The sequence below is a fragment of the Pseudophryne corroboree genome, chromosome 2, assembly GCF_028390025.1.
Source record: "Pseudophryne corroboree isolate aPseCor3 chromosome 2, aPseCor3.hap2, whole genome shotgun sequence".
NCBI classification, from domain to species: Eukaryota; Metazoa; Chordata; class Amphibia; order Anura; family Myobatrachidae; genus Pseudophryne; species Pseudophryne corroboree.
The window spans coordinates 555,387,751-555,459,839 of record NC_086445.1 but is presented as its reverse complement, the minus strand read 5'-3'; positions in this window follow the sequence as shown (position 1 = coordinate 555,459,839).

Genomic DNA, 72,089 nt, shown 5'->3' with positions numbered 1-72,089 from the left:
TTATGCAATAAAAAAGAGCATCTCTTTTTTACTTTTTTTGAAAATGACAACTCACATCGGCAAATCACAGTGCTTATATTTATTATGTCAGTAAAGGTGCAGTGGCGTACAGTGCACACAGCTTGTATAAAAAAGAACAATTTCTTTTAAACTTTATTTGAAAATTATAACAGTGGCGAATCACACTGCTTATATTTTTTATGTCAATAAAGGTGCAGTGGCATACAGCACACACAGGTTGTATATAAAAAAGACCAGTTATTATTAACTTTTTTTGAAAATGACAACTCACAGCAGCAAATCACACCACTTATATTTATTATGTTAATAAAGGCTTAGTGGTATACAGTAGTGATGTGCACCGGAAATTTTTCGGGTTTTGTGTTTTGGTTTTGGATTCGGTTCCGTGGCCGTGTTTTGGATTCGGACGCATTTTGGCAAAACCTACCTTAAAAATTTCGGGATTCGGGTGTGTTTTGGATTTGGGTGTTTTTTTTCAAAAACCCCTCTAAAAACACCTTAAATCATAGAATTTGGGGGTAATTTAGATCCCATAGTATTATTAACCTCAATAACCATAATTTCCACTCATTTCCAGTCTATTCTGAACACCTAACAATTCACAATAATATTTTTAGTCCTAAAATTTGATCTGAGGTCGCTGGATGACTAAGCTAAGCGACCCAAGTGGCCGGCACAAACACCTGGCCTATCTAGGAGTGGCACTGCAGTGTCAGACAGGATGGCACTTAAAATAATTGGCCCCAAACATCACATGATGCAAAGATAAATAATAAAAAAGAGGTGCAAGATGGAATTGTCCTTGGGCCCTCCCACCCACCCTTATGTTGTATAAACAGGACATGCACACTTTAACAAACCCATCATTTCATCGACAGGGTCTGCCACACGACTGTGGCTGAAATGACTGGTTGGTTTGGGCCCCCACCAAAAAAGAAGCAATCAATCTCTCCTTGCAAAAAAGAAGCAATCAATCTCTCCTTGCACAAACTGGTTCTACAGAGGCAAGATGTCGACCTCATCATCATCCTCCGATTTCTCACCCCTTTCACTGTGTACATCCCTCTCCTCACAGAGTATTAATTCGTCCCCACTGGAATCCACCATCACAGGTCCCTGTTTACTTTTTGGAGGCAATTGCTGGTGAATGTCTCCACGGAGGAATTGATTATAATACATTTTGATGAACATCATCTTCTCCACATTTTGTGGAAGTAACCATGTACGCCGATCGCTGACAAGGTGACCGGCTGCACTAAACACTCTTTCGGAGTACACGCTGGAGGCGGGGCCAACTTAGGTAAAATAAAGCCAGTTTGTGCAAGGGCCTCCAAATTGCCTCTTTACCCTGCCAGTATACGTACGGACTGTCTGACGTGCCTACTTGGATGCTATCACTCATATAATCAATCCTCCACCATTCTTTCAATGGTGACAGAATCATATGCAGTGACAGTAGACGACATGTCAGTAATCGTTGGCAGGTCCTTCAGTCCGAACCAGATGTCAGTTTTCGCTCCTGACTGCCCTGCATCACCGCCAGCGGGTGGTTTTAGAAATTTGATCCATTTCCTGGCAGCTCCAGTGGCGGCAGAAAATGAAGGAGGAGCTGTTGGCGGGTCATGTTCCACTTGACTTGATAATTGTCTCACCAGCAGGTCTTTGAACATCTGCAGACTTGTGTCTGCAGGAAAGAGAGATACAACGTAGGCTTTAAACCTAGGATTGAGCACGGTGGCCAAAATGTAGTGCTCTGATTTCAACAGATTGACCACCCGTGAATCCTGGTTAAGCGAATGAAGGGCTCCATCCACAAGTCCCACATGCCTAGCGGAATTGCTCAGTTTTAGCTCCTCCTTCAATCTCTCCAGCTGCATCTGCAAAAGCCTGATCAGGGGAATGACCTGACTCAGGAAGGCAGTGTTTGAACTGACTTCACGTGTGGCAAGTTCAAAGGGTTGCAGAACCTTGCACAATGTTGAAATCATTCTCCACTACGCTTGAGTCAGGTACATTCCCCCTCATTTGGCTATATCGTAGCCAGATGTATAGGCTTGAATGGCCTTTTGCTGCTCCTCCATCCTCTGAAGCATATAGAGGGTTGAATTCCACCTCGTTACCACTTCTTGCTTCAGCTGATGGCGGGGAATGTTCAGGAGTGTTTGCTGGTGCTCCAGTCTTCGGCACACGGTGGCTGAATGCCGAAAGTGGCCCGCAATTCTTCGGGCCACCGACAGCATCTCTTGCACGCTCCTGTCGTTTTTAAAAAAATTCTGCACCACCAAATTAATTGTATGTGCAAAACATGGGACGTGCTGGAATTTGCCCAGATGTAATGCACGCACAATAGTTGGGTACTACTGCATTTTTTAGGACACTGGTGACTCTTTTTCTGACGTCTGTGTACATTCTCGGTATCGCCTGCCTAGAGAAGTAGAACCTAGATGGTATTTGGTACCGGGGACACACTACCTCAAGAAATTTTCCAAGGTCTGTTAACTAACGCCGGATACCGGACGCACGTCTAACACCAACACAGCTGCCAAGGCCTGAGTTATCCGCTTTGCAACAGGATGACTGCTGTGATATTTCATCTTCCACTCAAAGGACTGTTGGACAGTCAATTGCTTACTGGAAGTAGTACAAGTGGTCTTCCGACTTCCCCTCTGGGATGATGATCGACTCCCAGCAGCAACAACAGCAGTGCCAGCAGCAGTAGGCGTTACACTCAAGGATCCATCGGAGGAATCCCAGTCAGGAGAGGACTCGTCAGACTTGCCAGTGACATGGCCTGCAGGACTATTGGCGTTCCTGTCTAAGGAGGAAATTGACACTGAGGGTGGTGTGGTTTGCAGGAGCTTGGGTACAAGAGGAAGAAGGGATTTAGTTGTCAGTGGACTGCTTCCGCTGTCACCCAAAGTTTTTGAAGTTGTCAATGACTTCTGATTAATGCGCTCAAGGTGACGTATAAGGGAGGATGTTCTTAGGCGGTTAACGTCCTTACCCCTACTTATTACAGCTTGACAAAGGCAACACATGGCTTGACACCAGTTGTCCGCATTTCTGTTGAAATAATGCCACACCGAAGAGGTGATTTTATTTGAGTATTTTGACCAGGCATGTCAATGGCCTTATTCATCCCACGGACAACAGGTGTCTCCCCGGGTGCCTGACTTAAACAAACCACCTCTCCATCAGAATCCTCCTGGTCAATTTCCCCCTCAGCGCCAGCAACACCCATATCCTCATCCTGGTGTACTTCAACACTGACATCTTCAATTTGAGTATCAGGAACTGTACTGTGGGGTGCTCCTTCCAGCAATTGCAGGGGGCGTGCAAATGGTGGAAGGAGGCACCTCTTCCCGTCCAGTGTTGGGAAGGTCAGGCATTGTAACCGACACAATTGGACTCTCCTTGGGGATTTGTGATTTAGAAGAACGCACAGTTCTTTGCTGTGCTTTTGCCAGCTTAACTCTTTTCATTTTTCTAGCGGGAGGATGAGTGCTTCCATCCTCATGTGAAGCTGATCTACTAGTCATGAGGAACATAGGAGAGGGCCTTAGCCATTCCTTGCCACTCCATGTCGTAAATGGCATATTGGCAAATTTATGCTTCTCCTCAGACGCTTTTAATTTAGATTTTTGGGTCATTTTACTGAACTTTTGTTTTTTTTATTTTACAATCTCTCTACTATGACATTGGGCATCGGCCTTGGCAGACGACGTTGATGGCATTTCATCGTCTCTGCCATGACTAGTGGCAGCAGCTTCAGCACTATGTGTAAGTGGACCTTGATCTTTCCCTATTTTACCCTCCACATTTTTGTTCTCCATTTTTTAATGTGTGGAATTATATGCCAGCTTCCAAATACAGCAATGGACTACTGTACTGTACTATTATATACTGGTGGTCACCACAGTGCAGCACTGTACTACTATATACTGGTCACAACATTGCAGCAGATATTGAGCACTGATCAGGATACTAGAACTGAGTCTTACACGGAACTGCAAGATACAGCAATTGCCTACTGTACTGTACTACTATATACTGGTAGTCACCACAATGCAGCACTGTACTACTATAAACTGGTCCCCACAATGCAGCACAGATATTGAGCACTGATATGGAGAATAGAACTGAGTCTGACACAGAGCTACAAGATACAGCAATGGACAACTGTACTGTACTACTATATACTGGTGGTCACCACAATGCAGCACTGTACTACTATATACTGGTCACAACAATGCAGCAGATATTGAACACTGATCAGGATACTAGAATTGAGTCTGACATGGAGCTGCAAGATACAGCAATGGCCTACTGTACTGTACTACTATACACAGGTGGTCACCACAATGCAGCATTGTACTACTATATACTGGTCCCCACAATGCAGCACAGATATTGAGCACTGATCCGGAGAATAGAACTGAGTCTGACACGGAGCTGCAAGATACAGCAATGGCCTACTGTACTGTACTACTACATGCTGGTGGTCACCACAATGCAGCACTGTACTACTATATACTGGTCACCACAATGCAGCACAGATATTGAGTACTGATCCGGAGAATAGAACTGAGTCTGACATGGAGCTGCAAGATACAGCAATGGACTACTGTACTGTACTACTATATACTGGTGGTCACCACAATGCAGCACTGTACTACTATATACTGGTCCCCACAATGCAGCACAGATATTGAGCACTGATCCGGAGAATAGAACTGAGTCTGACACAGAGCTGCAAGATACAGCAATGGACATCTGTACTGTACTACTATATACTGGTGGTCACCACAATGCAGCACTGTACTACTATATACTGGTCCCTACAATGCAGCAAAGATATTGAGCACTGATCCGGAGAATAGAACTGAGTCTGACACGGAGCTGCAAGATACAGCAATGGCCTACTGTACTGTACTACTATATCCTGGTGGTCACCACAATGCAGCACTGTACTACTATAAACTGGTCCCCACAATGCAGCACAGATATTGAGCACTGATCCGGAGAATAGAACTGAGTATGACACGGAGCTGCAAGATACAGCAATGGACAACTGTACTGTAATACTATATACTGGTGGTCACCACAATGCAGCACTGTACTACTATATAATGGTCCCCACAATTCAGCACACTGAGCACAGATATTGAGCTTTTCAGGCAGAGAACGTAGCCACATCCTCTCCGCTCAATCGACAATGCACAAGTGAAAATGGCGGCGACACGCTGCTCTTTATATGGAATCCGAATCTCGCGAGAATCCGACAGCGGGATGATGACATTTTCCCCCGTTCGGGTTTTGCGTGTTAGGCGGGAAGAACTGAGGCTGCCTCGGACCCGTGTAAACCACGTGAAGTTCGGGGGGGTTCGGATCTCGACGAACCGAACCCGCTCATCTCTAGTATACAGTGCACACAGCTTGTATTAAAAAAGAGCAATTATATATTTTTTTTTTTAAATTACAACACACAGCAACAAGTCATACTGCTTTTATTTATTATTATGTCAATAAAGGCGCTTTGGGGTACAGCCTCCACAGTCTCAGTACAGCACCAGTTGGACACACTTAGACAACAGATGAAACTAAATTCCTGCACTATAAAAAAAATAAACAATGACCTTGCTAACTGCCTATACTGTAATCTAGCTCAGCCAATATTAACATTAAGCAGCACTGAGTATATGTATACAGTGGACGCAGATAGGTCAGGTCAGCTCAGCCACTGGACTGAATGGACACAGTGTTGAGTGGACACAGATAGGTCAGGTCAGCCACTGGATTGAATAGACACAGTGAGCACAGATAGCTCAGCCACTGGAGTGAATGCACACAGTGGACACAGATAGGTCAGCTCAGATACTGGCGTGGATGCACACAATGGAAACACAGATACAGTAGGTCAGCTCAGAAGAATGGAGTAAGCACAGATCGTCAGACAACATAGCTCTCTCCATGGTCTGCTGTGAAATGGCATTAAATCATCACCACAGGCACTTATATAGAATCTAAAACCCACGAGAATCAAGGCAAGGTGGAAAAACCTGATTCACTTGGATCCCTGAAGTTCGGGCGGAAAACCGAGCCCGCTCATCTCTACAATTAACTAATGCTGAGCATACTATACACATGCAGATAAAATACCTGTCAGACCGACAGGCAATTATCTGACACTGCAGATGTCACAGGCATACACTGTTCGATTTCTCACAGTGTATTGGCCATGATATCGGCCCTCCGCCCTCAGGGAGGAGACATTTGCCTGTTCCTTCCCATGTGAAGGAACAAGGGAAATGTCCAGTGGTCGTCTGCAGCAGGGTATACACTGCCCGATGCGGTTGACATGACACTTTCAAAATATTCAATCAGGGGGACATGCTGGACGATGTCTGCATGTCTGATTGATTAATATTACTGGATCAGTCGCCCGCATACAAGCTGCATTTATCTGGCTGATCAGCCAATATCAGGAGGATAAGATAGAAAATTGTAGCATGTATGCCCAACATTAGTTGGCCTGTGAGGGGGGGAGGGGGGGTAGGTTTAGGATGGGGGGAGGGTTAATGTTAGGATGCGGGGAGGGGGTTTAGTGTTAGGCTGTGGGGAGGGGGGAAGGTTTAGGCTACAGGGAGGGGGGGTAGGTTTGGCACCCCCCCAGGGACGATTAGGATTAGACTTGGGGGAAGGATTAGGTTTAGACTGTGGGAGGGGGGATTAGGTTTAGGCACCACCGGGGAGGGGTCAGGCTGCAGTGGGGGTTAGCGGAGCATTGGGGAAAGTATACTTAGCTTGCCCCTGTTGCGATTCTCACCATCGGGATGCCGCGGTCGGTATTCTGAAAGCCGGCATCCCGACCGCTGGCATATCAGACCCAACCCTTTCATGATTAATTGGAGCCACGCTCATGAAGCGTGGCTACATCGCAGGCAGGTACGCCGGAGAGTGCACAGAGACGCACCCATACACTTTGAATGGGGAGCTTGCGTGTCTGCGTCGCACGCACATCCCATTCGTGCCCGGCGGTCCGCCTCGCCAGGCACACTCAGTCGCAGATGGAGCCGCGATTGGCGTGGCTCCATCTGTAGTTCAAAACTAAGTAGAGAGTGAATAACTATATATATATATATATATATATATGTATTTTTTATATATATATATATATATATATTCAATTTAATATCAAGAAGGCACTCACCAGACTTGTAATAAATATGCAAAAAATTTGTTTATCAAATCTCACATCAGCAGCTAAATCATGGTTGGTCGACGTTTCGGTCCCAAACCGGACCTTTTTCCAGACCAGTGTGTACAATCGTCAGAATCACACTGGTCAGGAAAAAGGTCCGGTTTGGGACTGAAACGTCGACCAACCATGATTTAGCTGCTGATGTGAGATTTGATAAACAAATTTTTTGCATATTCATTACAAGTCTGGTGAGTGCCTTCTTGATATTAAATTGAATATATAACGGGACCTTGTGGATGCAAGCTTTCTCCCTGGAATTTTGGCACCCCAGCAGATGATATTGGATATACAGTGAGTGCCACTTCATTTGTTCCGATATATATATATATATATATATATATATATATATATATATATATAAAATAAAGATACAAACACTGGATTTAACAGAATATAATAAATACACTTTAAAATCCTTGTTTTTTTTGTTTTTTTTAACTTTATTAAACTCTCCGATTATAATGGAATCTTCATCATCAGAATCGTCCAAATGGAAATTAAATAAAAACTTACAGAGTGGCAATGCTAAATGAAAGTGAGCTCTTAAATTACTGTGGGCCTGATTTTGAGTCACATGTAATCCACACAATACTCATATTCATATTCAGTAGTTGACCGGTTATTTACAACTGCTGATACGTTAAAAGATCTGTGCAAGCATTACAGAGTGTACCCACAAAAAAAGTGCTGTTGCGATTGATTCAGACAGTATCAAAAAGGTTGCAGAAAAAGTTATGGGCGTTCCTGTGCGGTGACTGGGAGATGGCTAGTGGTGAAAAAATGGTCCGTTCAGTGGACTTATTGTGTGGGTGTCAAGGGCGTGTCCCAGACTCATAGCTGCAAGCACAGGAGGCTGTGGTCAGACTGAGAAACTGTACCTTTGGGCTTAAGTAAATTTCTATGGCATGAACACATGGTGTTATATACTGTAAGGATGCACCAATCTGTATTGTAGCTGCACACGCGCTAAAAGTGGGCATCTCAGTCCTTGCACATTCCCTCTGCATGGATTTTCATAAGGTAAAGAGTTTGTATTCCATTCTTCTATAACCTTGTAGATGGGCAACCTGCAAAACACACAGCTGTGTTCACTTTTGTGTGCGACTCACAATCAGCCTCTGTACGTGTTACATAAAATACACACGTAAAAATTTACATATCCACATACAATCTTCTCAGTTGTTAAATTTCCCTGTTTTTGTATGGTTTATTACATTTCTCAATTAAATTATTATTTTTTACTTACCACTATTAATGGGATCCGTTCAATTTGCCGTCTGTCGGGATCCCAGTGGTCAGGATTCAGACGCGGGAGTCCCGACAGCTGACAATGCCGCTAGCCAGAAACCTGAAAAAACAGGACTATTCCCACAACACCCATAGAGTGGAAATAGATCCTGCGGTGAACGCAGCGAGCCACAGAGCCAGCAAGGGGAAACTTTGCCCTCGCCTTGCTGCTGGCATTCTGGTGTGCAGGATGCCGCTGTCGGATTATGGACAGCCGGAATCCTACCCATCGGTAAATCATACTGATTCCCTATTAATAGCACACTTCTACTCTTTATTGTTATTTTAGTTACCAGTATCAATACCACTCTACAGTAAATAAGTATTTGGTATCATTGAAATAGACACAATAATGGAAATAAATGATAAAGATCATGAACATCATATGCAAAATCATGTTTTCATGTGGTTCATCTTTTACACAGCTATGCTTTTTTGGGTGCTGAATGGGTCTGATTCTGCCACAAAGAGGCTGCAAAGGTGGGTGGCCACGGCAGCCGGAATGACTTCCTTGCTCTAATATTTTTTTTCATCCGCAACTGCAACTGCCATCATTAGCACTGGTAGTTACCACTACCCCATGCCGGAAGCTGCCCAGTTGTAGCCTGGAAAGGCACATTTCATGAATGGAGAGAACCAGCCAAGGATGAAGCGTACTGGACGCTCTTTTATCCCCCGTCAAGGTGATTATGTATAGTGTGCTCATGTGCTGTCTGCAATAGCTTTTTTTGCAGTCGGAGCTGTAACTTATGCATTTATTTGATTCTACATAGATGTGCACAAAACATCCCTAAAGAATGCATCGCTCCATTTAAAAACAAATAAAAAGGAGCAGTACATCTTTACAGATCTAACGTTAGCCTTCTGTAATATTTTCAACCTGTTATTCTGCATTAGAAAAAATTGTGCTGTGAGGTTACTCAAAAAGAAAACAATAAAAAAGAAAAGCTTTTATATATTATCAAGAAGGAGGTAACCGCAGGGAGTAGAGATAAGACATTTCTTGACATGGATAGAAATAGCTTACTACCTACAGCCTTAATTCTCAGTGCTGAGTGCTATGGCAACTCTCTTTGCATTGTTATACAATTATATGCTTTCACATATTACACAAAAAAGACAAACACAGAACCTGCTTTTGAAACCTAAACAGCTAAAAAGGTTTACAAATCAAAAGTTCTAATTATGTACCACATGCCAGAATGATAATGCAATAAGGCACTCTATTATGGAACGCCATCTGATGCTAACAGCCAAAGGCAGCAATTAGCTAATCCTTTGAGTCGTTTGCTATGCAAATTAAATTATTGTAATTGTGCAAAGTTTTCCATTTATTACATTAGCATCAGGTTTTATCAGTCCATCTGTACTGTGAGTTTGTTTGGGGCCCTTTCATATAACTGGTACAGGTTTGGTATGGCAATTACATGAATTGAATTAGTCCAAAAGATAAATAATCCTGCAAAAGGCATCTTATGAAAATGATTTAAATATGTCTTAAAGGTACAGTTTTTCATTTTGTTTGCACATAACAAGCTTCAAGCCATAGATTTGTTTTAAAGTATTGCAGCAATTAAGCTTGCTTAGATTTGAGAATTAAATATTAATATCTCATACTTTTTACTCGTGCACTTTTCTGGCATCTTTTCCTATGAGTTATGCCCACTAGTGGTCAAACACAGTTTAGCTGGCACTGTAGATACGTTTTGGTTCATGGAATGCTATAAAGAAAGCTCTAATAGGAAGTTGTACTGTAAGTGAAAAATTCAAGGCGGATATGGTGAACGGGTTATCGTTAACAACAAAATATCTTTTTTTTTTTTAATGCCAAACTGCTAGCCTGGCACTAGGAAAGATGTCATTTCACTGTAAAGCACTGAGGAATATGTGTGCGCTGTATCAATAACTGGTAATAAACAATAATAAATACGTTTCAGCAATAAACTCTTTTTTAATGGTCAAAACATTTTGGGGTTTATGTTGCTCAGATACATTTGCTCTCCTGCTGTAAAAAAAAATACACATGCACATAAAAAATACAAATGTGCCCATAAGCTTAAAATGTGTCCAGATTTATATGGCAGTATTCAAATGATATATCACACCCAATCTCCTTTCTAAAGTGAACCTCGCTATCGAGCATATTGCACCATAGTAATCAGTTTTGGCTGCGTAAAGGGTTAGGGCGCCTCGCTACCTCGGGGGTAGCAAGCTAAAATGATGATACCACACCCGTCAGCAGAAACAGAACGTGTGTGGAAGGGAGCGGAAAGAATTGAATACCACCCATAACATTAGCGGGTCTGGGACTCAGGGTCGACAACAAAAAGGTCGACACACTTTAGGTCGATGCCAATTTGTCGACACACCTTAGGTCGACATGGACAAAGGGTCGACATGGACAAAAGGTCGACAGGAACAAGTTCGACATGGAAAAAGGTCGACATGAGTTTTTTATGTTTTTTTTTGTGTTGTTTTCTTCGTAGAGTGACCGGGAACCCCAATTAGTGCACCGCGTGCCCTCGCATGGCTCGCTTCGCTCGCCATGCTTCGGGCATGGTGCCTTCGCTCCGCTCCGCTTCACTCGGCACAGATTACCGTTCCAATCGTAGTCCACGTGGATCGTTAAGTATGAAAAGGTTCGAAAAAAGAAAAAAAACATAAAAAACTCATGTCGACCTTTTTCCATGTCGACCTTGTTCCTGTCGACCTTTTGTCCATGTCGACCTTTTGTCCATGTCGACCTAAGGTGTGTCGACCAATTGGCGTCGACCTAAGGTGTGTCGACCTTTTTGTTGTCGACCTGGAGTCCGGATACCAACATTAGCATATCTGCCAATTTCATTCAGAGAAATGATGGATGGATGGTGGAGATTCTGGAACTCCCAGCTGAAGCAGCTCACACTGCTGACCACAATTCAGTTTATTCAGCTGCATTGAAATTTAACAACATGTAAGGGATCTTTAAACTATTTAACACATTTATTACTCTAAAATATATGTTAATGGTAACCTAATAATTCTTTAAGTTAATAACAATGCAGGTTTGTCAAGAACACACTTGTTTTCCTACAAACATGTACAATAACATTTACAAGCAAGTTTTGTTTTTGTTTGGTTAATGGATTTTTGTTTAAAAGCTGAGGTTTTTTATGATTTAAAGCAACAAGCAATTATTATCTTCAAAAATCATACCCACATACATGTGTAAGGTTTTTTTTTCCCTCCTCTTGACAAAGAAACATATGTTCAATAACATCACCACAATAATTGTGATTTTGTGGACATTTTAATTAAGCACCACTTTTTTAATTTTTTTATTTTCACATTAAACAATAACATAAGGAATGTTAATAATAACAAATAAACATTAATATGTCATGTATGTAAACTTTCAACATAAAAAAAACAACTATTTTTTTTCCTTTTTCCGCCTGCGTTTGTGGATTCACCAGCGGAAGTACTGTAGCTTGTCTTGTTATTCGACGCATCCTGTCAGTAGGCATGGTTGGCTCAATGTTATGTGTGGATGATGTTAAATTGTGACATCAGAAACCTTTACGCAAAAAATGCGACTAAGTGTAAGTTTTTTCACAAAAAATGCATTTTTTTTAATATAATCGCAAAATTTGCAAATTTGACAAGTCCACCTTATTTTTGTAACATTGAATTAGTGTTGCAGATTTTCCGTTTGGGCATGCTTTCGCAATTTTGCGATTGGTCGCAGTTTTTGCTAATTTTTACTTTTTACGATCCTTACTGAATTAGCCCCTATAAGTGTACATTTTAAAAGTTTTAGTACATTGGTACTTCTGCACATAAAATTGTGTTTTACTGTCCTGAGTAAAGCTCATATAAACGTACAGTATGTGTGTATTTCCATGTGCAAATAGATCCAGTGAAAGTAATAGTGATACTGACCCATAGGGTATTTGCCTACTGATTGCTACTAAACTTGCCTTTACAGTTACACCATAACTTTCACCTTCACAATATGAATATGGCTTTTATATCACTAGTTTGTAGAAATTGCATTGAATTATATCTATGCCATAGACTGACCTTCAGCATCCTCTGTTAATGATATGCTGGCCCTGTATTTTGTATGTATTTTGAGACTTGCTTGAAATACTGGGTTGGTGGGATTGTCCTTCTAAACGATGTGCGACTGCCACTATATTAGGGACATCCTAAAGTAAACTGACTTGGGTTAAAATATTATAATGCTGCCCCATTACTCCAGAATAAAAGACCTACCTTGTCACTAAAGATGTGCGCGGACCCCCGTATTTTGGTTTTGATTCTAATTCATAATCTTGTTTTGGTTTTGGCAAAACCACCCTCAAACGTTTTGATTTGGATTTAGTTTTTCGGTTCAGTTCTGGATTTCTTTAAAATCGATAATAATAGATAAACATTGATAAAACATTGATAAAAACAGCTAAAATCATGAAATTTGTAACTATTTACATGCAATCCAAAACTTGACTTCAATTTTTATATGCAGGTTCAGAGCTGACAATAGGCCCGAGCTGGGACTCGTAACCCCAAGGTGATTCTGAACTCATAAGTTTGTGTGTGTTCGTATATCAGAAAACTGAACTGCATATCTTTCTTACAGTATTTTCACATATGCTGAGTAGACTGCTTCTTGAGTAGATTATCTAGGTTTTATAGTTTTTAAATCATATGATTAAACAGCTCTAAAGCTACGTCTGATTTTCTTCATTTAAGAAGGAGGTCCCAAGCAGAGAACATATTTAATGAATGCTGGGTACTCTGAATACTGAATTCATTACATGCTGCCACTGCTTCTAATCCAGGTCCCAATTATTTTGCTATTTAAGATTAGTGCAAAAATAGTGGGAGAAGAAAAAGACACTTCTTAGCATAGTTGGTAGATTTGTGCAATCATATATCGGAAGGGTTTTTCACAAGGAAAATGGATTCAAATGGGAATGACCCTCTACAAAGTGAACGAATGGAAGATTATTGAAGATGATTGAATTGATAGATTATTGGCAAGTGGAAGATCTAAAAGAGTCACAACCGCCCCAAGTTCATAGCTAGCTGAGTCTAAGCACATTGTCAGGTGCCCAGTCTTTTTGACATAAGAGTCACACAGGAAAGTCTGGGTTGTAGTTTAACCATTTAACTGACGAATATATTTTTTTCTAAAAATATCCATGATTATTACTAATTAATATTTATTATTATTATTATTATTATTATTATTATTATTCAATAGCACTTGTGTTTATAAGTCCTATTGGTATAGAACCTAAGTTTTACAATAGGCACAAGCATAATGTGAAACATAGTTTAGTCCTACAATGATTTTTATCCAGACTTGTAGTATAGGGAACATACGGCGGTGGTGATATAAGTGATATAGAAACATAGAATATGATGGCAGAAAATAACCACTTTGCCTATCTAATCTGTTCCTCTTTTACCCTTTAGGTAGAGTCAACCCTATTTGGTTTTGCCTTGTAAATGTTTGCTGCTTTAAAAAAAGTATGAGTTTGGCCAGAACCTCGGAGCTCCGGTCGTCTCGGACTCCATTACATCCAACCCAGGGTCTCCAGAACTGGGCATAGTATTCTAGATGAGGCCGTAACAATGACCTCTACAGTGGCATTATTGCTTTTTTTTTTCCTGCTACTGATTCCTCTCCCTATACAACACACAAACACACGCATAGATTATTTTTGTGTAAACCAGTTCTATCTAGACTTGCTGCATGAGGTATCAATTGGCCAGATTACGGTATCAGATCATGCCCCAGTTACTCTAACCTTACGCTCTCATGCTCCTAAACCTCGACAATGGCATTGGAGTAACTAAATAAGCAATTGCTTATAGATTTTCACTGCAAGACCATGCTTCTTGGGTTTTTAGATCACTATATTGCTTCAAATGTGACTGCTGACATTTTCCCAGTCTCGATTTGGGAAGCCCACAAATGTGTTATTAGGGGGCGCTGTATTCAGCTAGGATCTTTTCTCAAAAATGAAATGCAGAGAGGCTCTCTTATACAAAATAAAAAATTTGAATTAGCACCCAAGGACATTAGGGACTCGGACACTTATGTGCAACTTCAAGCTGCTAGAGCTTCCTTAAATTCTCTACTTAATGATAATGTTAAAAGGGCCTTTAGTCATTGTCGGCATTCCTATTACCGATGGAGTAATAAGCCAGGTAACATTTTTGCAAAGGCCTCCGGGCATAAAGGTCTCTAACATACATACAAAAAATTAAAAATGCCTCTGGACTCGTATATTCTACCGATGAGGCTATTGCCAATATTTTTCATGAGTATTTTACAGGATTATATAATATTACCTAATCCCATATGGAATCTGAAAGGTCGGCACATAAATTGGCAATACAGAAATTTTTGGATGATATTGATTTCCCATCCCTCCCTGAGACAATATCACAGACTGTAGATTCCCCATTTACGCAGGTCGAATTGAAAGATGCTATAAAAATTTCCCCAAATGGGAAGAGTCCGGGGCCCGATGGTTTCCAGATAGTTTATACAGTTTTCCAAGATCACTCGTTCCCTATGCTTTCACAGTCATGCAATGCCATCTCATCTTGGGCACAGTTTTCGGAATCCCTTGCTGCTCACATTACCTTAATCCCCAAAGAGGGGAAGGTTCTTTTTTTACCGGCTAGCTACAGACCCATCTATTTACTTAACGTGGACGTTAAGTTATATGCTTAACTTGTGGTTAACAGTGTTAAACCACTACTCCCGGACCTCATTCATTCGGACCAGGTGGACTTCATACCGGGACGGGAAGCCAGGGATAATACGATAATGGTTATAGTCTTGATCTCCCACGCGATCTCCACTAATATCTCCATGGTCTTCCTATCAACCAACGCAGAAAAAGCATTTGCTACAGTAGCATTGACTGTGACTTTAAAGACGGGATATTGCGCAAATTGGGTATGGGTGACGCTTTTCTTCACAAAATACTTGCTCTATATTGATCCATAAAGCACAGGTGAGGGTTAATAGGAGTCTTTCTAAAATGATCCATATTCGTAACAGAACACGGCAGGGAAGCCTTCTCTCGCTGTTGATTTTTGTGCTTTGCATGGAAGCTAGGTGAAAGCAGTTAGTGAAAATCCGGATGTCTTGGGAGTGAGTGTTGGACCACAGGAATATAAGTTAGCTCTTTTCGCAGACGACCTGTTAGCCACCATTACAAACTCAATGGTTTCCCTACTGAGTCTTATGCGAGAATTCCACCACTTTCATATCCTTTCTAATTATCTCGATTATTTAGTTTATTTCAAATGATCCCCACAAACCTTCCCTCACATTTCCTCTCTGCGTTACATAATGTCTTACATGATTTTGTGTGGGAAGAGAGGAAGCCTAGATTTAAACACTTAGTACTTTCTAAACAAATGTCTCCTGGCGGTAGACAACTGCCTTTGATTTTAGTATACCATCAAGCAGCTTTGCTTAGCAGAATTTTGGAGTGGTCGAGAGACTCAGTGGGCAAGCAATGGGTGCAAATAAAAAAAATTCTCTTCCAGATTTTCCCTTACTTATATCCCCTGGTTGTCAGATGTGGGTAGTACAGCTCATCAGGCAGTGGGCCCAACTTTATCTATGTGCAAGAAGTTTATGGATACACTTGGGCTTGACCACAGTGATATCCCCACTGACCCCAATCATTCATAACCCCCGATTTCTACCAGGTATTTCAGGTGGAGCAGCTGCTTCTTGGAAGGCGATGGTTATCACCAGATTATGCCATTTGTTTTCAGATGGTTCACAAAAATACTTTGAGAGGCTGACAGAGGAATTGGGATTAAATAAGGTAGACTATTGGTTTTACTTACAGCTATGCCATTTTGTTTAATCTTTGGGAGGGCCTGCTGCATGGGAATGGGATCTCAGTATGTTTTAAAAACTGTGCACCCAATCACAAGCTCCCACTCATATACCAGACATACCAAATAACTAGTGCCTGCTCAAACAGTATGGAGGTAGTAGAGACCCAATTTAAGCTATTATCTAGATGGTATTGCTGCCCGACTATTATACACAAATTCTGTCCAGGCATGTCTCCTCTCTGCTGGAGGTGTGGTAGGGAACAGGGATCGCTAATGCATATTTGGTGCGATTGCCCGTTGAACCCTCAATAGTGGGATCTTATTAGAAAGCTGATTGTGCAGATACCTGGTTCCCCTGTCCATATGGGTCCTGATTTTTGGTTATTATTCAACTCAAATATACCTATATCTAAATATAAAAAGTCCCTACTCAGGCACATGAATAATGCTGCCAGAGCAGTACTTCCATTTCACTGGCGATCAAACTCTCCACTTAATATATGGGATTAGTGCCAATGTATGGACTTTTATTTGACTATAAATGAAATCTATTATTCCACTCCTGAACGGCATGGCTCATATCAAGCCATATGGTTTGGATGGCTAGAGTTCAAAATGTCACCTTCCTATTAGGCTTTGATACCTATAGATCTGGTTTGACATGGGTACAGAATTTATTGTTTGCAACAATTTCATCTTGACCCTCTCTTTAATTCAGTTTGTCATTTTGATGGATTTACATAAATGCACTTGAAGCTCCCTGCCTAGTGGCTCTTTATTATTTCCTTTTTTTAAATCTCTTTGCTCCTTTTTTCTTTCTCTTCCTTAAGACTAAGCGCTTTTGCTCATTTCTATTTGGTTTCTAATGTTGTTTCTTGTTATAGTGCTTCTGAGAATTTTTTTCTGGTTATTTCAATTAGCTCTGAATACTGAATAAGTACTATATCAATATTGTTTTTTTAAGTATTGTACACCATTGTTTCCAAAGTACTATATATCTTATGTAATTTTTTGAACATTAGAAAATAATTTATTATAAAAAGAAATTAGCACTGGTCCAAGTACAGATCCCTGGTGAGCTCCACTGATAACAATTCCCTCCTTAGAATGCACTCCATTTACTATAACTGTCTCTTTCCTATACTGCAACCAGGGTCTTATCCATTCCACTGTTTTATAATCCAGTCCCACCATTTTCAGTTTATTTAGCACCTGAAATGTGGGACCGTGTCAAGTGACTTACTAAAGTCCAGATATGCTACATCTTTTGCCCCCCCCCCCCCCCCCCCGATCTATTATTTTAGTCAAAAAAGTAGAGATGAGCGGGTTCGGTTCCACGGAATCCGAACCCGCCCGAACTTCATGTTTTTTTTCACGGGTCCGAGCGACTCGGATCTTCCCGCCTTGCTCGGTTAACCCGAGCGCGCCCGAACGTCATCATGACGCTGTCGGATTCTCGCGAGACTCGGATTCTATATAAGGAGCCGCGCGTCGCCGCCATTTTCACACGTGCATTGAGATTGATAGGGAGAGGACGTGGCTGGCGTCCTCTCCATTTAGATTAGAAGAGAGAGAGTGAGATTGATTTGAGACAGAGACACTTGATTTACTGGAGCTTAGGAGTACTGTAGAGAGTGCAGAGTTTAGTAGTGACTGACCACAGTGACCACCAGACAGTGCAGTTTTATTTAATATAATCCGTTCTCTGCCTGAAAAAAACGATACACAGTGACTCAGTCACATACCATATCTGTGTGCACTGCTCAGCCCAGTGTGCTGCATCATCTATGTATATATCTGACTGTGCTCACACAGCTTATAATTGTGGGGGAGACTGGGGAGCAGTGCCAGTTATAGGTTATAGCAGGAGCCAGGAGTACATATTATTAAAATTAAACAGTGCACACTTTTGCTGCAGGAGTGCCACTGCCAGTGTGACTGACCAGTGACCTGACCACACTGACCACCAGTATAGTTAGTAGTATACTATATTGTGATTGCCTGAAAAAGTTAAACACTCGTCGTGTGACTTGTGTGGTGTGTTTTTTTTTATTCTATAAAAAACTCATTCTGCTGACAGACAGTGTCCAGCAGGTCCGTCATTATATAATATATACCTGTCCGGCTGCAGTAGTGATATATATATTTTTTTTATATCATTATTTATCATCCAGTCGCAGCAGACACAGTACGGTAGTTCACGGCTGTAGCTACCTCTGTGTCGGCACTCGGCAGTCCATCCATAATTGTATACCACCTACCCGTGGTTTTTTTTTCTTTCTTCTTTATACATACATACTACATCTCTTTATCAACCAGTCTATATTAGCAGCAGACACAGTACAGTAGTCCACGGCTGTAGCTACCTCTGTGTCGGCACTCGGCAGTCCATCCATAATTGTATACCACCTACCCGTGGTTTTTTTTTCTTTCTTCTTTATACATACATACTACATCTCTTTATCAACCAGTCTATATTAGCAGCAGACACAGTACAGTACGGTAGTCCACGGCTGTAGCTACCTCTGTGTCGGCACTCGGCAGTCCGTCCATAATTGTATACCACCTACCCGTGGTTTTTTTTCTTTCTTCTTTATACATACATACTACATCTCTTTATCAACCAGTCTATATTAGCAGCAGACACAGTACAGTAGTCCACGGCTGTAGCTACCTCTGTGTCGGCACTCGGCAGTCCATCCATAATTGTATACCACCTACCCGTGGTTTTTTTTTCTTTCTTCTTTATACATACATACTACATCTCTTTATCAACCAGTCTATATTAGCAGCAGACACAGTACAGTACGGTAGTCCACGGCTGTAGCTACCTCTGTGTCGGCACTCGGCAGTCCGTCCATAATTGTATACCACCTACCCGTGGTTTTTTTTTCTTTCTTCTTTATACATACATACTACATCTCTTTATCAACCAGTCTATATTAGCAGCAGACACAGTACAGTAGTCCACGGCTGTAGCTACCTCTGTGTCGGCACTCGGCAGTCCATCCATAATTGTATACCACCTACCCGTGGTTTTTTTTCTTTCTTCTTTATACATACATACTACATCTCTTTATCAACCAGTCTATATTAGCAGCAGACACAGTACAGTACGGTAGTCCACGGCTGTAGCTACCTCTGTGTCGGCACTCGGCAGTCCGTCCATAATTGTATACCACCTACCCGTGTTTTTTTTTCTTTCTTCTTTATACATACTACATCTCATTATCATCCAGTCTATATTAGCAGCAGACACCGTACAGTACGGTAGTCCACGGCTGTAGCTACCTCTGTGTCGGCACTCGGCAGTCCGTCCATAATTGTATACCACCTACCCGTGGTTTTTTTCTTTCTTCTTTATACATACTACATCTCATTATCAACCAGTCTATATTAGCAGCAGACACAGTACGGTAGTCCACGGCTGTAGCTACCTCTGTGTCGGCACTCGGCAGTCCGTCCATAATTGTATACCACCTACCTGTGGTTTTTTTTTTCTTTCTTCTTTATACATACTACATCTCATTATCAACCAGTCTATATTAGCAGCAGACACAGTACGGTAGTCCACGGCTGTAGCTACCTCTGTGTCGGCACTCGGCAGTCCATCCATAATTGTATACCACCTACCCGTGGTTTTTTTTTCTTTCTTCTTTATACATACATACTACATCTCATTATCATCCAGTCTATATTAGCAGCAGACACAGTACAGTACAATAGTCCATGGCTGTAGCTACCTCTGTGTCGGCACTCGGCAGTCCATCCATAATTGTATACTAGTATCCATCCATCTCCATTGTTTACCTGAGGTGCCTTTTAGTTGTGCCTATTAAAATATGGAGAACAAAAATGTTGAGGTTCCAAAATTAGGGAAAGATCAAGATCCACTTCCACCTCGTGCTGAAGCTGCTGCCACTAGTCATGGCCGAGACGATGAAATGCCAGCAACGTCGTCTGCCAAGGCCGATGCCCAATGTCATAGTACAGAGCATGTCAAATCCAAAACACCAAATATCAGTAAAAAAAGGACTCCAAAACCTAAAATAAAATTGTCGGAGGAGAAGCGTAAACTTGCCAATATGTCATTTACCACACGGAGTGGCAAGGAACGGCTGAGGCCCTGGCCTATGTTCATGGCTAGTGGTTCAGCTTCACATGAGGATGGAAGCACTCAGCCTCTCGCTAGAAAACTGAAAAGACTCAAGCTGGCAAAAGCACCGCAAAGAACTGTGCGTTCTTCGAAATCCCAAATCCACAAGGAGAGTCCAATTGTGTCGGTTGCGATGCCTGACCTTCCCAACACTGGACGTGAAGAGCATGCGCCTTCCACCATTTGCACGCCCCCTGCAAGTGCTGGAAGGAGCACCCGCAGTCCAGTTCCTGATAGTCAGATTGAAGATGTCAGTGTTGAAGTACACCAGGATGAGGAGGATATGGGTGTTGCTGGCGCTGGGGAGGAAATTGACCAGGAGGATTCTGATGGTGAGGTGGTTTGTTTAAGTCAGGCACCCGGGGAGACACCTGTTGTCCGTGGGAGGAATATGGCCGTTGACATGCCTGGTGAAAATACCAAAAAAATCAGCTCTTCGGTGTGGAAGTATTTCACCAGAAATGCGGACAACATTTGTCAAGCCGTGTGTTCCCTTTGTCAAGCTGTAATAAGTAGGGGTAAGGACGTTAACCACCTCGGAACATCCTCCCTTATACGTCACCTGCAGCGCATTCATAATAAGTCAGTGACAAGTTCAAAAACTTTGGGCGACAGCGGAAGCAGTCCACTGACCAGTAAATCCCTTCCTCTTGTAACCAAGCTCACGCAAACCACCCCACCAACTCCCTCAGTGTCAATTTCCTCCTTCCCCAGGAATGCCAATAGTCCTGCAGGCCATGTCACTGGCAATTCTGACGAGTCCTCTCCTGCCTGGGATTCCTCCGATGCATCCTTGCGTGTAACGCCTACTGCTGCTGGCGCTGCTGTTGTTGCTGCTGGGAGTCGATGGTCATCCCAGAGGGGAAGTCGTAAGCCCACTTGTACTACTTCCAGTAAGCAATTGACTGTCCAACAGTCCTTTGCGAGGAAGATGAAATATCACAGCAGTCATCCTGCTGCAAAGCGGATAACTGAGGCCTTGACAACTATGTTGGTGTTAGACGTGCGTCCGGTATCCGCCGTTAGTTCACAGGGAACTAGACAATTTATTGAGGCAGTGTGCCCCCGTTACCAAATACCATCTAGGTTCCACTTCTGTAGGCAGGCGATACCGAGAATGTACACGGACGTCAGAAAAAGACTCACCAGTGTCCTAAAAAATGCAGTTGTACCCAATGTCCACTTAACCACGGACATGTGGACAAGTGGAGCAGGGCAGGGTCAGGACTATATGACTGTGACAGCCCACTGGGTAGATGTATGGACTCCCGCCGCAAGAACAGCAGCGGCGGCACCAGTAGCAGCATCTCGCAAACGCCAACTCTTTCCTAGGCAGGCTACGCTTTGTATCACCGCTTTCCAGAATACGCACACAGCTAAAAACCTCTTACGGCAACTGAGGAAGATCATCGCAGAATGGCTTACCCCAATTGGACTCTCCTGTGGATTTGTGGCATCGGACAACGCCAGCAATATTGTGTGTGCATTAAATATGGGCAAATTCCAGCACGTCCCATGTTTTGCACATACCTTGAATTTGGTGGTGCAGAATTTTTTAAAAAACGACAGGGGCGTGCAAGAGATGCTGTCGGTGGCCAGAAGAATTGCGGGACACTTTCGGCGTACAGGCACCACGTACAGAAGACTGGAGCACCACCAAAAACTACTGAACCTGCCCTGCCATCATCTGAAGCAAGAAGTGGTAACGAGGTGGAATTCAACCCTCTATATGCTTCAGAGGTTGGAGGAGCAGCAAAAGGCCATTCAAGCCTATACAATTGAGCACGATATAGGAGGTGGAATGCACCTGTCTCAAGTGCAGTGGAGAATGATTTCAACGTTGTGCAAGGTTCTGATGCCCTTTGAACTTGCCACACGTGAAGTCAGTTCAGACACTGCCAGCCTGAGTCAGGTCATTCCCCTCATCAGGCTTTTGCAGAAGAAGCTGGAGACATTGAAGGAGGAGCTAACACGGAGCGATTCCGCTAGGCATGTGGGACTTGTGGATGGAGCCCTTAATTCGCTTAACAAGGATTCACGGGTGGTCAATCTGTTGAAATCAGAGCACTACATTTTGGCCACCGTGCTCGATCCTAGATTTAAAACCTACCTTGGATCTCTCTTTCCGGCAGACACAAGTCTGCTGGGGTTGAAAGACCTGCTGGTGAGAAAATTGTCAAGTCAAGCGGAACGCGACCTGTCAACAACTCCTCCTTCACATTCTCCCGCAACTGGGGGTGCGAGGAAAAGGCTCAGAATTCCGAGCCCACCCGCTGGCGGTGATGCAGGGCAGTCTGGAGCGACTGCTGATGCTGACATCTGGTCCGGACTGAAGGACCTGACAACGATTACGGACATGTCATCTACTGTCACTGCATATGATTCTCTCAACATTGAAAGAATGGTGGAGGATTATATGAGTGACCGCATCCAAGTAGGCACGTCACACAGTCCGTACTTATACTGGCAGGAAAAAGAGGCAATTTGGAGGCCCTTGCACAAACTGGCTTTATTCTACCTAAGTTGCCCTCCCACAAGTGTGTACTCCGAAAGAGTGTTTAGTGCCGCCGCTCACCTTGTCAGCAATCGGCGTACGAGGTTACATCCAGAAAATGTGGAGAAGATGATGTTCATTAAAATGAATTATAATCAATTCCTCCGCGGAGACATTGACCAGCAGCAATTGCCTCCACAAAGTACACAGGGAGCTGAGATGGTGGATTCCAGTGGGGACGAATTGATAATCTGTGAGGAGGGGGATGTACACGGTGATATATCGGAGGATGATGATGAGGTGGACATCTTGCCTCTGTAGAGCCAGTTTGTGCAAGGAGAGATTAATTGCTTCTTTTTTGGGGGGGGTCCAAACCAACCCGTCATATCAGTCACAGTCGTGTGGCAGACCCTGTCACTGAAATGATGGGTTGGTTAAAGTGTGCATGTCCTGTTTATACAACATAAGGGTGGGTGGGAGGGCCCAAGGACAATTCCATCTTGCACCTCTTTTTTCTTTTATTTTTCTTTACGTCATGTGCTGTTTGGGGAGGGTTTTTTGGAAGGGCCATCCTGCGTGACACTGCAGTGCCACTCCTAGATGGGCCCGGTGTTTGTGTCGGCCACTAGGGTCGCTTATCTTACTCACACAGTCAGCTACCTCATTGCGCCTCTTTTTTTCTTTGCGTCATGTGCTGTTTGGGGAGGGTTTTTTGGAAGGGCCATCCTGCGTGACACTGCAGTGCCACTCCTAGATGGGCCCGGTGTTTGTGTCTGCCACTAGGGTCGCTTATCTTACTCACACAGTCAGCTACCTCATTGCGCCTCTTTTTTTCTTTGCGTCATGTGCTGTTTGGGGAGGGTTTTTTGGAAGGGCCATCCTGCGTGACACTGCAGTGCCACTCCTAGATGGGCCCGGTGTTTGTGTCGGCCACTAGGGTCGCTTATCTTACTCACACAGTCAGCTACCTCATTGCGCCTCTTTTTTTCTTTGCGTCATGTGCTGTTTGGGGAGGGTTTTTTGGAAGGGCCATCCTGTGTGACACTGCAGTGCCACTCCTAGATGGGCCCGGTGTTTGTGTCGGCCACTAGGGTCGCTTATCTTACTCACACAGTCAGCTACCTCATTGCGCCTCTTTTTTTCTTTGCGTCATGTGCTGTTTGGGGAGGGTTTTTTGGAAGGGACATCCTGCGTGACACTGCAGTGCCACTCTTAGATGGGCCCGGTGTTTGTGTCTGCCACTAGGGTCGCTTATCTTACTCACACAGTCAGCTACCTCATTGCGCCTCTTTTTTTCTTTGCGTCATGTGCTGTTTGGGGAGGGTTTTTTGGAAGGGACATCCTGCGTGACACTGCAGTGCCACTCCTAGATGGGCCCGGTGTTTGTGTCGGCCACTAGGGTCGCTTATCTTACTCACACAGCGACCTCGGTGCAAATTTTAGGACTAAAAATAATATTGTGAGGTGTGAGGTATTCAGAATAGACTGAAAATGAGTGTAAATTATGGTTTTTGAGGTTAATAATACTTTGGGATCAAAATGACCCCCAAATTCTATGATTTAAGCTTTTTTTTAGGGTTTTTTGAAAAAAACACCCGAATCCAAAACACACCCGAATCCGACAAAAAAAATTCGGTGAGGTTTTGCCAAAACGCGGTCGAACCCAAAACACGGCCGCGGAACCGAACCCAAAACCAAAACACAAAACCCGAAAAATTTCCGGCGCTCATCTCTACAAAAAAGTCAATAACATTTGTTTGTATGATCCCCCACCAGTAAATCCATTCATGGGAAAAGGTAGACTTGAGTTTAAAAAAAAATGGTGTTGTTTTCTTCGTAAAGTGACCAGTAACCCCAATTAGTGCACCATATCCTCTCACATGGCTCGCTTCACTCGCCATGCTTCAGGCAAGGTGCCACACTGCGCCTGGAACAGGTTACTATTTCCAATCATAGTGCACGTGGATCATAAAGTATGAAAAAGTTTAAAAATGAAAAAAGGGAAAAACTAATTTCAAACTTTTTCCATGTTGACCTTGTACATGTCGACCTAGTGAAAATGTCGACCTATAGACCATGTTGACTTAATGCATGTCAGCCAATAGTGGTCAACTTAATGAGTGTCAACCTAAAGACCGGATACCACATGTTATATCTGCCCCACCTGCAGTGCACATGGTTTTGACCATTAGAGAAAAAGTTTGCTGCTGCGAACAGGTCTGTATTAGGCTCTATATTCACTCTTTTCCAGTCCTCTGGAATTGCTCCTGTAGTTAGTGACTGGTTAAATAATTCTGTTAATGATGCTACCAGCACATCTTTAAGCTCTTTTAAGTATCATAGGATGAATCTCATCTGGCCCCATTGATTTATCCAGTTTCAGTTTTTTCAGAGTTCTTCCTCGATGAAAAAGTGTACTTTCATTTACCTTATTTATGAATGTCCTTGCAACTTAACTATGGCCTCTTCCTCTTTCTGACTGTAGTGAAGACTTAGCAGAACTAATTATTTAGATCTGCTATTGCATTGTCTACCTCAACCAAACTCTTACTCTCTGTCTTAGGTCTTATTATTCCTCCATTAGATTTTCTCCTTTCACTTATATACTTAAAAAAAAGTTTTGCCCCCTATACCTACTGACTGGGTCATTCTATCCTCAGCTCCTGCCTATGCATGCCTGATCACCTTCTTAGCCTCCTTCCATCTGGCAACATACATCTCTTCATCATTATTATTTTGAATCTGCTTATATTTCCTAAAGGCCATCTCTTACATAGAAACATAGAATTTGACTGCAGTTAAGAATCACTTGGCTCATCTAGTCTGCCCCTTTTTTTATCCTTTATGCAATCTCAACCCTTTTTGAACCTTAATTCTTTGTAAGGATATTCATATGCCTATCCCAAGCATGTTTAAATTGCTCTACAGTCTTAGCCTCTACCACCTCTGATGGGAGGTTATTCCACTTATCCACTACCCTTTCTGTGAAGTAATTTTTCCCCTGAACCTCCCCCCCTCCAGTCTCAGTGTATGTCCTCGAGTTCTAATATTTCTCTTCCTTTGAAGAATGTTTCCCTCCTGAACTTTGTTAAGACCATTGATATATTTGAAAGTTTCTATCATGTCCCCCCTTTCCCTTCTCTACTCCAAACTATACATGTTAAGATCTTTTAGCCTTTCCGGGTAAGTTTTGTGATTTAGGCCATGCACCATTTTAGTTGCCCTTCTTTGTACACTCTCTACTGTTTTTATATCCTTCTGGAGATAGGGTCTCCAGAACTGGACACAGTATTGTAGATGGGGCCACGCCAATGACCTATACAGTGGCATTATCACTTCTTTTTTCCTGCTACTGATTCCTCTCCCTATGAAACCAAGCATCTGACTTGCCTTTCTCATTGCTTTGTTGCATTGCTTTCCTACCTTCAAGTCACTTGAAATAGTAACTCCTAAATCCCTTTCCATCTCTTGTGCTTTCACACAAGTTGATACCTCTGGTGTAAACCACAGTGGCTTTCTTTTCCTAACCCTTTTGATACAAAGGTCTGTTACTTTTAGTATTGCACTTTTTATTTTTTCCCACCTCTCCTGCACTTATTTCAAGTTCTTCCATTCTATTGATGAATCTCTAACACATCTCTCATTTTTTGAAAGTCAGCCTTCCTAACATCTAACACCTTTGTTTATGTGTGGCATGAGTTGGACCCTGTCTTTATACTAACCCATACTGTTTGATGGTCACTGGATCCTAGATTCTCACCCACATACTGTATACACTATATGGACAATAGCATTCGCCTGACCATTACACCAACAGGGGCAGTAATGACATTGTATTCAAATACATATACTTTAATATGGAGTTAGTCCCCCTTTTGCAGCTAAAAAAGCATCCACTCTTGTTGGAAGGCAAGATTTTGGAGTGTTTCTGTGGGAATTTGTGCCCATTCATTCTTAAGAGCATTTATTAGGGTAGACACTAATGTTGGGCGAGAAGACCTGGCTCACAATCTCCATTCCACTTCATCCCAAAGGTGCTCGATGGGGTTGAGGTCAGGGCTCTGTGCGGGCTAGTTACACTAAGTTCTTCCACACCTAACTCATTAAACCATCTCTTTATAGTCCTTGCTTTATACACTGTGGCACAGTCATGTTGGGATAGAAAAGGGCCTTCCCCAAACTTTTGCCACAAAGTTAGAAGCATAGCATTGTCCAAAATGTCTTGGTGTGGTGAAGCATTAAGATTGCCCTTCAATGGAGATAAGGGACCTAGCCCAAACCCTTAAAAACAGCCTCATGCCATTATTCTTCCTCCAGTAAACTTCACAGTTGTCAGAATGCAGCCAGGCAGATAACGTTCTCCCAGCATCCGCCAAACCAGACTCATCCATCTGATTGCCAAACAGAGAAGCGTGATTCGTCACTCCACAGAACAAGTTTCCACTGCTGCATAGTTCAGTGTCGGTGTGCTTTACACCACTCCATCCCGTGCTTGTCATTGGACTTGGTGATGTGAGGATTGCATGCAGCTGCTCAGCCATGGAAACCCATTCGATAAAGCTATCAATTCACAGTTTTTGTGCTTACGTTAATGCCAATGAAAGTTTAGAACTCTTCAGCCATGAAATCAGCAGAGCATTTTTGACTTTTATGCAGCATGCACCTTAGCAGTAATTGACCCTAGGGATGGATTTAGAGGTGATGACGGCCCTAGGCACAACAGTAACGACTGCCCCCATCTGCCTAATTTCATTCTTTTTATTATTGGTTAAAGGCCCTCATTTGATGGTAGCCAAAATAATAGAACACTAAAAAATTATTATACACATTTACTAAGTAGGACAGCTTACAGGGGCAGTATGTGCATGTTCAACCCATTTACACTATTTACACTCCACTGAAGATTTCATTGCAGTTATTGGCACCTTTTTGTCTGACAGTACCAGCACAAGCATCCAGGTGCCACCCTCAAACAAGTCCCGCCCCAAGGCATGTGCCTCATATGATTAATGGGAAATTCACTACTGGTTGACCCAAGTCTGTGATTTTATGTGATCTTCTTCTTCGTGGCTGAGTTGCTGTTGTTCCTAAACACTTCCACTTTCTAATAATATCACTTACAGGTGACCGTGGAATATTCAGCAGGGGTGAAAGCTCATGAATCACCTTATTGCAAAGGTGGCATCCTATCACAGTACTACACTTGAAGTCACTGAGCTCTTCATAATGACCCATTTTGTATTGCAAATGTTTGCAAATGGAGATTGTATGGCTAGGTGCTTGCTGTTATGGCTAGGTGGTTGATTAATACAACAGGTCTGAATGAAATACCTGAGTTCAATAATTAACAGGTGTGGCCAAATACTTTTTTCCATATAGTGTATGTATGATATCCTATCACCATTTGTGAGTATAATGTCTAGTATTGAGTCTTTGCGAGTGGGCTCCCTCATCAGTTGATTGAGGGATGTTCTCTGCATGGAATTTTGAAATTTGCCACTTGTAGTTATACTTGCAAAAGACCTCTCTCAATTTACATCAGGTAGATTAACGTCTCCCATGATTACGGCCATTTTAGTGATGTTCTGCAATAGGTTCCTGTCCAGTTCTTGAACCTGACCTGGTGGTCTATAGATCATCCTAGCGCAAATGGTGTCATTTTCCTGTGTTTTTATGGTCACCCAAAGGGCCTCAGTTTTCCCCTCAATATTTTGTATTAACACTAGAACATTTTTCTCCCATTTCAAAATGTAAACAGCTTTCTCTCTACTGATTATTTTCAAAGGAATTTGAAAGTAATCAGAAGAGATACTTTTAATATTTCTTGGTATAGTCCATTAAAACAAAAAAACATTGCCCCCAAATGCATAGTTTCTGAAAACAAACCTAATACCTAAAACGCAGACTGGGCATTTTTGTCCCATATAGGAATTCAGCTTTAGTGGTAATCGGTTTTGTCAATTACTCATACAAAGAACATGATTAGTGAGCCGTATGTCAAGTTCTTACCCAAGTGTGCCCATTTTTTGCTGAGTTTATGGATTTTTCTACATGTAAGGGGCCTATATAGTCCAAACAGAGCACTATTTAACACTTTTTAGCACTATAACTTTCTGATATGTACTTAATGTTTAACATTAAAAAAAGTTACGTAAAAAAGATGGTCTGATCACCGACAGGACACTTTTGTCCAAGCAGCGGTATTAGGGTGTTCGCAAAGTCCAGCGTTGTTTGTGTTAAAATTGCATTTATGCTTTTTCATATACAATACTACCCCTCATCTGATTCTTTCCATTCTGTACTTCCTGAACTAATTGTATCCTGGTATAGCAATGTCCCAGTCATGATTCTCATTGTTCTATGACTTCTTATTAGCCATAATATCCAGATCATCCCTTGTCACTATTGCAATTAGTTCTGGGATTATGTCTCCTAAGGTCCTAGCATTTGAACACATAGCTTTAAGACTAGAGATGAGCGCCTGAAATTTTTCGGGTTTTGTGTTTTGGTTTTGGGTTCGGTTCCGCGGCCGTGTTTTGGGTTCGAACGCGTTTTGGCAAAACCTCACCGAATTTTTTTTGTCGGATTCGGGTGTGTTTTGGATTCGGGTGTTTTTTTCAAAAAACACTAAAAAACAGCTTAAATCATAGAATTTGGGGGTCATTTTGATCCCAAAGTATTATTAACCTCAAAAACCATAATTTACACTCATTTTCAGTCTATTCTGAATACCTCACACCTCACAATATTATTTTGAGTCCTAAAATTTGCACCGAGGTCGCTGTGTGAGTAAGATAAGCGACCCTAGTGGCCGACACAAACACCGGGCCCATCTAGGAGTGGCACTGCAGTGTCACGCAGGATGTCCCTTCCAAAAAACCCTCCCCAAACAGCACATGACGCAAAGAAAAAAAGAGGCGCAATGAGGTAGCTGTGTGAGTAAGATTAGCGACCCTAGTGGCCGACACAAACACCGGGCCCATCTAGGAGTGGCACTGCAGTGTCACGCAGGATGGCCCTTCCAAAAAACCCTCCCCAAACAGCACATGACGCAAAGAAAAAAAGAGGCGCAATGAGGTAGCTGTGTGAGTAAGATTAGCGACCCTAGTGGCCGACACAAACACCGGGCCCATCTAGGAGTGGCACTGCAGTGTCACGCTGGATGTCCCTTCCAAAAAACCCTCCCCAAACAGCACATGACGCAAAGAAAAAAAGAGGCACAATGAGGTAGCTGTGTGAGTAAGATTAGCGACCCTAGTGGCCGACACAAACACCGGGCCCATCTAGGAGTGGCACTGCAGTGTCACGCAGGATGTCCCTTCCAAAAAACCCTCCCCAAACAGCACATGACGCAAAGAAAAAAAGAGGCGCAATGAGGTAGCTGACTGTGTGAGTAAGATTAGCGACCCTAGTGGCCGACACAAACACCGGGCCCATTTAGGAGTGGCACTGCAGTGTCACGCAGAATGTCCCTTCCAAAAAACCCTCCCCAATCAGCACATGATGCAAAGAAAAAGAAAAGAAAAAAGAGGTGCAAGATGGAATTGTCCTTGGGCCCTCCCACCCACCCTTATGTTGTATAAACAAAACAGGACATGCACACTTTAACCAACCCATCATTTCAGTGACAGGGTCTGCCACACGACTGTGACTGATATGACGGGTTGGTTTGGACCCCCCCCAAAAAAGAAGCAATTAATCTCTCCTTGCACAAACTGGCTCTACAGTGGCAAGATGTCCACCTCATCATCACCCTCCGATATATCACCGTGTACATCCCCCTCCTCACAGATTATCAATTCGTCCCCACTGGAATCCACCATCTCAGCTCCCTGTGTACTTTGTGGAGGCAATTGCTGCTGGTCAATGTCTCCGCGGAGGAATTGATTATAATTCATTTTAATGAACATCATCTTCTCCACATTTTCTGGATGTAACCTCGTACGCCGATTGCTGACAAGGTGAGCGGCGGCACTAAACACTCTTTCGGAGTACACACTTGTGGGAGGGCAACTTAGGTAGAATAAAGCCAGTTTGTGCAAGGGCCTCCAAATTGCCTCTTTTTCCTGCCAGTATAAGTACGGACTGTGTGACGTGCCTACTTGGATGCGGTCACTCATATAATCCTCCACCATTCTATCAATGTTGAGAGAATCATATGCAGTGACAGTAGACGACATGTCCGTAATCGTTGTCAGGTCCTTCAGTCCGGACCAGATGTCAGCATCAGCAGTCGCTCCAGACTGCCCTGCATCACCGCCAGCGGGTGGGCTCGGAATTCTGAGCCTTTTCCTCGCACCCCCAGTTGCGGGAGAATGTGAAGGAGGAGATGTTGACAGGTTGCGTTCCGCTTGACTTGACAATTTTGTCACCAGCAGGTCTTTCAACCCCAGCAGACTTGTGTCTGCCGGAAAGAGAGATCCAAGGTAGGCTTTAAATCTAGGATCGAGCACGGTGGCCAAAATGTAGTGCTCTGATTTCAACAGATTGACCACCCGTGAATCCTTGTTAAGCGAATTAAGGGCTCCATCCACAAGTCCCACATGCCTAGCGGAATCGCTCCGTGTTAGCTCCTCCTTCAATGTCTCCAGCTTCTTCTGCAAAAGCCTGATGAGGGGAATGACCTGACTCAGGCTGGCAGTGTCTGAACTGACTTCACGTGTGGCAAGTTCAAAGGGCATCAGAACCTTGCACAACGTTGAAATCATTCTCCACTGCGCTTGAGACAGGTGCATTCAACCTACTATATCGTGCTCAATTGTATAGGCTTGAATGGCCTTTTGCTGCTCCTCCAACCTCTGAAGCATATAGAGGGTTGAATTCCACCTCGTTACCACTTCTTGCTTCAGATGATGGCAGGGCAGGTTCAGTAGTTTTTGGTGGTGCTCCAGTCTTCTGTACGTGGTGCCTGTACGCCGAAAGTGTCCCGCAATTCTTCTGGCCACCGACAGCAACTCCTGCACGCCCCTGTCGTTTTTTAAAAAATTCTGCACCACCAAATTCAAGGTATGTGCAAAACATGGGACGTGCTGGAATTTGCCCATATTTAATGCACACACAATATTGCTGGCGTTGTCCGATGCCACAAATCCACAGGAGAGTCCAATTGGGGTAAGCCATTCCGCGATGATCTTCCTCAGTTGCCGTAAGAGGTTTTCAGCTGTGTGCGTATTCTGGAAAGCGGTGATACAAAGCGTAGCCTGCCTAGGAAAGAGTTGGCGTTTGCGAGATGCTGCTACTGGTGCCGCCGCTGCTGTTCTTGCGGCGGGAGTCCATACATCTACCCAGTGGGCTGTCACAGTCATATAGTCCTGACCCTGCCCTGCTCCACTTGTCCACATGTCCGTGGTTAAGTGGACATTGGGTACAGCTGCATTTTTTAGGACACTGGTGACTCTTTTTCTGAGGTCTGTGTACATTTTCGGTATCGCCTGCCTAGAGAAATGGAACCTAGATGGTATTTGGTACCGGGGACACAGTACCTCCAACAAGTCTCTAGTTGGCTCTGCAGTAATGATGGATACCGGAACCACGTTTCTCACCACCCAGGATGCCAAGGCCTCAGTTATCCGCTTTGCAGTAGGATGACTGCTGTGATATTTCATCTTCCTCGCAAAGGACTGTTGGACAGTCAATTGCTTGGTGGAAGTAGTAAAAGTGGTCTTACGACTTCCCCTCTGGGATGACCATCGACTCCAAGCAGCAACAACAGCAGCGCCAGCAGCAGTAGGCGTTACACGCAAGGATGCATCGGAGGAATCCCAGGCAGGAGAGGAATCGTCAGAATTGCCAGTGACATGGCCTGCAGGACTATTGGCATTCCTGGGGAAGGAGGAAATTGACACTGAGGGAGTTGGTGGGGTGGTTTGCGTGAGCTTGGTTACAAGAGGAAGGGATTTACTGGTCAGTGGACTGCTTCCGCTGGCACCCAAAGTTTTTGAACTTGTCACTGACTTATTATGAATGCGCTGCAGGTGACGTATAAGGGAGGATGTTCCGAGGTGGTTAACGTCCTTACCCCTACTTATTACAGCTTGACAAAGGGAACACACGGCTTGACACCTGTTGTCCGCATTTCTGGTGAAATACCTCCACACCGAAGAGCTGATTTTTTTGGTATTTTCACCTGGCATGTCAACGGCCATATTCCTCCCACGGACAACAGGTGTCTCCCCGGGTGCCTGACTTAAACAAACCACCTCACCATCAGAATCCTCCTGGTCAATTTCCTCCCCAGCGCCAGCAACACCCATATCCTCCTCATCCTGGTGTACTTCAACACTGACATCTTCAATCTGACTATCAGGAACTGGACTGTGGGTACTCCTTCCAGCACTTGCAGGGGGCGTGCAAATGGTGGAAGGCGCATGCTCTTCACGTCCAGTGTTGGGAAGGTCAGGCATCGCAACCGACACAATTGGACTCTCCTTGTGGATTTGGGATTTCGAAGAATGCACAGTTCTTTGCTGTGCTGCTTTTGCCAGCTTGAGTCTTTTCATTTTTCTAGCGAGAGGCTGAGTGCTTCCATCCTCATGTGAAGCTGAACCACTAGCCATGAACATAGGCCAGGGCCTCAGCCGTTCCTTGCCACTCCGTGTCGTAAATGGCATATTGGCAAGTTTACGCTTCTCCTCCGACAATTTTATTTTAGGTTTTGGAGTCCTTTTTTTTCTGATATTTGGTGTTTTGGATTTGACATGCTCTGTACTATGACATTGGGCATCGGCCTTGGCAGACGACGTTGCTGGCATTTCATCGTCTCAGCCATGACTAGTGGCAGCAGCTTCAGCACGAGGTGGAAGTGGATCTTGATCTTTCCCTAATTTTGGAACCTCAACATTTTTGTTCTCCATATTTTAATAGGCACAACTAAAAGGCACCTCAGGTAAACAATGGAGATGGATACTAGTATACAATTATGGACTGCCTGCCGAGTGCAGACACAGAGGTAGCCACAGCCGTGAACTACCGTACTGTACTGTGTCTGCTGCTAATATAGACTGGTTGATAAAGAGATGTCTATGTAACTATGTATGTATAAAGAAGAAAGAAAAAAAAACCACGGTTAGGTGGTATACAATTATGGACGGACTGCCTGCCGAGTGCAGACACAGAGGTAGCCACAGCCGTGAACTACCGTACTGTACTGTGTCTGCTGCTAATAATATAGACTGGTTGATAAAGAGATGTCGTAGTAGTATGTATGTATAAAGAAGAAAGAAAAAAAAACCACGGTTAGGTGGTATACAATTATGGACGGACTGCCTGCCGAGTGCAGACACAGAGGTAGCCACAGCCGTGAACTACCGTACTGTACTGTGTCTGCTGCTAATATAGACTGGTTGATAAAGAGATGTCTATGTAACTATGTATGTATAAAGAAGAAAGAAAAAAAAACCACGGTTAGGTGGTATACAATTATGGACGGACTGCCTGCCGAGTGCAGACACAGAGGTAGCCACAGCCGTGAACTACCGTACTGTACTGTGTCTGCTGCTAATATAGACTGGTTGATAAAGAGATGTCTATGTAACTATGTATGTATAAAGAAGAAAGAAAAAAAAACCACGGTTAGGTGGTATACAATTATGGACGGACTGCCTGCCGAGTGCAGACACAGAGGTAGCCACAGCCGTGAACTACCGTACTGTACTGTGTCTGCTGCTAATATAGACTGGTTGATAAAGAGATGTCTATGTAACTATGTATGTATAAAGAAGAAAGAAAAAAAAAGCCACGGTTAGGTGGTATACAATTATGGACGGACTGCCTGCCGAGTGCAGACACAGAGGTAGCCACAGCCGTGAACTACCGTACTGTACTGTGTCTGCTGCTAATATAGACTGGTTGATAAAGAGATGTCTATGTAACTATGTATGTATAAAGAAGAAAGAAAAAAAAAACACGGTTAGGTGGTATACAATTATGGACGGACTGCCTGCCGAGTGCAGACACAGAGGTAGCCACAGCCGTGAACTACCGTACTGTACTGTGTCTGCTGCTAATATAGACTGGTTGATAAAGAGATGTCTATGTAACTATGTATGTATAAAGAAGAAAGAAAAAAAAACCACGGTTAGGTGGTATACAATTATGGACGGACTGCCTGCCGAGTGCAGACACAGAGGTAGCCACAGCCGTGAACTACCGTACTGTGTCTGCTGCGACTGGATGATAAATGATATAAAAAATATATATATATCACTACTGCAGCCGGACAGGTATATATTATATATTATATAATGACGGACCTGCTGGACACTGTCTGTCAGCAGAATGAGTTTTATTTTTATAGAATAAAAAAAACAACAACACACAAGTGAAGTCACACGACGAGTGTTTAACTTTTTCAGGCAATCACAATATAAGTATACTACTAACTATACTGGTGGTCAGTGTGGTCAGGTCACTGGTCAGTCACACTGGCAGTGGCACTCCTGCAGCAAAAGTGTGCACTGTTTAATTTTAATATAATATTATGTACTCCTGGCTCCTGCTATAACCTATAACTGGCACTGCAGTGCTCCCCAGTCTCCCCCACAATTATAAGCTGTGTGAGCTGAGCAGTCAGACAGATATATAATATATATAGATGATGCAGCACACTGGGCTGAGCCTGAGCAGTGCACACAGATATGGTATGTGACTGAGTCACTGTGTGTATCGCTTTTTTCAGGCAGAGAACGGATATATTAAATAAACTGCACTGTCTGGTGGTCACTCACTATATAATATTATGTACTCCTAGCTCCTGCTATAACCTATAACTGGCACTGCAGTGCTCCCCAGTCTCCCCCACAATTATAAGCTGTGTGAGCTGAGCAGTCAGACAGATATATAATATATATAGATGATGCAGCACACTGGGCTGAGCCTGAGCAGTGCACACAGATATGGTATGTGACTGAGTCACTGTGTGTATCGCTTTTTTCAGGCAGAGAACGGATATATTAAATAAACTGCACTGTCTGGTGGTCACTCACTAGTAAACTCTCTGCACTCTCTACACTTCTACAGTACTCCTCCTAGTCCTAAGCTCCAGTAAATCTCTCTCTCTTATAATCTAAATGGAGAGGACGCCAGCCACGTCCTCTCCCTATCAATCTCAATGCACGTGTGAAAATGGCGGCGACGCGCGGCTCCTTATATAGAATCCGAGTCTCGCGAGAATCCGACAGCGTCATGATGACGTTCGGGCGCGCTCGGGTTAACCGAGCAAGGCGGGAGGATCCGAGTCTGCTCGGACCCGTGAAAAAAACCATGAAGTTCGGGCGGGTTCGGATTCAGAGAAACCGAACCCGCTCATCTCTATTTAAGACTTTTGTTTGTGCATCTGCTATTCCTAGCCATGGTTATAAAGTGTCATGGCTGAGGTCAGAGGCTGACCTGGGGAAGCCTCAGGCATAGGGATGTGTAGTTGAACCTGGATGGCTGGATATGGGTGGTCATTCCAAGTTATTCGCTCACTAGCAGTTTTTAGCAGCCGTGCAAACGCTATGCCGCCTCCCACTGGGAGTGTATTTTAGCTTAGCAGAAGTGCGAACGAAAGGATCGCAGAGCGGCGGCAATTTTTTTGTGTGCAGTTTTAGAGTAGCTCAATACCTACTCAGCGCTTGCGATGACTTCAGACTGTTCAGTTCCTGTTCTGACGTCACAAACACGCCCTGCATTCGCCCAGCCACGCCTGTGTTTTTCCTGCCATGCCTGTGTTTTTTTGAACACTCCCTGAAAACGGTCAATTGACACTCAGAAACGCCCACTTCATGTCAATCACTCTGCGGCCAGCAGTGCAATTGAAAAGCTTTGCTAGACCCTGTGTGAAACTACATCATTCATTGTAATAGTACATTGCACCGCATGCGCAGAAGTGCCGTTTTTTTGGCCTCATCGCTGCACAGTGACCGAAAACAGCTAGCGATCAACTCAGAGTGACCACCTGGGTTCCTAGACATGTAAGATACCCTTGAAGCATGCGCCCAAAGGTGTGACCAGAATAATAGGGGATTGTGTAAAAGGTAACTCTTTTATTAAGCATTCAGGCAAAGCAATCACAGCAGCAGATGGTAATAGCAATATATCAGCAATTGGTTAACCCCAATCAAAGCACACAGATAGGTATCACAAAGTCAGTAATAGTCCTCAATGCACAGAAGTCAGATAATTGCTGTTGGTAATATTAGGCATCAATTTGGCGGCAATCATAAAAGATGCATTACTGGCAATGGGAGTCCATAGATGCAGACAGCTAACAACTGATACGGAGGTAATGAGCCGATACTGACCAGAGAGGGATGATACTGGAGGTGCAGAGTTGATGGTGAATTACCGTTGATGGTGAACCGATGGTGAGACACAGATGATGAAGAATCGATGATGGAACACTGATAGTTATAGGAATCGATGATGGCACACTGATTATAACAAGAATCGATGATGGAACACAGAGGGTAGCAGGAATTGATGATGGAACACAGAGGGTAGCAGTAATTGATGATGGAGCACCATTGGTAGCAGGAATCAATGATGGAACACTGAGGGTAGCAGGAATCAATGATGGAACACTGAAAGCAACCAGAATCGATGATGGGTCACCGATGGTATCAGGAACAAGGCTGGAACATCGATGGAGTCAGACGGCACCGCAGGATGGAAATTAGTGCGGGTCTCTTTAAGTGGATGGATTCACAGGAGCTGGTAACCTGGAACTGCACAGCAGAGAACAACCACAGACAGCAGAGACATCCAACACTGGGTTAGACAACCGTAGCACTAACAACCAGGAAGTGCTTTCACAGGGAACTTATACCCACCGGGAAATGGTGATTGGCTGAGCAGTTAGCTAGGAAGCAGGCTGTAGAGGATTGGCTGTAGAGACTCATGTGATCTGACCGACCATAGCTGCACCCATGTTTGGATATTGGAGGGAAAGTCTATTTGGAAACAGCATGCTTGTGGCCTACAGTAATGGAGTGGAGGCCGCAGGGAGCTGAGAGTGACATCTGCACGGACAGGAGGGACATGCTGCATGGCCGCAGTATCAGCAGTGACTGGTGACCTCAGCAGTGACTGTGGGGATGCTGTGCTGTGCTCTGCACACAAACAGCGCAGACGATAGCCGTACCTGGAACACAGGGACAGTCTGGAGAGACACCTGAGAGGCAAATACGTTTGTCCTGTCACCTGGATCTTGACAGACAATACATAACAGAATGTCAGGTTTAAGGTTGAAATGATGTTGTTCAATGTTTTTTTTTTACTTTTTTTTGTTTTTAATTTACTATTCAGAAATCACACTCTGGGACTAATTCAGACTTGGCTGCTATTGCGGTAACATCGCAGTGTGCCAAAGGATGCGTCTGCAACATGATTGACAGCGGCGGGTGTTGGGGGGGTGGCAATGTGGCATTTCATGGGCGCGGTGGGATGAATGGGGGGGGTGTTGGGAGTGTTTTTGGGGCAGCTGTGTGACATCACACGTAGCTGCTCAGATTTAAAAAATGGCGGCAGACCTCCTGACAGTGCATCCAAGCTGCACTGGCAGAGTTCAATCTTAATTCAATGTGTCCACAATTAAATTGCGGATGCATCGTGAGGCGGCGCCTTGCCCTGTTCTGTGAGATGGACATGGATGCTGTAACAATCTGCATCCATCTCTGAATAACCCCCTTTGTCCTTTACAACACAACGGCACCCCTCAGCCATGGCTGCCCCTAACTGGATCAAAAGGTATAGTAGGTCTGATTGACCACAAATGGGCAAATGATCTAAAGAGATAATTAGCACTGAGTTTGAGTAAGCACCAGGCAGCGTGCAAACAAAAACTATGTTACTATGTTACCCCTCCCCCCCACACACACACACAGGAAATACCATTTACAAGCAAAATATTACATAACAAACTTTAAAAACATACATGATTTTTATAGTTTAAAAACACAGAAATGCATGAGATGCAGAGTAAATTTTGCAGCATGGGAAATTAATTACATACTTTTCTGGCTTTAACACAGTCCATCTGTAGTAGTGTTAGTTTGAAGTATGTGACCTTCTCTTTACATTCAGTTTAATGCTAATATTATTATTCAAATCTAAACTACACATACCTATAAGCTCTACAGGAAATACCTACAGCCTTACAATAATATTTAAATAGGTAAATATGCTGCCATGTGACTGCAATGATTACAGACTCCTCCCGATATATTCCCAATAAAAGACCTCAAATGAAATCAACTTAACACTTGCTTTACCGGATGTATCCTCATACCTCCCTTTACTGACTGGGGTCAATTGATCATTGGCTTTTTCCTTCCATGGTTGATTCTTGTTTGGAGATTCAATTACGTTTTTGGCAATACCAGTATTAAACTACATCTTTCTACAAGTGACGAGGGATATGGGTAGGAAAAAAAGCAGAACAATTATAATCACTACATAAAATTGCTGTTTCTTCAACATTTTCAGTAAGTGATTGGCTTTTAGAAGCCAGTTCCTATACTGATCACCGACGAGGTATAAATATGTATATGCTCTCCCAGTGCATTGTTGCATTCTAAAGAAGATATTCCACCCTCGATATTGACAAACATACTTTTTAAAGATACTTATTATGCTTGGATCATGATTAATGAGAACCTGAAGGACAATCCCTTTTCCTGTTCATACATTGCCATGTGGGGTAATCCAGCCTTACCTCCACCCCTAAGTAATAGCAACTATCTCCGATGGAAAAAGAAAGGTTTGTCATGTATTGCCAAGGTGTTTGATACAGGAGGGCAGCTGCATTCGTGTGAAAGCTTACAGCAGTTATATTTACTTCCAAGGCAACAGTTTTAGATGTATCTCCAAGCTAGACGGTATATAGCCTCTATTTTTTTTAACAACAGATACAAATCCAAACCCAGTGCATTCACTTATTAGATTGAGTTCTACAATTTCATATAAACTTAAAATGCTTTACATTCATTTATTGGGTGATCACTCAGCTACTCATTGGATCTCCATACCTAACGTATGGACTAAAGATATTCCTGTTTCCACTATCGCAAATTGTTTGGCCACTATGAATCCACTCTTAAGTTTTTTCCAATCATTATATGTGCAAGAAGTTCAAAGGACATACATATCCCCAGCCCAGTGAAAGCATATGGTTATATTGTAATCTGGTGGGTGCCCGAAAATGTCATTTGCCTGATGCCACTTTATTGTATGTAGGCATGTGGCAAAGTCAAAACGTTTTGGTGCAAAGTAGTGTGATTTGCTAATACCATGTTTTCATTACATTTATTACCGGACACATTGGCTTGTATTTGCTGTAATTCTAGGAATTGGAACTTTGAGGTCCAGATAGAAAACTTAAAATACACCTTGATACAATACTTGTCACTGTTGCGAGGAAAATTGTCCTTACACACTGGGTTAGCAAGTCCTTCCCCACTCTTGCTGAAGTCAAGCAAAAACCATTGCAGAGTCAATATTATAGCAGACATTTGACCATGCCTGATGTTAATAAAGGAGTGGAAAAGTTTTATCAGAACTGGGAGCCTTATATCAATACTTTTGATGAATCAACGCAAAGTCACATTCTCAAGTTATATGAAAACACAGACTAATAGTTACTTAGGCGATTAACTTCTGATGGAGGTTAAAGTGAAATCAATTATATTCCTCCATCTTTTTTCTATGGTCTCTTAACAGACTGTCAGGGAAATTTACTGAGCTCCCAATTCCATTCGAGATTGCATCTTCAGCCAAACGAATGGAGGTAACCGGTTAATTCGATAAACCACAAGGGTCATCCCCAGTAGATCTTGTGGTTACTCCCTGTAACCACAAGGTCAATTGAGGATGGGCCTTGTGGTTTATCCAATTCAGCAGTTCCCACCATAGGAATGAATGGAGCCTCTCTATTCTTTCCTAAGGGCAAACAGTGATAGGCTTAGCCCTGGGAGAGCAAAGCCAATCAGGAAGCTGTTGTTATGGCTGCTGGGTTCCTCTAGTGATATTAGTCATGCGGAGGCCTGGTAGTCACGTGGCACAAGTGTATGTGTAAACATACACTTGTACTTGTCCGCTCTGGTCCGGGAGTTTTGTGTTTTGCTATTTTTTGACCCTGTGAATGCTTACATGGACTGAAGAGGACAGATCTACACTGGAGATAGTTTTTTCTTTTTTTTTACAGGTGACCTATGGATTTTTACATGGAGAATTGGATGTGAATGGCTACATGGGATGTAGGTAAGTATATGTGAGTGTGTAAGTATGTTTTAATACATTTTGACTGTCTAAGGTGTGTGTGTCTTGTCTTTATTGTAATATTTCTATTACAGTAGAACTACAGGTACCAGCCGGCCCCTTAATGCTCCACATGCTGGTACTTGTGGTTGTGGTACATGTGGGGGAGGCTTACTGGGACCTATAGATCTACTGTAAAAGACAAAATGTTATCTGATTTTAACTTGATGGCTATCAGCCCGGCACCCACCACACAGGGATGCTGTGGACAGCCTCGGGCTTCAGCCCTGACCCTTGGGTGCCTGGGGTGGGGGATCCCTTTATTGGAGGGTCCCCACTCCTTAAGGGAACCTTGGCCATGGCTGACTAGTTGGGAAGGCAATGCCACAGCTGCAGGGACCTGTATTAATGTGTTCTCCGGCTGTGGCATCTTCTTGACCAGTGGAGCCCAGTGCTGGTTTAAAAAATATGGCAGACTCCTACTTCTGTATTACACAATTTAGATACAGTGATTCAGCGAGAAAATCGTTTATGGTGGGAAATTAATACCTTAGAACGGTATCAAGCTGATAACTTGATACCTAAGGGTTTAAGGATCCAGAAGATTCCCTCTTTTGATCCTACTAATGAGGATTTTAAGAGGGAATGGGATTCAATTTTGGACCAATGTTCACACCGTCTAATTGAATTAATACTTAAGGACAGAAAAAGAACTCTGGTGGCTACTAATGAAGAAGTAGATAAATTGTATTCATTGGTAAAACCTTTTAAATAATTAGACGATGTTAGAGATGCAGAGGCTGAGATTGTAAGGAAACTTAACAAGGAAACTAGAGAAATGAAAGAAAGAAAAAGGAAAAAATATTTAAGGGATATAGACAATTCTAAAGCCCCTAAAAATATTACACAAATTGAAGATCCAATAGAAGTTAGAGAACAAGCAAAACCGTTTGCTTTTAAAAATCACTTTAAAAGAAAAAGATTAAGGACAATAAATGATACCTCTAGAGATCATATAGATAAACCACGGAGAGTATATGATCATAAAAGAATACAACCTCAGAGGGACAACTATAGGAGCTCTAATTTTCATTGGAAGGAGGATTATCTCGCCAAAAAATTCTATGAAGAAGATGAGAGATATGAGGGAGTCAGACAGGAGAATTGGAGAAATAGGAGAAATAATAGATCGCCTTTTTTAGAAAGGGGCCAACGAACAAAATGGAGAAACTAGAAAAAATAAAAGATGTACCCAAAAAGACCTCAAAGAAAAGGAATAAAAGGGGTAAGAGAGGTGGCCTACAAAAAAGAAAATCAAAAGTTGAGAAACCCTTAATAAATAATATATTGGATAGTGGAACTAAAATATTTAATTTAAGCAGTAGGATTTTAACAAAAGATGAGGAAAGGGTGTTAAAGAGAGGCCTCAAATTCGCACCCACCAGCCAATTGGAACCGTTTGATTTTTATATAGATTTACAAAAGTATATACGTAAACTCACAGTAAAAAAATGTTTTCTGAATAAAGATGAAAAGGAAACTGGGGACAATAGAGGTGTATCAGATTCGAAGTTTAGATCAAAGTCTTCCTTTTACCCAACTCACTGTAAGGGCAGTTTTTTAGACTGCTTTAACAAATTGGTGTTGGATGATGTGGAGAAAGTTATTAAAAAAAGACGTAGGAATTGTAATTTAACAAGGAAAGAGTGGTATGCTCTAAAGGGGTTAAAAGATGATGATCAATTGATTGTTAAACCAGCAGATAAGGGTGGAGGGGTGGTCCTTATGGACCAAACAGATTATATTGCAGAGATTGAACGTCAGCTTAATGATGGGGTTACATATAAGAAATTAAAAAGTAACCCCACTGAGAAAATAATGAAATCTTTGAAAAACTTAACTGACGATGCTTTATCTAAAGAAATAAACACTAAGCATGAATATGATTATATTAATTTGAAACATCCATCAATACCGACTATGTACACTCTGCCAAAAGTTCATAAGGACCCCCTCCAACCCCCTGGTAGACCAATCATATCAGGCACAAATAGTGTCACTTCAAACTTATCCTCAGTAATAGACCATTACTTACAGCCATTGGTACAAAAACTAAGTCTTATCTCAAAGACACCAATGATGTATTGGTCTTATTGTCCAATACCAACTGGTGTGATAATTATATTATGGTGAGTGCCGACGTATCGACACTATATACCATAATACAAGAAAGTAAGGGTATTGAAGCTATTCAATACTTTTTGGATCAGTCGGATTACTCTTCCGATCTAAGAGATTATATAATAAAAAGTATAAGATTCATTCTCAATAATAATTATTTTGTATTTAATGGGAACTATTTCCTACAATGTGTTGGCACAGCGATGGGCACCAGGTTCGCTCCCAGTTACGCCAACCTATTCATGGCCTATTGGGAGGATCTGACCATATGGCGGGGCGGCGCGCTGGGAGCGAACCTGGTGCTCTGGTGCAGATATATTGACGATCTGCTTTTCTTTTGGAGCGGCAGTAGAGAAGATCTTGACTCTTTCTGTGATTCATTGAATGTTAATGAATTTAATATTAAGTTAACCACAAACATTAGTAATGAGGAGTTAGTCTTTTTGGATCTTTGTATCTATATAAAAGATCAATCAATACAGACTAGGTTATATAGAAAGCCCACTGACTCCAATAGCTACATTAGCATTGACAGTCAACATCATAATAACTGGCTGAACAGCATACCGTATAGCCAATATATGCGAGCAAAACGCAACTGTACAGATCCCGAAGTATGCATGACCATATCTACCGATATGACTAATCGCTTTTTACAAAAAGGTTATAATATACAACACCTTACGAAAGCGCAGACCAAAGTTAACACCTTTGATCGGAAAGATCTGATTGGCAAATTAAGGTCTACCAACAAAGACGAAACGTATCAGTGGTCATTTATATCTAATTTTAATTGCCAACAGAAAGAAATCGAAAAGGTTTTCGAAAGACACTGGAATGTAATTAAAAAGGATCCCGTTAAAGGTCCTTGTTTACCAATAAAACCTGCTTTCATCTATAGGAAATCGAAATCCTTAAAAGATAAATTGGTACATAGTTCTATTGAGAATAATAAAAGGAGTAGTATCCGTACCCTAGGCTTTCATTGTTGTGCCACCTGTAATATGTGTAGGGCAACGAAAGGTACTAGCAAATTGAAGGAATTTACAGTAAGGGGGATAGAATATGGCATTAAGGAATTCATAACTTGTAATTCTAAAAACGTTATATATGCCATAGAGTGTCAATGTTCCTTGTTATATATAGGGAAGACAACAAGATGTCTGAAAACAAGGCTTGCGGAACATCTGTATAACATTAAGAAAGGGTTAGAGACACATTCTTTGTCTTCCCATTTTAAACATGTACATGGTCGTAAAGTAGGTGGAATTAAATCTTTTTGGGGCATCCAGTTGATTAATCCAACATGGCGGGATAAAGATATTGATGTCCCCCTAGCCAAAGCTGAGATGCGTTGGATTTATAAACTTGGTTCCCTAATTCCCAATGGCCTTAACACCGACTTTGAACTTAAGTGGTTTTTAGAATCCTGATCCTTGATTCCTTATCTCATTTCTGCACAGTGTGCTTTTTTAATATATATATTTTTATTGTTTTTACATGGATTGTATTTTATTTTGTCTTTTTTGGGGATCCACGCCTCTTCTAAATGATTTTGTCTCCAATGATGTAAATATGGACTACCAGAACTCTTTCTTTATGCGGACCCGTGCTGGAATCGAAAAATGCCGCTATGTGGAACGCAAACAGGAAGAATGATGACGCCGGTGTAACACAAACATCACTTCCGGTAACGCACTTCCGCATTGGGCGCCGATGCGCGCCAGGACCGTGATTGTTTACAGGAGGGGGACTATTAAGAGGGTATTTAAATGGCTCCCGGTGTTCAGAACCTTATGCTTCTGAGAAAGGTCATTTGGACCGAAAGCGCGCTTAAGCACAAGGTTCTTGTCATCTGGAAACCCGTTCACGACGTAGCTACAGCTGGATTTGTTTGGAATTCGGTCTCTGGTATTGATCCCAGACGGGTGATATATGCTTTTAATTATATGTTGAATGTAAGTGTGTTTTTGTCAGAATAAAACTTTTTTATGGTAAAGCCGTACTGCACCATATATTTATCTTTCTGAGTTTCCAGTATATCTGCGGGGATTGATATCTCATACCATCTAGTGGAGGTTTTGCAATATTGCATTGAAGTTTCTGTGAGAACTAAGGACCGACGCCACCTGGTGGATGATATGCATTATTGACTCATATTTATGTGAGTTGAACTAATAAATCCCCTATCTGTCAATTACCAAAATTGGTTGCACTATGTTCTGTGTGTTTTAATTTTTCAGACATGAGTCTTCTTTGAAATAAGACTTTTATGATATCAATTGTAAACATGATTGTTACCGAAAAAGTAAGCTATTAAGCAGAATTTTCTATTTTGGTGAAAGGTAGCGCCGGGTGTGGTCATTATATCTTGTGTTTAGACTCCTATGTCCTTTTCCCCATATATTTGGAACTAGGACTGGTTCAAGAGCCCAGTGCTGGTTTTTAAAATACTGGGGGACCCCTATGCAATTTCCCCCCGGTATTTTTAGAACTAGGTCCGGCTCAAAGATCCCAGGGCTGGTTATGCTTAGGAGGAAGAACCCCGAGCATTTTTTTTTATAAATTTTAAGTCTTTCAGACACTGTTTACACAATGAAGCCCTGAACAGATCTCCCTGATCTGTCGGGGCATCATTGTGTCATAATTAGCAGTACTTTGCAAAACTCTCCCGTAAAACACTGCTCTGAATTACGAATTACATCGACACCAGAAAACTCAAATTAAACAAACATGGTAGTTTAGTAATTTAAAAAGAACCATTTCTGATGATCCGCGACAAGATACCCCCTTGTTCAAAAATGGGAAACAAAAGTCCAAACAATATAGAAATACAAGGGGTAATTGTACAGAAAAAATGCCTATAATTACTGTAATAGATTCACGATAGATATAGGGTTGGTGTTGATCCCCAGAGTCAGAAAAATCAACTAGAACTAGAAAGAGAAAAGAAGACTCTATTTTGGGGGCACTCTTCAAAATACAAACAGGGCCAAATATATCCACAAATATCATTAAAATATAACCTTTAATAGTTCTTTAAAAATGGTGAAAAAAACATATATTTTAAACATATCAAAAATTATTATTAATCACATATGTGTTCATTGAACACTGCAAATGCTCACTAAAGAGCTTATTATTTAACCCAAAAGAGGTGCCTCACTGTTGGTCAACCAATACCATATATAGATAGTATATTCACCTATCGTATACTACAGGTTGAGTATCCCATATCCAAATATTCCGAAATACGGAATATTCCGAAATACGGACTTTTTTGAGTGAGAGTGAGATAGTGAAACCTTTGTTTTTTGATGACTCAATGAACACAAAGTTATTAAAAATATTGTATTTAATGACCTTCAGGCTGTGTGTATAAGGTGTATATGAAACATAAATGAATTGTGTTAATGTACACACACTTTGTTTAATGCACAAAGTTATAAAAAATATTGGCTAAAATTACCTTCAGGCTGTGTGTATAAGGTGTATATGTAACATAAATGCATTCTGTGCTTAGATTTAGGTCCCATCACCATGATATCTCATTATGGTATGCAATTATTCCAAAATACGGAAAAATCCCATATCCAAAATACCTCTGGTCCCAAGCATTTTGGATAAGGGAGACTCAACCTGTACTGCATTTCAACATACTTATATTATTATTATTAAAATCTTATATGTGTAAACTCACCAAATACTTAAATAATAAGTGTTGAAAATGAAATAATGCCTGTCACTATTACATAGGGGGTAATTCCAAGTTGATCGCAGCAGGATTTTTGATAGCAATTGGGCAAAACCATGTGCACTGCAGGGGAGGCAGATATAACATGTGCAGAAAGAGTTAGATTTGGGTCGGTTATTTTATTTCTGTGCATGGTAAATACTGGCTGCTTTATTTTTACACTGCAAATTAGATTGCAGATTGAACTCACCCCACCCAAATCTAACTCTCTCTGCACATGTTATATCTGCCTCCCCTGCAGTGCACATGGTTTTGCCCAATTGCTAACAAAAATCCTGCTGCGATCAACTTGGAATTACCCCCATAGTACCTCTTATTTATCAATTGATAATTTTTACCTCTCGTTAGCCATTCAATAAATTATGAATATAACAACCTAAGTATATTGTTTGAAACCAAGGCTAACAAAATGGCCAATACCACACTTATAGTATTATCGTGGGTGATTGGTAATTAAATAATATTACATAACAGTATACTGAAATATTACTGCCCAATCATAACCAAGGTATAAACAATTTAATAATCGTAACTGAAAAAGGGGGCTGAAAAGTAAGTCAGCAAACCATGGAATGCTACTTCTGCTGTCTCACCGTCATGAGCCAAAACAAAGTTAATGACACCGCGGCCGGCGGATGAGAGGGCAGCGACCTGGAAAATTCTGACCAGAAGGAAGACAGAAGGCCGTACTGCTTTCCCTGTTAGAGCCGGTGCGATGTCCTGATATCATAAGACATTGCAGGACACTGCACCGCAATCCGGGGATGAGTGTTAGCCGAAATTTAGATAACTACTGCCTAGTAAGTAATAAATGACAGCAAAAAGGCGGCATAAAGGGATTTCTTTGTACAGGCACTAATAGAAAACTTCTTCGTAGTAAATTCCACATTAAGCTAATGCCCTGCACATTCTCATCTTGTATATAAATTTCACTACAAATTACAGGCCGTTGTTTGCAATGTCAGATGGCAGTGTAATTTACCTTTAATTGATACATTCCAGGTGTTACATTGTCAGCATGTTATACAATTATTACCCTCGTCCTAACATTATCAGTTACTTTTTCGTCTGTGACCTGAAGTATCAAAACGAAGCCCATACAGCCACTAAACAATGTGTATTAAAGCTGGAATAGAAAAAGTATTTAACAGCAAACCCGATCCTGCCGCTGAGATCGTCTCTCCGTCATGCACTCTGGTCACTAGGACCAATACAGCGGACGGTAGATAGGAAAACAGCAGCAGTTAAGGTATTGCTGATAGGAAGAAAGATAGGTAGCTGTACTGCTGTCCACGTTAGAGTGGTTGCAGCACCTTGATATTAAAAGACATAGCAAGGACGCTGTACCGCAATCCGTGGATGAGAGATAGCCGATAGCAAGAGAGATTACCGTACTATGTAACTAGAGTGATCCCGTGCAAAGCAGTGTGTATCGGTTGCAAGACCAGTGATTCCATATTGTCAAGGCGACGTTGCCATGCTAATTTTAGCCGTGCCAATAACGCGTTTCACCCGAAGGCTTGCTCACATCGCTGCACTCTCTGGCATCTATAGTGAGACGCACTATCTGTCATTAAATTAGCTTGTTCCTCCTATCACTGAATAATTCAAATGATTGACGTCAGTATTATCCAATAGAAAAGGATGGGTGTTAAATTTTCACAGCTCACCCAGTCATGGCCTAATCACCAGCTCCTGCAGCTACCTAAAACATTAATTAACCCTCTATAAAGCTTAAAATTAGAAAAACCAATATACAGTATTGCATAGAGTTAATATATAGCATAACCCCCTATTATATATTATATATACACACTGGTGAGTATTATATTATCAAGCACAGAATTATTTTCTTTCTTTAAATCAGAATAGTTACTGATTTTATAATCTAAACAATCTCTTTATAAATATCTACGCTGCAGAGACTGATACACCAGCCATGATAAATTTAATACTGACAACTTACATAAATTCATAGTTTCTCACAAATTCACTGTGTATAGATTAGCATATTCAACATTAATATAACCCTATCCACAGGGTGATGAAAATCATTAAGAGGAACATAAGTGTAAAGTACTTCTTTTTTAGAACATCTTAGTGACAAAGATCCCCACTTAAACGGGGATAATTCATATACGGAAAAAGTCATGTAAAAATAATTGTTCAAACTATAGTTAGTTTGTAATCCTAGAAAATGTAGCTTAAAGTTATTACGTTTTTTTACGTTGTTTTTTTTTTTTTACCAAAACCACACATTAGAGGCCATATTAATCCTTCAGTTGTTCCAGATAGAGAAGTGAAAGGGTAAAAAAAAAATATAATAAGTAAAAATAGGGCCTTGGTTAAATGAAAGCACTGTAATTGATATATTCATTTAAACCATCTGGTGCCAATGCACCAAGTCTGAAGGTCCAAAAGCTTTCTCGTTTTACTAGTTCGTTCATCAGATCACCTCCTCTAATGCCAAGATGTATTTTTTCTAAACCAAAAGCTTTCAAATTCTTGAGGTCTCTTTTGTGTATAAAGTGGAAATGCCTGGCCACCGTGGTTATCTGTTTCCCCCTACTCAAATCGAGGGCAGCATTTCTGATTGTTCCTACGTGTTCCAGGATGCGCTGTTTCATCATCCTGGTGGTCATGCCAACATAATGCATACCACATTCACATGAGATGCAGTAAACCACACCTGTTGTTCGACAATTAATATAATCCTTAATTTTGTTGTTAATACCATATTTATCCACTACTTCTTTAGTTATGTGCGTATATTGGCAGGCCTTACAGGCACCACAAGGATAAGACCCAGCTATGGTAGGTAGTTTGGGCGCTGTACGAGTATAATGGCTTTTTAATAGATGGTCACGTAAATTTGTGGCACGTCGCCAACTCATGGAAACATTCGTACCAATATGTTTCGATAGATCTTGGTCTGATAAAAGAATGTGCCAATGTTTTTGAATACATCTTTTAATCCGATCCCAGTCTTGACTGAAATTCATGACAAATCTCAGTTTGTCATCTTTCTGACTTGTAGTATTCTTCTGACTGAAAATAAGTGCATCTCTATTGATTTCGTTTAAAGAGTGCTTAGCTCTTTTTATAGATCTGTGACTATATCCTCTCTCTCCGAGTCTGTTTGTTAATTCGTCACTTTGTTGTTTAAAAACAGCATTCTCAGAACAGTTCCTACGAAGTCTTAGAAACTCTCCCTTCGGTATGTTTTCCACTGTAGGTGGAAAATGATGACTAGTCTGATGTAGTACTGTGTTCGTGGCCGTAGTTTTTCTAAAAAGTTTGGTTTCCAATTTGTTCTGTAAACCTTTATATATTTTAACATCCAAAAAGGAGATTTCTGTACTGCTGATCTCTGACGTTTACCTCAGATTGAAGCTATTAGTGTTTAATGCTGTAATAAATTCCAATAACAGATCCAATCCTGCATTCCATACCATAAAAATATAATCTATGTAACGATACCACATTGATATGTGTTTAGTATAATGTTCATTACCATCACAGAAGACATGCTCACGCTCCCACCATACCAAAAACTAATTTGTGTAGGTGGGAGCGCAAGCCGCCCCCATGGCGGTCCCTCTTACTTGTAAATAACATTTTTCATCAAAAGTAAAGAAGTTGTTGTTCAGTACAAAATGCAGTAGATCCACCAGGAAGTCCTGGAAAGCGTCATGGTCACCCATGCTTAAAAAATATTTGATAGCTGATTTACCAGCCACATGATCAATGCTGGTATATATGAACATTATACTAAACACATATCAATGAATATATCAACCTCTCTAACGTGGACAGCAGTACAGCTACTGTGGGGACATATGTTTCTGGCAGTGCGGAGGCACCCATTTTTTGACATTTTTATATGTATGTGGCACTGTACTGGGACATTATATGTATTTGGCACTGTACAACATGACTAAAAATGGAGTTATGACACAAGGTCATACTCCTACAAACGTCATAATGAAAGGTGTGCGCACAAAATGGGGTGTGGCTTTGTGAAAACTAGACCATGCCCCCATGATACTGGCTCTTGCCCCTGACTACAGATCTTTTCTGGCTCTTTGCCTCTGACTGGTTGGCCACTCCTGGTATAGTGGAATACAATCTTAGACAATGTGTTATGTATACCTATTTGTGAAAATGTAATAAAAAAAAAATTCAGTTACTTTATTAAACATGCACAAATTGTTACAAAATACAATAACCTTTTCAAAACAAGTTTTGAAAACAAGAAGAAACAAGAAAAAAGACCATGAACACTTTCCTGTCCTTCCACTGTTCAGAATCTTCCTAACCGTTTTAAGCAACAATAGGAGGGTTGTCAGGAATGCTGTCACAGCTACTCCTATCAGAATCCAAGTTCTGAGGAACAAAAGCCTCCTCACTACTCTCTTAATCTAATTTAGATTCCTCCTCTCCGGACTAGGCAGAAAAAATGTCACTCAGAGACTCCAATAATTTCGGCATCAGTAAGACCTATGGGTGGCACATTGATGCCCCGGAGCAGGCAATAGTCCTGAGTGACTTAAATAAAATCACAGCACGCCAACCTCGGCAAGATTTAACTTGCATGTGGCTACATTCTTGTGTCTCAGCGTAGCTCTGTCGGCATGATCTGTCATTATGCACTTTCAAGAAAACGTGCTCAGTGCATAAAAGTGGAAATTGTCAGCTTCACAGAGATTTTTCTGAAGCCAGAGAGTAATTTTCCTTCAGACATCGTATTGGAATTGGAAACCAAAAATGTGCAGCACGTTCAAACAAGTCATTACCTATGGTAATGTATACATGCAGATAAATGCAGTGTTATTGCAGGTCTGGAATGAAATCCCGACATTCAGGAGACCGACGCCAGAATCCTGACAGCCAGAATCCCTACATTGAGGCACAGAGTCCCCTTGTGGACTCACTGTGCTCGCCACACTTCAGGACCGGTGGTGAGCTTAGCTCACTACACTATTATTTTCCCCCCTCGGGTGGTGGCATTGACCAACCACCCAATTGGGAATACTGAGCTGTGGTTGGGATTCCGACCACTGGCATTTGCCCTGCTGTTGGGATTCAAGTGTCAGTGTTTCGACTGCCGTGATCCCGTCATTGAGAAATTATCTGCGTCCCGTTATTGCATACGTAAAGTCTCTTTTATCAATGGTTTTTCAGCATCAGACACAGTATTAGGTTACAAAACAAACATCAACATAAGCATCAAACTCTTCCATTATTACTGCAACAAAACATACAGATGGAGCTACGCTAGTCATAAATTATTTCAAATCAAAATAAACCTGCAGTGATATTCAGCAGTGTTCTTTACCTATGCATAAATTATTTCAAATCAAAATAAACCTGCAGTAATATTCAGTAGTGTTCTTTACCTATGCACAGGACCACAACTAGGCTAGTGCCAGCAATGCCTGGCACACAGTACATTTGCAGTGCATATGCTCTATGGGCGCAGAACCTGCCAAAACCACCCGCAGGCCCGCAATGTTCTTGTGCTCTAATCTGTTGCCCCAGGCAGCCTCACCACTACCACTCTTCACCGCAAGCTGCGCCGCTGCCATGTATGTAGCGTGGTGCTCGGCTACTTCTCTGCTGGGCACACATTACATACAGGACAGTAGGCAGTGGCTGCAGCTCCCCTCCCATATGCTCCGTCCCCTCACAGCTAACCACATCTCTGGAGTCCGGCTGCAGGCGCAGCATCTTCTGGGAGATACATGTCTTTCCCAGACCCAGACCACTACCACAGTGCCCTATATCCCAAAAAGCAGTGGCATTTGGGTGGATGTGCGGTGGTGGGCACACTGACTCGGACTTGGAGTCAGGAGTGATCGTAGAGCACTGCAGTCAGGATGGAAAGTTTATCCCAGCCCCCAGCAGCAGACTCAGGTCAGCAGCAGCAGTGAGAGAGCAGTAGTACACTCAGCGAGCCACTTACTCATCCCATGCCCCAATCTCTGTGACTGTGGGGGAGAGTGAGTGGCCCGCTCAGTGCTAGAATAAAATTAATGACATTTTCTGGTAAACACACGGCACTAAAATGTCTAGTTATGGCACGTCTCGAGAACCGGACCACTCGAACTTCTCGATCCGTTCCGGGATCTTAGACCGGCTTTAGGTTTCCTGCTTAACTCAGATTACAAAACAAGGGAATACATCATCCTTCCACTGTCAGATTATCTCGGATTTTCGATTCTATAAAGGTTCCTGGTGATTAGCGCCATTTCACTCCATCTATGGAGCTTATACAGTGCAGACTGTGCTGTGCTGTGTGCGGGCAGTGGTGCTGTGTTCTCCATCAGAAGTGCAGTGTTGTACATCAGAGGTGCTACTGTATCCTCCAGGGGTGCTCTGTCCGTCCATCTTGGGGCTCTGCCCCAGTGATTTTTTAATATATATTTTAATTTTAACTAAATATATATATATATATATATATATATATATATATATATTGTGCTGTACCCCAGTATACATCCAGAGGCTGCTCTGTCTGTACATGGTTGCTCTGCCCATACATCTAGGGGCTCTAACTTAGTGTTAAAAAAAAGTGCTGTACCCCAGTACACATCCAGGGGCTGCTGTGTCTGTACAGGAGTGCTCCACCAGTATAAAATTTAAATAATAAAAGCTAAAAAGCATAAAATATAATTATTAAAAATATATATATATTTTTTTGTTTGTGCTGTACCCCAGTGTACTATTCAATTTTTATTTTATTTTTATAAATTCTGTGACACTGCCGGTGAGACCGCAGTATATTATTATTTCGTGCTCATACATGTATTGTGTGACACTGTTGGTAAAGGTGGTACCAAAGTAATATATTTTATTTCATACTCATACAAGTATTGTGTGACACTGTAGGTGGTAAATTTTATGTACACAATTGTGTGTGCTGTATCCCACTTGGTTCTTGTTTGTTGATAGATATGGAGGACAGACAATTGAGAGAGCAGGAAGCACATAATAGTGCTGCAGGTGCTGCCACCAGTCATGATGATACAAGTCGGTCAACGTTATTTACTAAGGCCAATGCCCAAGGGCATAGAAGGCTTAAATCAGGAAATGTAAAATCAAAGAAAAAGTAAAAGTCGGATTAGTAAAAGCTGGATTAGTGCAATAACCAATAAAAATTGTTGTCTATGCAATAAAGACCATCACCAATGCCCCCAATTATTCATTTACATTGCTAATATCAAGCAAATTAAATGTAATTACTAATCTATCCTTCCTTTCACTACATGCATACTCTACCTTCCTTGGTCCCCTGATCTAGTTATTGATAAGGATCCATGTCAGACCATTTTTGCTGATTTTGGTTTCATTTTTCTTTTAATTTACAAAAAAAGCTGAAATCTCATGATATGGCCTTTTTTTTGTTCCTAGAGTATTAATATTCCCAATAACATTAATTTTCAGGAATTTTCAGGCAAACAATGAAAAATATATATTGTACAATATATATATTTAGATGCTGTAATTATCTATACAGATTATTTTCAGCCTCATTGTAGGATCAGTTCCTGAAATGTTTGACCTGGAGAAGTATTCTCCTGTTGGAGTAGTTTGGCAACAACGGGTGGAGTGCCTCAGGTTGCCTCAGCCAGCTTTACCAAGGTATGTACCATCACCATACAAATAAATATGTATATTTTTGACCAATAAATACAACTAATTTTTGTATTAATTAAACATATTTCCACTTGATTGCAAACATCCTGGAAGAAAGGGAATGAAAATGTGCCGAGTCCCGGCTGCGGCTCCTTTATATGGTATCCAAAACCTGCAAGATCCAAAGCTGGATTAAAACAATATTGTGAGGTGGTCAAAATTGACTGGTAATGAGTGGAAATGAATGTTATTAAGGTTAATAACACTGTAGAAACAAAACAGACCATAATTATGTAATTTTAGCTGTTTTTAAAAAAAAAACAAGGGTGGTTTTGGCAAAACCAATACATATCCAAAACACGAAGGAGATACAGATCCAAAACCAAAACCCAATATTTGGGCCGATCATATCCCTAATTCTGATATTACTACTGTACTCTTATGCAACAAGTTTTATTTCCTTTGCATTCCATCATTCCTAATTAGAGTCAGTTCTCCAATGACAACTAGACATCCACTTCTACACAGCAGTGTCTGCAAACATGATGAGACCAATGATAAGTCTGCATGTTGATAACTAATCACCATTTACAAAATGTGATTTACTGCATATATTAACATAACTTTTGTTATATGGTACACATTTTGAATATTATACAGTATTAATACTTTTTTACATTGACCCTTAGAAACAATTAGCATATGTGTATGAAATAGGCGCTTGTTGAGCGAAGTGGAAGAGAAAATTACACATCTCCTTAATGACTGAGTTTGAAAAGTGTCTATTACTACTGTTATATTTTCTAACAGTTATGTGCCTCTGAGCTTTAGAATTTACTCTGTTTACAAGAATCTGAATTGAATATGCAGTCAGACACAAAACAGCATTTTATTGCATTGCAGACCCGTTTAAGGGAGTTGTGTAATTTGATAAATTGTGGCATTTTTTAAGGTGTGTACACACTGGCTAATATATCGACTATTCTATTGAACAGCCATTATATCGTGGACCTGTCAACCACTGCCATTCATAGACACATCGCGTCGACCCTGCAGCACACACGATGATCAATATATCTGCAGATATATTGGTGCATCATTAGGTGTTTATGGGTGGTCAGCCGACCACCCGTACACTTCCTGCAGCAGCCGAAGTTGATTGATGGCTCAACTGAGCAGGCACATTTAAATGTCTGCCCAATTTGTGAGATCAGTCACGACGGATCGGGTAGTGTGTATGCACAACAAATTGCCCAATCTGTCTCTGTAGATATATCAATTTATCTGCAGATATATCTGCTAGTGTGTACCCAGCATTACTAAAACAGACTACTAATTAGTGGTGCACAAAAATGTAACCATGCTTTTATTTACTTACAAAGTAATTGTGTCCACATAACATGAACATGCACATCATAGTATATACTGGAAACAAGTGGGATACAGCAGAGCTGGACCTAGACATAGGCAAACTAGGCAATTGCCTAAGGCATTTGCAAAGCCTAGGAGCCAGCTCAGCTTTCATTGGTGGTTTGTGGGGCACACGCCGGGAGCTCTGCTCGTGTGCTGCCTGCCTGAGCTGAAATCAAGCAGCCACCGTCAGGGCAGTGCACAGCTGGGCTGTCAGTGGGAGGGAATGCCAGAGCAGGTGCACAGACTTGGGAACCAGACTGCCACCCAGTCCGCGCCAAGAAGTGTCGCTGTGTACTTAGCATGTGTAAGCACGGCACCATACCATTTATGGGCCCCGCCCCCATCTCTGCCGACACCATAACATTTATGTGGCCCCAGCCCACCTCTGCCGGCACCTGTCAGAGACCCGCAGCTTCAAGGAGCAATTCTTTTGTGACAGAGACAGCTCCAGTTCCTGCCACCCAGACAGCAAGCACACGCAGCAGAAGGTGTGAGAGACCTTCTGAAGAAGCCTATTGACAGACAGTGGGGAGTGTCTTGCTTTCTTGAGCTAGCTCCAACACAGGCTCCTCTCTCCTCTCCACTCCCAATACTGCTCTACTTTCTTTCCCCTCACAGCTCATCCACAGCACCTGACACCCTCCCTTCCCACTCGTGGCACCCCTAACTTTCCCTCCCCCACACGTTCCCTCTCCTGCTCTCTCACCTCACAGCTACCTAAACCCTCTTATCCACAGCACCCCCGACCACACCCATGCCATTCGGAGTACCCCACTCCCCCACAAATGCTCCCTCTCCTGCTCTCTCTTACAGCTCCTAACTCCTCCCTCCATTTTCAGCACCCCCTGACTCCCTCTCATTGACATAGGTTCCCTCTCCTGCTCTCTCACCTCACAGCTCCCAACCCCCCCATCCACAGCTCCCCCCAAACCCTCATTCATGCACCCCCCTTCCCCACACAGATCCAACCCCCTTCCCATCCACAGCACCCCCCAACCTCCCCGCGCCATTTGCCCACCCTCCCCCACACATGTTCCCTCTTCTGCTGTCTTGTCTAACAGCTCCTAACTCCTTCACCATTCGTGGCACCTCTGACCTCTCCCCCACAGGTTCTCGCTCCTTCTTCCTCACCTCACAGTTCCTAACTCCCCCCATAGCACCACCCCCACCCCCACACACAGAGGTACTATTCTTCTGCTTTAACTTCCCTCACAGCTTGAACCCTTCCCATTCACAGCACCATTCCACTCCTTACCACAAAGTTTCCCTCTCCTGCTCTTGCATCTCACAGCTTCCTACATCCCCCCATCTGCGACACCCCCTTTTCACAGCTCCAACCCCCCCCATCTGCAGTACCTCCGACCTCCTGCTGAGATTCCCTCTCTTGATCTCTCTCCCCTCACACACAGGTCCCACTCGCCTGTTCTTATCTCTTCCCTCACAGCTCCAAATGCCCCCCATCCATGGTAACTCCTCCTCCTTCCCCTCACAGGTTAAAATACCCAAAATCTTATCCTTTGCACATTTACTCCCCTCCCCCACACAGGTTCCCCTCTCTTGCACCCTCTTCCCTTACAACTCCATGCCCCACCTCATTCATTAGCCAGCAATGCTTAGGGATAGGCTGCAGCAGAGCCAGCCCTAGGCATAGACAAACTAGGCAATTGCCTAAGGCATCTGGTATGCCTAGGGGCACAAGCAGCTTCTGCTGTTTAAAATGATATGTGGCATGCCTATATTCTGTGTGTAGCATTTCGTATGCAGATACAGCCACAGTCGCACACAGTATATAGGCATGCCGCATATCATTTTAATCAGCAGAAGCTGCTTGTGCATCCCAGCCACATAGCAATGCAAATAAGATGCATTTTCATAAAAAATAGCACCCGACATTAGCAGAGCTGCCAGTTGACTCACGCCAGGAATTATATGTGTTATGTGCATAAGGACATGAATAATGTGTAACATATGTGTAAGGGGCACTATGTGTGTCATTATGTGTATAAGGGCACAAATAATGTGTGGCATATGTGTAAGGGACATTATGTGTGTCATTATGTGTATAAGGGCATTAACAATGTGTGGCATATGTGTAAGGGAAATTATGTGTATAAGGGCATTAATAAGAGTTGGCATAACGTGTAAGGTGCATTATGTTTATAAGGACATTAATAATGTGTGTAATATGTGTAAGGGGCATTACTGTGTGGTATTATGTGTATAAATGCATTACCAATGTGTGGCATTATGTGTATAAGGTGTGGCGTAATGTATAGATAGGGCACTACTGTGTGGTCTAATGTGAATAAAGAGCAATATGGTGTGGTGTAATGTGAATAAGGAACAATATGGTGTGGTGTATTAGGAATAAAGAGCAATATTGTGTGTTGTAATGTGAATAAAGAGCAATTCAGTATGATGTTATGTGAATGAGGGGCACTACTGTGAGGAGTAATGTATATAAGGTAAAGTGGTACTACTGTGTGATATAATGTGAGTAAGGGACACTATCGCATGATAAATTGTGAATAAAGTTGCACTACTGTGAGGCCTAATTTGAATTGGGGGTACTATTGTGTGGGCATGCCCCTTGCCAGCAAAAACACATACCTTTTTGGGCTGTGCGCCGAATGTGCACACTGTTCTTATTTAAATTACAGGGGATAGGAAAACAAAAAAAAGGACTGCTATGGGTGGGGGTAATGGTGCTGGGAAAGGGTTGCAGGGTCAGAGGCGAAACAAGCGGTGGTGCTAGGGGACACCAGCCAAAATCTTGCCTAGGGCATCATATTGGTTAGGGCCAGCTCTGGGCTGCAGTTAGGGTATATCTGCATTTAGGGTTAGTGTTAGGGTGGGGTTAGGATTAGGCTGTGGTTATGGTAAGGCTGCAGTTAGGGTATTTGTACACCTACAGTTGATTTGGTGACAGATGCCACTTTCAGAAGTGCTTCCAGGGCCACTTTTAGTCCTCAATACGCTCCTGCCATAACACCATGGTCCCGCAGACAATGGATGCACTCCGGAGACAACATCCTACACAGGATGCCAGCGGCAGCAGACTGACAGCAGGAGCACGCAGGCGCAGGTTCTGGGGTGAAGCCAGCAGCACAATCTTGATTAGGGATCATATGGCATCAGGAATGCGGTGACCACTGGGTATCAAAGAGTCATCTTAGGTCCAAAGGCGAGAACCAATATGGAGAGAGAAAAACAAGCAGCAATACGGTGTAACTTGGAATGTGCAATAGTCATATTTGAATCGTATGGAGGCACCCCGTGTCTGTTAGTCATGCCCCGCTCAACAATGCATTCTGCCTATAGCATGCTCTCCTGTGTTAGTGTGTATTCTATAGAGGGATGAGCGGGTTCAGTTCCCAAGGAACTGAACACCCCCAAACTTTGCGATCCGAGCCAGGATCCGAGTCATGCTCGGGACTACCTGCCCTACTCAGATCCCAAAATGAGGCAAAACGTAATCATAATGCTGTCGGATTCTATATAAGTCCCCAGTGATCGGCACCATCTTCACTCTGGCATTGGAGAGTGCACTGGACGGACGTGTCTGTCTGCAGTACTGGGTAGTGTGGGGCGAGTACTCTATCTGCTGTATTTGAAAGGGATCCTCTGTCTGCTGTATCAGCCAGGGGTGCTCTGTCTGCTGTATCAGTCAAGGGGAACCCTGTCTGTTGTATAAGTTCTGGAGTACCCTGTCTGCTGTACAACTCCAGGGGTGCCCAGTCTGCTGTATAACTCCAGGGTTACCCTGTCTGCTGTATAAGTCCTTGGGTGCACTGTCTGCTGTATAAATTCAGGGGTGCCCTGTCTGCTGTATCAGCCAGGGGTGCTCTGTCTGCTGTATCAGTCCAGGGGTACCCTGTCTGCTATATCAGTCCAGGGGTACTCTTTCTGCTGTATAAGTTAAGGGGTGCCCTGTCTGATGTATAAGTCCAGGGTTACCCTGTCTGCTGTATAAGTCCTGGGGTGCACTGTCTGCTGTATAAATTCAGGGGTGCCCTGTCTGCTGTATCAGCCAGGGGTACCCTGTCTGCTATATCAGTCCAGGGGTACTCTTTCTGCTGTATAAGTTAAGGGGTGCCCTGACTGATGTATAAGTCCAGGGGTGCCCTCTCTGCTGTATCAGCCAGGGGTGCTCTGTCTGCTATATCAGTCCAGGTGTGCCCTGTCTGCTGTATCAGTCCAGGGGTACCCTATCTGCTCTGTCATCCAGGGTTGCCCTGTCTGCTGTATCAGTCAAGGGGTACCCTGCCTGCTGTATCAGTCCTGGGGTGCCCTGTCTGCTGTATATATGTCCAGGAGTGCCCTGTATGCTGTATAAGGCCAGGGGTGCCCTGTCTGCTCTATCAGCCAGGGGTGCTCTGTCTGCTTAATCAGTCCAGGGGTGCCATGTCTGCTGTATCAGTCAAGGGGTACCCTGCCTGCTGTATCAGTCCTGGGGTGCCCTGTCTGCTGTATAAGTCCAGGGGTGCCCTGTCTGCTGTATCAGCCAGGTGTGCCCTGTCTGCTGTATCAGTCCAGGGGTGTCCTGTCTGCTATATCAGTCCAGGGGTGCTGCTAAGTCTGCCGTATCAGTCCAGGGATACTGCTAAGTCTGCCATAGTACTCCAGGGGTGCCCTCTCTGCCGTATCAGTCCAGGGGTGCTGCTAAGTCTGCCGTATCAGTCCAGGGGTGCCCTGTCTGCTGTATCAGGTCAGGGCTGCTGCTAAGTCTGCCGTTTTAGTCCAGGGGTGTTGCTAAGTCTGCCGTATCAGTCCAGAGGTGCTCTTTCTGCTGTATAAGTCCAGGGATGCTCTTCCTGCTGTATCTTAAAAAGGGGTGCTCTGTCTGCAGTATCTGAAAGGGGTGATCTGTCCATCCATCCAGGGGCTCCGCCTTAGTGTAAAATTAAAATAATAAAAGCTAAAAACAAAAAGCCTAAAATTATAATATATATATATATATATATATATATATATATTTTTTTTTTGTTTTTTTAGTTTGTGCTATACCCAAGTGTACTATAAAAATTTTATTTTATTTTCATAAGTATTGTGACACTGCCGGTCAGACTGCAGTATATTATTTTCTACTCATACACGTATTGTGCATTGCAAAACCAATACAGATCCAAAACACAAAGGAGATACAGATCCAAAACTAAAACACACCCCGAGTCTGCAAAGGGTTCGGTATGATTTACCGCCACTTGGGAAGCTGAATGTCATTATGCCAACATCGGCATCCCGAGCAGTGAAATGCCATCAGGGGGGTGTGCACAACTAAGTCCCTTGTGGGCTTGCTGCGCTCGCCACGCTGCTGGTTACGCTTGCCACAGGTTATATTTTCTCTCTATGAGTGTCATGGACACCCATAGAGGGGGAATCACCTTCCTCGCTGGCATACCGGCAGTGGTATGGTGCCCCCGTCGGGATCACAGCGTCTTTATTGTGACCACCGGGATCCCGACTGTTGGTATACTAACAGCATACCTCTGCACATGATCAGATTTTCAGTATGGTCTGTTGTCAAAACGTTACACAAATTAGCAGTTTATACTGGTGTCACTCCTAAGCCTCCCATAATGGACAATGTACAAGCTTCCATCAAATAAACATTCTACTTGCTCTCCTAGAGGAAAGCACATTTGAGCTGTGTATACTGTAGCTTTCATCAGTCATGGAAGTGTGGACACATGGGGACAACACTGTATTGCAGGTGGCAATGATATGTGTTTGAAAATATTTCTATCTATCTATATTTATATATACACATTATGTGTCTATCTATCTATTTATGGCTATATATAGAGGGATACATAGTGAGTGATACATACATAATATATATATATATATATATATATATATATATATATATACAGGTTGAGTATCCCATATCCAAATATTCCAAAATACGGAATATTCCGAAATACGTACTTTTTTGAGTGAGAGTGAGATAGTGAAACCTTTGTTTTTTGATGGCTCAATGTACACAAACTTTGTTTAATATACAAAGTTATTAAAAATATTGTATTAAATGACCTTCAGGCTTTGTGTATAAGGTGTATATGAAACATAAATGAATTGTGTGAATGTACACACACTTTGTTTAATGCACAAAGTTATAAAAAATATTGGCTAAAATTACCTTCAGTCTGTGTGTATAAGGTGTATATGTAACATAAATGCATTCTGTGCTTAGCTTTAGGTCCCATCACCATGATATCTCATTATGATATGCAATGATTCAAAAATACGGAAAAATCCCATATCCAAAATACTTCTGGTCCCAAGCATTTTGGATAAGGGAGACTCAACCTGTATATAAACCAAGGAAAGAAGCGGCACTCAGAGTCTCCAATAATCATGCATAAATAGCTGTGATGCTTTTAATCAACGTTTCGGGGTTTCCCCCGTCATCAAGATAAAATACATAACAATAACAAACATATTTATACATACCAGCACCTATCCAATCCTCCGGCAGCTCCCACCGCCACAGCTATTTTTGCACAATTATTGAAGACTCTGAGTGCTGCTTCTTTCCTTGGTTTCTGCATTTGTGGGGGGTACGTTCCCCACTAAGAGGGCACTGGAGCAAGCAGAAGAGGTATTCCGCAAGAGTGACGGATTTAACAAGTAGATATATATATATATATATATATATATATTTATATATGATTCATATCGATCCTCAACATCTTAGCGAGATCACATTTTGTCAGGACATGTTTATTCATGCCAATAAATGAAACGTTGACTTAATAACATAATATGGAATCCTGATTTGACCAGTCCTGTGAGTGCCACTACCATCTGTTTACCTATGAATTCATCTGATTGAAGGCATCTGGCCAATTACTATATGTATAGGAGTGCCGGTCACAATGGACTGTTATTTATATGTATATACAGTTGTGTTCATAAGTTTACATACCCTAGCAGAATTTGTGATTTTCTGGCCATTTGTCAGAGAATATGAATGATAACTCACAAACTTTTCTTTCACTCATGGTTAGTGGTTGGGTGAAGCCATTTATTGTCAAACAACTGAGTTTACTCTTTTTAAATCATAATGACAACAGTAACTAGCCATATGACCCTGATCAAAAGTTTACATACCCTGGAGATTTTGGCCTGATAACATGCACACAAGTTGACACAAATGGGTTTGAATGGCTACTAAAGGTAACCATCCTCACCAGTGATCTGTCTGCTTGTAATCAGTGTGTGTGTATAAAAGGTCAGTGAGTTTCTGGACTCCTGAAAGACCCTTGCATCTTTCATCCAGTGCTGCACTGACGTGTCTGGATTCTGAGTCATGGGGAAAGCAAAAGAATTGTCAAAGGATCTGTGGGAAAAGGTTATTGAGCTGTATAAAACAGGAAAGGGATATAAAAAGATATCCAAGCAATTGAGAATGCCAATTAGCAGTGTTCAAACTCTAATTAAGAAGTGGAAAATGAGGGATTCTGTGGAAACCAAATCACGGTCAGGTAGACCAACAACCATTTCAGCCACAACTGCCAGGAAAATTGTTCGGGATGCAAAGAAAAATCCACAAATAACTTCAGCTGAAATACAGGACTCTCTGAAAAAAAGTGGTATGGTTGTTTCAAGATGCACAATAAGGAGGCATTTGAAGAAAAATGGGCTGCATGGTCGAGTCGCCAGAAGAAAGCCATTACTACGCAAATTCCACAAAGCATCCCGCTTACAATACTCCAAACAGCACAGAGACAAGCCTCAAAACTTCTGGAACAAAGTCATTTGGAGTGATGAGACCAAAATTGAACTTTTTGGCCACAACCATAAACGTTACATTTGGAGAGGAGTCAACAAGGCCTGGGATCCGGTCTGAAGATCGACAGTGTCTAGGTCGACAATGTTTAGGTCGACCACTATAGGTCGACAGTCACTAGGTCAACATGGATGGAAGGTCAACAGGGTTTCTAGGTCGACATGTGCTAGGTCGACAGGTCTAAAGATCGACATGAGTTTTTCACATTTTTTTTTCCTTTGGATTTTTTCATACTTAACGATCCACGTGGACTACGATTGGAGCGGTAAAGTGTGCCGAGCGAAGCGGTAGCGGAGCGAAGGCACCATGCCCGAAGCATGGCGAGCGAAGCGAGCCATGCGAGGGGACGTGGTGCACTAATTTGGATCCCGGTCACTCTACGAAGAAAACGACACCAAAAAAAAATGTCCTCATGTCGACCTTTAGACCTGTCGGCCTTCCATCCATGTCGACCTAGTGACTGTCGACCTATAGTGGTCGACCTAAACATTGTCGACCTAGATACTGTCGATAAAACGAACCACACCCACAAGGCCTATGATGAAAGGTACAAAATTCCTACTGTGAAACACGGAGGTGGATCGCTGATGTTTTGGGGATGTGAGCTACAAAGGCACTGGAAACTTGGTCAAAATTGATGGCAAGATGAATGCAGCCTGTTATCAGAAAATACTGGAGGAAAATTTGCACTCATCAGCCCGGAAGCTGCGCATGGGACGTGCTTGGACGTTCCAACATGACAATGATCCAAAACACAAGGCCAAGTTGACCTGTCATTGGCTACAGCAGAATAAAGTGAAGGTTCTGGAGTGGCCATCTCGGTCTACTGACCTCAATATCATTGAGCCACTCTGGGGAGATCTCAAACGTGCAGTTCATGCAAGACAGCCCAAGAATTTACAGGAACTGGAGGCTTTTTGCCAAGAAAAATGGGCAGCTTTACCATCTGAGAAAATAAACAGCCTCATCCACAACTACCACAAAAGACTTCAAGCTGTCATTGATGTCAAAGGGGGCAATACACGGTATTAAGAACTGGGGTATGTAAACTTTTGATCAGGGTCATTAGGGTAGTTTCTGTTGTAATTATGATTTAAAAGAGTAAACACAGTTGTTTGACAATAAATGGCATCACCCAACCACTAACCATGAGTGAAAGAAATGTTTGTGAGTTATCATTCATATTCTCTGACAAATGGCCAGAAAATCACAACTTTTGCTAGGGTATGTAAACTTCTAAGCACAACTGTATATATACATAACATATATGTATAATATCTATATATACACTTAGGTAAAGAGGGATAGGTATCTGTGTACGTAGGCATATCTATAAAGATGGCATGGTATCAGGATCCCCACACTTGGGAAGGCAGATGGCAGAATACCAACCGCGGCATCCCAACACCGATAATCCTGACACCTGTTAGGTGAGTATTTTAACCCCACCCCCCCAACCTTAACTCTCCCTAGCTGCAGCATGACTCTAAAACTCCCCCCCCCCAGTCTAACACTAACAACCCCTCCTTCCCCCCCGCTGGTAGTATTTATGTGTTATTTATATAAGAAATGTATAAAATAAAGTTGTTGCACTTTCATATTTGTCTTTTTCATTATAACATCTAAAGACATCCAGCTAACAATGCAGCTTTTATGGGGCTGTCCTGCCATCCTATATAGTGGATACTTTTCTCCCAGCTGCTAGGAGGCATGCCATGCTGCTGTGAGTGGGTGCTTCTTATGTGCTAGACATGCCACCAAATAGGTCTGGCTATGCCCCCTGCATGCTGTGGACACCCCCCCTCCAGGAGTGGCCCAGGAAGTTGTTGTACTGGGGTCCAGGATTGTCAGCCATGCCTGAGGGAGACTGTAGAGTAGAGGAGCATGCATAGCATTCCAATTTAGCCCAGAGAAAAAAGGCAGTCACTCTGAATGGGGAAATGCATCTTTAAGCCTCTCAGTGTCCGTGAGCAGTGTCGGACTGGGGCATGAATGGCCCACCGGGGAATTGCTGTGGTAGCGGTCATGTTTAGGGGTGTGGCTAGTTTCCAGAGGGTTTGTGACCAGCTGCCACAGAGGCCTGGCTAACCATTATAGAATGCATTGTCTGGACCCCTTGATAAATGTATATAGTAAATACTGCTAGTGCATCATGATAATATACCAAATTAAAAACACTAATATGCTTTATAAAATATATCACAGTCCTGTGCAGTATAGAGTAACATATGTATAATGTATAATTCAAGTGCACAGTCTGGAACCTGATCCATAGAGAAGGAGGTAGGGGCCCCCTGGCAGTGGGGCCCTCCGGGGGTTTCCCTGTACCCCTGTGGGCCAGTCCAACCCTGTCCGTTAGTATTAGAGAGGCCAGCCACCGAACACAGTCAGCAAGCAGCAGCCAAGGTAGAGCTCCGGTGTGGTCATATGACTGAGGAGTCAGAAAGCAGACAGTAACCGGTGCCTCCCAGCCATACTTACCTTCTTTTGAAAAAGCATTTCAGGGAGATTGTGAAAGTAACACCTATCAGTGCAGACATGTATTACTACATCTTAGAGGCGTGTTATAAAAATAACTTAAATCCAAAAGTAAATAAGCCCTAAAGTTAGTAAGATCTACTATACTTGTTGAAGAAAAGACTGATATTTTGCAGGATTTGTTCATGTATTGTGTTTTACAACAGGTTCCATATATTGTAAGTGGCCACGAGAAACCTTATTTAAAATGCATGTAGCCATAGGAATCATTGTGCCGTATAACCAATGCAGGGAAATGGCACTGATGATCCCATTTCAATGTATATATCTCTGATTTCTTTTTCCCCCAAGAATGTAACTGTTATATAATGGGGGTAAGTTGCAATCAGGGAGATTGCTGGTCTATTCAGGGAGTCAGGGAGACTGCTACTATGTCAGGGAGTCTCCTGCATAATGAGGGAGGGTAGGCAACAATGTTCCCGGCAACCACACACTCCGCAACAGCCTACGATCATCACCTCCTGATGCCCCACAGTAAGGGAAACCAGCCCTCCACTCAGCTGCTCACCCCCTTGGCTCAGTATATGGGGAAAGGAGAGCCCAGGGAACCAACGTTCCACCTCATTGCCACAGTGGCCACGCCCAGTTGTCACGTGTGTTTACTGATTTTCCATACTGTCATTTCTAGATTTCCACTTGTTAAAAATTATATAAAAATCTTTGAATGCATGTGATAACCAAGCAGCCTGTGCCTTTATACTGTTTTTTCTAGATGGACATTTACCATTAGATTGCTGACCAATATTATGATTGTAACCTCAAATCGGCAAAATTCAGGTCAGTGTTTGATAAATATTAAACACAAATTGTATCACTCTTGATTATAGTGCCCAGTGTTATATTACCCCTAATTTCATTTTAGGCTAACATACAGTACCACACTATCCTGTGCTAAAACCCAGGCAACTGACTTTTAATCATTGTTATTTATGTCATATGTCAAATGAGGTAAAAAGCTCCTTTAAAATGACACTGCTCTGATACGACATAAAACGCACATGGCAAATTGGATCTCACTTAGTAGCTACTGGAGCACCACAGTCTTCCATTTAATATTCATACAGTCTAGTGTGTTACTGATGTACTGAGAGGTATTAATGTGCCAAATCAATGCAGACCAGTGGGATATTTTCATTGAAATATACATTCCCTGAGGAGTCTTTCAGAGCAGATTTCCATGAATGCATAAGCTTGTATTGGTGCACTTTAAATGCGTATTAAAAATTGATTTAAAGTTTATTGTTTTTAGACTTAGATGAGCATCGTGCTAATATAATTCAAAGGACAAAAGACATTTTCATTGGCATGGCATGTCACTCTTTATACCTAGGAAGATTTAATTTACTCAGCAGCGAAAACAGTTCTGCTGAAATGGTGCTGGCTGCTTAATTAATCCATCTTTGTGTGTTTAAGTGCCATCTGCATTATTAGCTGAAATAACACACCGGAATCTTTCATTGTTACACCGATGTGCATTCAAATTTATAATAGCTGATATTTCTAGTTGAAAGAGCCATATGAGCTGTATTTAGCAACAACAAAAGATGGTACAAAGAGTGAAGATGTTGATTTTTTGTGTGTGTGTCTGTGCGAGTGTGTCATACTTGCCTCCCAGAGGGGTAAAGTAAATGGTAAGTCCATGGGACAGGAAAATTAATTTGTCATCACACTCGGATCCGGTATGATCAGGGCCGGTTCTAGACCCTGTGGCGCCCAGGGCGAAAGTTTCCTTTGGCGCCCCACCACCACCACCCCACCACCTCGACAGGTAAAACAGGGTTAGTGCGTGCCGTAGGCGCGTGTCAAAAATAGGGGCATGGCTTCACAGGGAAAGGGCTTGGCCACAGTTATGCCCCCTGTAGTTGTGTCCCCAGTAGAGTTATGCCCCCTGTAGCTGTGCCACCAGTAGATTTGCCCCCTGTAGCTGTGCCCTCAGTAGTTGTGCCCCTGTAGTTTTGCCCCCTGTTGCTGTGCCCTCAGTAGATGTGCTCCCTGTTGCTGTGCCCCAGGTAGCTGCGCTTACAAAAAAATACTCGCCAACCCCGCTCCTGCTTCCAGACTGCTGCTGCTTTCCTCCGTCTCTGGCCGCCGTTCCTCGGGTCTATGGGAGAGACATCATGACGTCTCTCCCATAGCGCTGCACACGGACACTCAAGGTCAATTATGACCTCTAGCATCTGACGCCGCTCCTACAATGCTGTGCGGTGCGTAGTGACGTCAGGCGCACCGCACGGCACCAGTGGGAAGGGACAGGCGGTAGCGGTGCCCCCAGGACTGTGGCGCCCCAGGCAAAAATCCCATTTGACTGCGGCAAGAGCCGCGACTGGGCATGATATACCATCAGACGGGATGCCGTCTGTCAGTATACCGACAGAGGCATCTAGTCTGCCGGAATTCTGGTGGTGAGGCAGCGAGTTCCCTTGTCAGCTTGCTGCACTAACCACACTTCAGGCCCGGCGGCGAGCTTCGCTCTCCATAGGTTCTATTCCTACTCAGTTGGTGGCATGGACCAACCAACCAAGTGGCAATTACGGGCGGGTGTTGGTCTCCTGCCTGTAGGTAAAGTGTCAGCTGTCAGGATTTCGATGTCATTCCTCTGAATGCCAGGATCCCGACAGCCAGCATTGTAACTGCATCCCATCACATTCATGTTCCGCCCATTTTATTTGAGAAGAGGGATAATGCACTGCTTTTCCAGGAGCATGGGAGAACTCCCCAAAACTTGGGGGTGTCTTTGAAAATCTCTGAGAGAGAGTACATGTATGATATGTGTGTGTATAGTATGGTGTCTGAAAGATAGCATGCGTATGGTCTGAGTGTTTGTGGGTGCTATTGTATTAGTGAGTTAAGATAGTCTAAAGTTGAGGAATAAGGTATCTCTGCTAAATGTACAATATATTGTGTAATAAGCATCTAAATGCACAAGCTAAACTACTGTAGATATCATGTAAAAAAATAATTGATTTATAATGTGTGATTTTATTTTTTTTCTGTAACGTTTGTAGTTTGTTGGTGATCACAAATGCTGTTCCCCCACAAAGTAACATCAGTTTTACATGTGGAAATACTTATAATATGGTGTCTTCTCTTTAACACATACTGTATAAACTGCATAAGACATGACTTTTTTAAGTGTTTATTGAGAATTAATAAGGCCTGAACAAGCAGTAGAATACAGAAAAAAATTAGACATTGATGTCACCTAAAGTAATGTTTCTGTGTCCACCTTACATATTTCTGTCTGCCTAAACTTGTCATTGGATGATTTTTCCCCCAATTTGAAACCAGCTGCAAATTGCTGCAAATCGTTGGTAATTATGGGCTCCAAACTATCTGATTTTTTTGCTCATCAGCGGTTCAAGTCGGAATTTAGAAGTGAGGGTATGGAAAACTGAATAGAATGACTGGGAGTATGAGGTTCTTCTAGATTTACATTTGGCTCTGATTCGTCATTTGGGTTTGCCAAACCGCCATAACTGATTTTGGATTTGAATTTTTTTTTTTAATTTACAAAAAAACCTAAAATCACATAATATCAAATAAACCACCTCAGCTCACAATATTGTTTTCACCAATATTGGCCAAAGGCTGCAGCGAGCTGGCTAAGTAATAAGCAACAGAGCAGCAGCACAAACAGACGGCAGTTTATAGAACATCTATAAACATTGCCACAGCATACTGTGGTCCAGTGCACAGAAGAGTATAAACAATAGATCTATATAATTTTTTTCTTTTTTTAAACTCGCAACTTGATTCAAACTGTGTGGAGTCACAGAGCTTTGAACAAAGGACACTAGGGTAAAGCACACCAAACAGTACAAACAATATAATTTTTGTTTTTGAACTTGCAGCTCAGTTCAAACTGCATGCGGTCACAGTGCTTATAGATGCACGTGAACAAAGCGCAATAGCGTAAAGTGTATCAACCAGTACAAACGATAAAACTTAACTATATATTTTTTGCTGTTTATGAACTTGCAGCTCAGTTCAAGCTGCGTGGAACACAGGGCCTATAGATGCACGTGAACAAAGTGCATTAGGGTAAATTGCACCAAACAGTACAAACAATAGAACGTAACTATATATTTTTATTTTCTAGTTTTTAACTTGCAGCTTGGTTCAAACTGCTTGAATCACAGGGCTTTTTCGATGCACATGACTAAAGTGCAGTAAGGTAAAGCAGACCAAACAGTACAATTTAAAGAAGAGTACAGTGCAGCATACAGTAGCATGCCTCTATACACAGTCACTAAACAGAGCACAGCTACTATTGAGTCTGGAGTCTCTGGACACAGCACAGCCAATACAGCAGAGTACAGTGTAGCATACAGCAGTATGAAGTGTGTCCCTATATACACAGTGACTATATACTGTACAGCCTTTTGTGAGTCTGGAGTCTCTGGATACATACAGCCAAAACAGCAGACTGTAGTGCAGCAAACAGCAGTGTGCATCAGTGAGATGATGCTGAGTACCGGCTACGGTGCCTTAAATTGAATCCAAGTCCCACAAGAATATTATGCCAGGAAGATGACGTTCTGCCTTGATGTGGGATCTAAGTTTGGTGGGAACACCCAAGCCGCAGTTTTGATGGACTCTTATCCTCTGTGTTCAGAGCAGTTCGGATTCCTTGGAATCCAAACTGCACATCTCTAAATTTATCCAAGTCTACCAATAATAGTGCTCTTTCTAATATTTAGACAGTAGTGTAGGATCCTGTACTGATCAAAAACACCTAAGGGCAGATTGGAGGGGTGCTAAAACCAAACTGAAGGAGTCTAAACTTTCCAGTGTACATTATATACACAAATATAGAAGAACAGTGGGGTCTTGGACTGCACATCCTAATTTTAAACTGTCATGGATCGGTTTGTCTGTGAACCCATACTGGGCTGGGCTGAATTCTGTGGTGAGCAATGTAAACTGGATGGCCTTAAGTAGTTTCTGTTCATGAACAATGGTTTAGGCCTGAGGAGAAAAACTAGTGTTCTGTGAGAAGATGATAGACAGGTGAAAGCTGCTGGCAATTGTGGGAATTTTTAGATGCAGCTGAAAACCTGGAGGAAGTCCAGGGGATGCTTGTATTCAAATAATAAATAATGTAGAGTTGGAATATTGGTTTCACCAGAATGGAACCGGAATGCTTTAGTCTCTGCTAGAGATGAGCAGGTTCGGTTCGTCGAGATCCGAACCCCCCGAACTTCACGTGTTTTTCAAGGGTCCGAGGCAGCCTCGGATCTTCCCGCCTTGCTCGGTTAACCCGAACGTCATCATCATCCCGCTGTCGGATTCTAGCGAGATTCGTATTGCACATAAATAGCCGCGCATCAACGCCATTTTCACTCATGCATTGGAGATTGAGCGGAGAGGACGTGGCTACGTTCTCTTCCTGAAAAGCTCAATATCTGTGCTCTGCGTGCTGCAAATATCTGTGCTCAGTGTGCTGCATTATGG